The sequence below is a fragment of the Phyllobates terribilis genome, unplaced genomic scaffold (genome assembly GCF_046119375.1).
Source record: "Phyllobates terribilis strain yellow unplaced genomic scaffold, ASM4611937v1 Scaffold_10__3_contigs__length_209671492, whole genome shotgun sequence".
Taxonomy (NCBI): domain Eukaryota; kingdom Metazoa; phylum Chordata; class Amphibia; order Anura; family Dendrobatidae; genus Phyllobates; species Phyllobates terribilis.
The window spans coordinates 133,469,893-133,541,981 of NW_027362770.1; the positions used below are offsets into that span (position 1 = coordinate 133,469,893).

The following is a 72,089-nucleotide window of genomic DNA, read 5'->3' on the forward strand; positions in this document are numbered from 1 at the left end:
TATTCTGTATGGAGGACTATGTGAGGCCCATTATTCTGTATGGAGGACTATATGGGTCCATTATTCTGTATGGAGGACTATATGGGTCCATTATACTGTATGGAGGACTATGTGAGGCCCATTATTCTGTATGGAGGACTATATGGGTCCATTATACTGTATGGAGAACTATGTGAGGTCCATTATTCTGTATGGAGGACTATGTGGGGCCCATTATACTGTATGGAGGACTATGTGGGGCCCATTATTCTGTATGGAGGACTATATGGGTCCATTATACTGTATGGAGAACTATGTGAGGTCCATTATTCTGTATGGAGGACTATGTGGGGCCCATTATACTGTATGGAGGACTATGTGGGGCCCATTATTCTGTATGGAGGAGTATGTGGGGCCCATTTTTCTGTATGGAGGACTATGTGGGGCCCATTATACTGTATGGAGGGCTATGTGGGGCCCATTATTCTGTATGGAGCACTTTTTGTGGTCATTATACTATATGGAGGGCTTTGTGGGGGTTACAGTTGGAGAATCATACTGTGGTAGGGGGGTATAGTAGGGTCATCATACCCTGCGTGTGTAAGAATTCACCATGGGGGTATCATAATGTGTTTGGGGAGTTTTTTTTTTGTATCATACTTTATTATCTGTATTATTCAAAGTTTTTTATCCTTTTTTATTAAATAATTAAGCCATTGGGCCATATGTTACTGCTCTTACATAACATATTATTATATTATTCCAATATTTTATTCTAAGATCTATTAATTAAAATGTACTTTGTTCATGAGACAACCCCTTTAAGTTCGTTTCCATGTGAAAACTTTCATCTTCATACTTGATGATAAGGAAAAAAGACATTAACTAATAATAAATATCAAGGTTGGTCCGCGACTTTGTCCAAGTTTTTAATTTTGGCCCTCGGTGTATTTGATTTTGACATCCCTGGACTCTAAGTGGACAGAAACATAAAAAAAAATAAAGATGACTCTTGGAAGAAGGGGAGGAAAAAAAAATGAAAAATTGAAAAATGCAAAAATGAAAATTGTGCCAAATATTCCAAAATTTCTTAGAAATAAATTTTAACCGGGGGGTGTTTGGGTGGTCGTACTCCGGATCGCTCAGTCCTACACAAAGTACAGTACTTGTGTGCAAAGTGCTCCTCTGTCACTAGGTGGCTTGTTCCTCCTAAGAGCAGAGACTTGAGAGCCTCCATCTCTGGAGGGAGGGGGTGAAGGACGTCCACCTCCTCCCCTCGAGGAGAGACACATCCCCTGAATGATACAGAGAGAAGGAAGCACTGCAGGCACATTGCACGCAGATCCCATAATGTGCGGACGGGGGACCGCCTGCCTATCCTGACTTACAAAGTTCCCATCACTTCAACTTTACTTCTATGGAGCAAAGCTAAGCCGGTAAGTCCCAAAAATGACCACACGGTCATGTGCACGGCAAAGTCTGTTCTCTCTGATTATCATTATTTAGGTCCCCAGGGGAGCGTGTCCAAATCTTTGGCCGGAGAACTAAAAATTTTCATTCACTATATCCAAAAACGGCATTGTTGTTCTTTTTTATGGTCCTTTAATGCAGGGTTCCCCAACTCCAGTCCTCAAGGCCCACCAACAGGTCATGTTTTCAGGATTTCCTTAGTATTGCACAGGTGATGGAATTATTGCCTGTGCAGGTGATGCAACTATCACCTGTGTAATACTAAGGAAATCCTAAAAACATGACCTGTTGGTGGGCCTTGAGGACTGGAGTTGGGGAACCCTGCTTTAATGGGACCATGTTGGTACTTTCTATATAATGCAGTGACGGTCGAAAATGTTTGATATATAATTCATCATCTCAGTTCACATTAATATATTTGCGCCTTATTCTCTTTTCTTTTTTTTTGCACCACTTTATCTTTTTTTACGTCTTTTTTTCTTTGCACATCCAAATGTTTTGGATCAATTTATGAAATGCGATTTTGTTATTAAATTTTGCATTTTTTATTTTCTATTTTTGCACATCTCGCTCCAGTTCCTCACTGCGGGAAGGTTTCTGGCTGGAGTTTTTAACTTGGCACATTTTTTTTTAGACAAGAGTGCGACTTTTTGAGCTAAAAAAGTAGCGAAAAAACCTGTTAAAAAAGGAAAATAAAGAGCATTTTTAATTTGGGGCCAAAGTTATGATCCGCGTGCGGCAATTTGAAGAGTTTGGAATAAAAACGTCAGCGTCCGCAAGACAAAAAAAAGAAAGAAAAGGGACTTAAAAAAATAGCAAATGATGAATTGGGTTTTTAAGTGTCCCAAAGCTCCTCATCAAAATGCCCCAATACACTTGGTTTGGAGATGGAAGTTGGCCCCTTACATCTTGGGCCCCTGGACTTCTCCACAGGTTGCACCAATGATATGCCCTGGTGGGCAGCACAGGAGCAGTTGCCCAGGGCACGAAATTCTATGGCCAACCACTGACCCCACTGCTACTTTTTCTTAGAGCGTCATATGGGCGAGTGACTGCCTGCCCAGTGGCCGACAAATAATATTATTAAGTATCCATTAGTTGCTTTGACATCAGGTTCCTATGCAGAGCGCAGCAGTCTAGGTTAGTTTGTCATTGCTGCTGCACTCTACATAGGCAGCGACTGAGATAACAAAGCTCTCAGCATGATGCTTTGCTTTATCATATTAGTTGCTGCTGGGGTTCGCAGTAGGTCAGGGCTAAGGTTGGGAAATAGTGCTAGCATTAGGGATAGGGTTAGGTTTAGGGATAGGGTAATAAAATAGTTTATAAAAAAAAAATGTATTAAAAATGTACCAAAAAAATGTCTAACTTTATTTTTTAACTTTTTATATCAAATGGTCTCTGGGTGAAAAGGATGCAAAATACTTGTCTTGTCCCGGGCGTTGGAAACCCACGCTATCCCCCCGGGTTGCTCAGCCACAGGTTCCTATGCAGAGCGCAGCAGCGAATACAAGCTTACCTCAACTGCTGCGCTCTACATAAGCTGTGACTGAGATAACTAAGCTCTCTGTGTGATGAAGTGAGCTTTGTCATCTCAGTCACTGCTAGGGTTAGGAAAAGGTTAGCCTATACACACCTCCCGTGCTGGCAGCATTCCAGCAGTGTCGACACTCGCGGTCCCGGGGCTCCCGTGCTGTTGTGACCATGACCCCAGCGCCCAATCAGCGCTGGCATCACTGTCCGCGCCTTCGTACAAATCGAACATGAAGAGGAAGTCCGGGCTGCAGATGGTCTCTGACTTCCTCTTCATGTCCAATTTGTCCGAAGGTGGAGACAGTGATGCCAGCGCTGATTGGGCGCCGTTGTCACGTGTCACAACAACAGCACGGTAGACCCAGGAACGCGAGTGCCAACACTGCTGAAACAGCGCTGGCACGGGAGGTGAGTATAAGCTTTTTTATTTTATCGAGGCCAAGTGTGGGGTACGTGAAATAGATGTCCAAGTAGTGGAGAACTTCTTGAAGATCGTCTCTTATTCATGAGAACAGCTCTGTTCAGCATTTACATCCGCATATAACAACAGCTGATAGTGGGGGGTCGGACCATCACCAATCTGATATTGTTGACCTATACTAAGGCAGGGTTTACACTGCCCGATTGTACTACTGCCGATCGGCTACGTGTAAGCCAGTGGCCCATCATTTAGTGGTCTATTTACCAGGCTGAGAACCGATGGCTGGTACGATGGTTCTGGCCCTTCCGGTCTCTTGGCACATCTGTTTACACAGGACGATGTGCTGCCCAGAATACTGATTTCTAAGCAAGCTTAAAAATGTTCACACCCGATGAACAAGCGTTTTGCTTGTTGGTCGGATGATTGTCAACATGTTTAGATCAGCCAATAATCGGGATGCTACAGTGATAGAAGAACTTTTATGGCCATTTAGGACCCTTCCATGAGTCAGTTTTATATTGAAAAATTGATCAATTTTGATCGATGTTTTTTTATCCGATCTTCATTCGCTTTATTGATCTGATTGTCCATTTTTCCAACCACTGCAGCATGCGTTTTGTCTTGTCTACAAAGAAAAGCTTCCAAACTTCACCTCTACACTGGGATAAGTGCTGTCTTTTGCATGCTTTTTTACAAACCCTTTTTTACTTGAATGGGTGTTTTTTGATCTGCAAATTTGATGAAAATCAGACTTGAACAAATGGGACGTGTGAACATAACCATAAACTACAATGAGAACGTGTTATGTGCATGAAAGACATGGGATAGAACTAGTCCGGGAAACTGGGATGTGTGAATGGGGCCGAAGCGGTGAGCAATGTGTGATCTTGTAGCTCAATGAAACTCAGCATAGAGAATTTTTCCGTGAAATAAAGCTCAGTTATTGTAGCTTAATATACTTTGTTTCGGTCCTTTAGTAATTTTAGGATCTCTGTTTGCTGTCATAGAATGGAATTCTATGGAGCTTAGGTAGTAGCTTCGGTAACCATAGTTATCACCATTAAGAGCTAACTGTCAATATATGAGTGGTTATAACCATGGATACCTAAGCTACTGCAATGCCCTGCACATGTGGTAAGCGACATAGCAAATCAGAAGAACTATACTACATTTCTAATTGGAGGTATTTGCTAATATTATTATTATTACACCTACTACATGTTGGGATAGGATCTTGGCGATGGGAATAACCTTTTAAGCCATGGCCTAAAACTGAGATCTGGTAATGCAGCTAATCGCTCAGCCCAAAAACCAGAGAGAACCCAATGCAGACACAAGAAGAATACATAAGGTCCATGTGCAGTAGGTACTAATCTTTGGTCGGATTTGATCCAAGGGAACCGCCGGACATATTTCTATAAGTAGGACAGTCTGAATGGCATCCTAGAATGCCCCACTTCTGTAAGGCGTTATAGGGGTAGTAAGATGGTGGACTTTGGGCCCAGGGCTAGACCATCAGCTGCAAAATAACCCATTTATACCCCTTCATCACATCGTCAGGGACCGATAGGGTCAGATATGTAGCCAACGGTTAAACACGGGAGTTATACCCCAATCGCAGAAACCCAGTTTTGTATTACAGGCTCAGTTCCTGTGCCAAATGATGAACATTGGTATAAATTAGTAAGGAGTAAACACCTTAGTATCAGATCGGCGTGGGTTCGATACCCGGTCCCCTACCCATCAGCTGTTACCAGGTCCCATGGCTGTCGGAAGTGCACGGAGCCGGAACAGCACTAGGGGCCTATTGAAGTGAATGAGATCTGATCTGCAGTACCTGAGAATGACCACTACACAGTAAATGGAGCTGTGCACTTCTGGTGTTGGACCTTAGCTAATCTGATATTGATGACCTGTCCCAAGGATCGGCCATCAGTATCCTAGTACCAGACAACCCCTTTTACTAGCACCAGGCATAGGGACCTATTTTTCATCTTTATGAACCGCTCTGGTACTGTATATGCTAACCTCCAAGTGGAATCAGACGAATGGTAGAAAATCCCTCTTCTAGGGCAAACACTTTTTGGATTAATCACTAAGTTCTGTCAGGGGACATCCTTTTAGGGAATTGGTGTGAAAATCCAGAGCAGTGTGTTATTTCTAAGGAAAAATGTGATATTCTGTCCGGTATGAACGTCCTAGACTCATACAGGCCCCCGTGGATACAAACTGTGTCCTAGAAAAAGTGTCCGAGATGGGCGCCATAAGTAATAATTGTTAGTGCAGTTTACACCAGAAACCTAATGGATCCCTGATAAGAGCCTGTTCACACTGCACTATCTGATGCGTTCATGTCTCCATCTGAGACTTTCATTTGCAACTCCCCAAAAATAGAATTCAGATGGAAAGTATGAAACTTTGGGATCGGTTTGTGCTCCTTTCGACAGTGTCCGCGGACACAAGAACATAGTCTACTGTCATTCAATGGTTCTATCTGGGGCACTCTAAATCTCACTTTTTTGGGGATTCAGACAGAAGCCCTGGACAGAAATATGAATGCACCACAAAACATGGTGTGAACAGGCCCTAAATCAATGGGATATGTAAGAATCCATTGCACTATATACTCATATGCTGATACTAATGTGTACAGCGCCAAACGCTAGTGTTACACACAATTGAGGCCATAGCATTGTGCTGAGTAGTATCATCACATTCAGAAAGTGACCTATTGTTTAAAAGGGTATTACTATCTTCAAGATCCTATCCCAATATGTAGTAGGTATATTAGCAAATCCCTCCAATTAGAAATGTAGTATAGTTCTTCTGATTCACCATGTGCAGGACATTGCAGTAGCTTATGTATCCATGGTTACGACTACTCATATAGTGACAGTTAGTTGTTAATAGTCGTAACCATGGATACCTCAGCTACTGCAATGCCCTGCACATAGGGTGAGCGACATATCGAATCAGAAGAACTATACTATATTTCTAATTGGAGGTATTTGCTCATATTATTATTATTACCCCTACTACCTATTGGGATAGGAGATGGAAATACCCCTGTAAATCAGGTATTTAAAAAAATACTTTGGTAAAGTTTTTTTTTTTATATATATCATATCTCGAACTATATTAGAAAAAAAGAATGAAATCTTGTAGATTTTACACAGGTCACTGGGGCTTTTTAGACTCACGGCTTCGTCTGCAGAAAAAGTTGTTCACCAGACAAATATTCAGCCATGAAATGCCGGCTGTCTGATGTGAATGGCCGTCTGTTCTATAGACCCGGCCGAGTTTGGAGAACTTGTTGTTTGACCTGCCGTTATCTGTGTAACTCCAATAATCTACTGTATGATAACCAGGCTTAGCTCCAAACTAGAAAAACTTGTCCTAGCCAGATACCAGCAGGCAGGGCCGATTCTGACTTTTCTGCTGCCTGAGGCAAAAAATTCAATGGCGCCCCTTCCTCCCCATCCAAAAAAAGCATCCAGCAATGAATACACCATACACACGAATATATATCAGCATGAAAAAACATATACATAAGTACCGTCCAGGTTTAGACGGCAGAAAATAGGAAAAACATTTTTCCTATTAATTAAAACTTCCCTGGTGAGGTAAATTGGAGGGGTCATTATTACTAATTTTAATTCACTAGGGTATAATATGAATGTAAATAGATCTATCGCTAGTATTTCTGTGCAGTGTGTGTATTATACACACACAGCTCTGCTACATACACATATAGACACACACAGCTCTGCTACATACACATATAGACACACAGCTCTGCTACATGCACATGCACAGTAGGAGTCAGTGTCCATTTTGATGGGGTTGGGGTCGGTAGTAAATGGACCGACTCTGACTCCTAAAATATATAATAAATTGGGTACAGTAGGATGTGCTGTAAATTTTTTCATAAGAATTTGGGAAAGTTTGGAAATGTCCTATACAGTTAGGTCCATATATATTTGGACAAAGACAAAATTTTGGTTCTAGACATTACCACAATGAATTTTAAACAAAACAATTCAGATGCAGTTGAAGTTCAGACTTTCAGCTTTCATTTGAGGGTATCCACATTAAAATTGGATGAAGGGTTTAGGCGTTTCAGCTCCTTAACATGTGGCACCCTGTTTTTAAAGGGACCAAAAGTAATTGGACAGATTAAATAATTGTAAATAAAATGTTCATTTCTAGTACTTGGTTGAAAACCCTTTGTTGGCAATGACTGCCTGAAGTCTTGAACTCATGGACATCACCAGACGCTGTGTTTCCTCCTTTTTGATGCTCTGCCAGGCCTTCACTGCGGTGGTTTTCAGTTGCTGTTTGTTTGTGGGCCTTTCTGTCTGAAGTTTAGTCTTTAACAAGTGAAATGCATGCTCAATTGGATTGAGATCAGGTGACTGACTTGGCCATTCTAGAATATTCCACTTCTTTGCTTTAATAAACTCCTGGGTTGCTTTGGCTTTATGTTTTGGGTCATTGTCCATTTGTAGTATGAAACGACGACCAATCAGTTTGGCTGCATTTGGCTGGATCTGAGCACACAGTATGGCTCTGAATACCTCAGAATTCATTCGGTTGCTTCTGTCCTGTGTCACATCATCAATAAACACTAGTGACCCAGTGACACTGGCAGCCATGCATGTCCAAGCCATCACACTGCCTCCGCCGTGTTTTACAGATTATGTGGTATGCTTTGGATCATGAACTGTACCACGCCTTCGCCATACTTTTCTCTTTCCATCATTCTGGTAGAGGTTGATCTTGGTTTCATCTGCCCAAACAATGTTCTTCCAGAACTGTGCTGGCTTTTTTAGATGTTTTTTAGCAAAGTCCAGTCTAGCGTTTTTATTCTTGATGCTTATGAGTGGCTTGCACCGTGCAGTGAACCCTCTGTATTTACTCTCATGCAGTCTTCTCTTTATGGTAGATTTGGATATTGATACGCCTACCTCCTGGAGAGTGTTGTTCACTTGGTTGGCTGTTGTGAAGGGGTTTCTCTTCACCATGGAGATTATTCTGCAATCATCCACCACTGTTGTCTTCCGTGGGCACCCAGGTCTTTTTGCATTGATGAGTTCACCAGTGCTTTCTTTCTTTCTCAGGATGTACCAAACTGTAGATTTTGCCTCTCCTAATATTGTAGCAATTTCTCGGATGGGTTTTTTCTGTTTTTTTGCAGCTTAAGGATGGCTTGTTTCACCTGCATGGAGAGCTCCTTTGACCGCATGTTTACTTAACACCAAAACCTTCCAAATGCAAGCACCACACCTCAAATCAACTCCAGGCCTTTTATCTGCTTAATTGAGAATGACATAACGAAGGGATTGCCCACACCTGTCCATGAAATAGCCTTGGAGTCAATTGTTCAATTACTTTTGGTCTCTTTAAAAACAGGGTGGCACATGTTAAGGAGCTGAAACTCCTAAACCCTTCATCCAATTTTAATGTGGATACCCTCAAATGAAAGCTGAAAGTCTGAACTTCAACTGCATCTGAATTGTTTTGTTTAAAATTCATTGTGATAATGTCTAGAACCAAAATTAGAAAAAAAAATTCTCTGTCCAAATATATATGGACCTAACTGTAAATGTCTGTTCTGTTTCTGATCTAAGAATATCGGCTTTTAGTTGTGATGAATCTGTGCTGCACTTTATGTACATGCTCAGTAGTGACCAGTGCTGTGGAGTCGGAGTCGTCGAGTCAGAGTTGGAGTCGGTAGTCAGTGAAATTGAGGAGTCAGAGTCGGTGGTTTGGCTTACCGACTCCACAGCCCTGAGACACACACACAGCTCTGCTACTTGCATATATAGACACAGCTCTGCTACATGCACATATAGACACACGCACAGCTCTTCTACATGCACATTTAGACAGCCACATACAGCTCTGCTAAATACACATATAGACACACACAGCTCTGCTACATGCACTTTTAAAGACACACAGCTCTGCTACGTGCACATATAGACAAATAGCTCTGGTACATGCATATACAGACACATAGCTCTGGTACATGCATGTATAGATACAAAGCTATGCTAAATGCACATATAAACACACAAACACAGCTCTGGTACATGCACATTTACAGACACATAGCTCTGCTTCATGCAAATATAGACACACAGCTCTGCTACATGCACATATAGACACACACAGTTCTGCTACATGCATATATAGACAAAGCTTTGCTACATGCACATATAGACACACACAGCTCTGCTACATACACATATAGATACATAGCTCTGCTCTGCTACATGCACATTTACAGACACACAGCTCTGCTACATGCACATATAGACACACAGCTCTGCTACATGCATATATAGACAAAGCTCTGCTACATGCACATATAGACACGCGCAGCTCTGCTACATGCACATATAGACACACACAGCTCTGCTACATGCATATATAGACAAAGCTCTGCTACATGCATATATAGACACAGCTCTGCTACATTCATATATAGACACGCAGCTCTGCTATATGCACATATAGACACACACAGCACTGCTACATGCATATATAGATACAAACAGCTCTGCCATATGCACATATAGACACACACAGCTCTGCTACATACACATATAGTCACACAACTCTGAGACATGCACATTTATAGACACACACAGCGCTGCTACATACACATATAGACACACACAGCTCTGCTACATGCACATATAGTCACACAACTCTGAGACATGCACATTTATAGACACACACAGCGCTGCTACATACACATATAGACACACACAGCTCTGCTACATACACATATAGACACACAGCTCTGCTACATGCACATGCACAGTAGACACACACAGCTCTGCTATATGCATATTTACACACACATACTGTACATTACCACATCTTGCAGTTCCTTCCAGACATGTGATTGATGACATGAGCTGAAAGGTCCTGGGGCTAGTCAGGTGGAAGGTCCTACAGCTGCTCAGGAGGTGCAGTATCTTGCAGGTCCTGGTATCTTTCTCTCCTGTGCTGCACCGATCAGATAGATCATTGTGGGGCAGGAGGAGAGAGAACAGTTCTCTCAGTGATCAGAAAGGATGCTGTCATTATTCTACTCCATTACAGAAACTTGCCTCCGGACTATAAGACATGCACACTTTTTAGCAAGAGTTTTTCTTGCTAAAAAGTGTGTCTTCTAGTCTGAAAAATATGGTATATACCAGCATCCAGCAATTAATAAACCATGCATATAAATATATATCAGCAGTGAAGAAACTATATATAAGTATATTCCGGCGTTCAGCAATTGTTCATCGAACAAAATGATTTTTAGGCTGATTAACCGTTCTCGGCAGCACATCGTCCTTTGTAAACAGGGCATGTGCTGTCCAGAACAATGACAGTCCATGTGCACAGAACGGTCTATTACTGATCTGTGATCATATTAAATGGGTTTTAATGACCACCGATGAGCAAACATGTCGCTAATCGGAAGTTCTTTAATGCCACAAGTCGGTTAGTGCAATCCCGGCACTTAGCCTAGCTAAGAGACTGTGATGAATGATTATTTATCATGGATACTGTCTGGGGGAGGCAGAGTAAGACATTAACCATTGTATGCAATGAATAATCATCCATCATCACATGCTCTGAGCCCCCCAGACAGTAACCCTGGCATGAGCTGCGCTGCATTTAATAATCTCATAAAAAATAAGCGGTTTATTATTATAGGATTATTAAATACAGTGTTACTGCAAACATGTATTAATAAAGTATTCATCGCAGAACGTACGACCCTTTAAAAAGTCCCAAAACGGACGACATTCACTGGTCGGAGCTGCGAAATGCAACAGACATTGAACTATTTGCTCGGATGCTTTATTTGTCAGGGAGACCTTATGTCTATGCAGGTTGGCTGTGCGGTGCCAGAATGGGTTTGTACAGCTGCCAGGCATCGGGTCTGGCTGCCGGAGGTGACCTTGCTGCATTACACAATCTGCCACCTTTGCCTGGCAGTTTATCTATCACCTCGTATACAGTTCTCCTTTAAGACCATGCGTTTTGCCTAATCTATTTACAAGATGAGTCATGATGACATCATCACATGTATGTATGAGAAGTGACATCACTACCTTCATGCGTATTGGTGACCATGCAGGTTGTCTACAACTGAAGTATTTGAAGAATGTTGAAGGCATTTAATAATGGGTTAACAAGTAGACGGTATCTTTAGGTGCCCATTCACCATTGAGACGTCTGACGGACAGTTGTGATCACTGAGACCTTTAGGCTCTGTTCACACAGAGCTATTTGGAGCGGATTCAAAAATCAAAAATTCCACACTATCAAACTCTCGCTATTCATTGCTATAGGAAATCCACTGTTCATATAAGGAATTTTTGAGCTTTTTTTTTTATACCTCTTAGGTTTTGAAAAATGGCTGGTGTAAAGAAAACAATAAACAGCAAATACATACAAATCTCAAAAAAAGGCCATCTGGCCACAAAAAATCCGCCAACAAGAATCGGAAATATACAGCAAAAAATGGCAGAATTAAAATATAACTGTTAATGGGATAATTAAAATCTAAAATAGTATCTAGATACACACAAACAAACATAAATAGGGATGTTATTCACCCAGTGGGGTGGACTAGTTCAGAAAATACAACAGGAGATATATGTTCCTTAATTTACTACAATAATGTTTACTCCTTAATAGTAGAGAGAGACTATCATATGCAAACAGTGGAAATTCATAAGTAGAAAGAAAAGGAACAATCTCACCGGTCCTGCAGCACGGATTTCTCCACAGAATAGCACAGGGTTAATCCAGCGGTCATCCACCTCTGACCCTATAATGCCCTGTTCTCATATGCTGTCCCTAGGACCCCAAAGCTCCCGCCCTAACAAGGGCAGTCCACAGCTGACCCTAAAGATCTGATCAGCCCTACATAGACCCTACAGAAGTTTCCCAACGCGTTTCCTCACCATCAAGTGATTCATCAGGGGAGTAACAGAAAAATTATTATCAATGGTCTAGGGTATGGTAACCCTCCATGCAGGTATATAGAAAAGGCAGTGGCAAAATGGCCACAGGTTGATTGCCTTAAGTATGTTCAGGTACAATTAATCCAAATAATTCCCATGTGTGTACCTTGAGACACATCTGGTCTCATTGGATAACACCGTAAATAGCAGCGAACTTTAGCCAATTAAAGCTCGTATATGCAAATGCCCCCTGCTAAACCCACCCACACATACATGCCCCAGCGATCCACAAACGCCCCATAAAGGGCAGACAGCGATCCCCTACCCCCCAAGGCAGGATCCCCCCGAGGAGACACATCTAAGACCCCCACAAAGAAAAATCCATTATAAGACCCCCTGAAAACGAGACAATCTAACACTTCCCATGCAGTATGCTCCATTCCCACGCCGTGGAACGCTGTTTGCACTCCACCGATGTCACTTCCGGTCATGTGATCCACACCGCGGCGTCACTTCGAGTTTCTTGGAACGCAAGCCTGCGCTCCACTGCCGTCATTTCCGGTTTCGTGGAACGCAAGTCTGCGCTCCACTGCCCCATAGCCATCTCACAGACCCAAAATCAGTGGTCTCAGCAAACATAGCACAATGGCCGACCACAAAGAGCATCCCCACTATGTCATAAAGCCTGCACAATGCCCCTAAAGAGGGAATGTGCAAATGACAAAAAGGGGGGGGGGGGGGAGAAACGCCTCGTATACATAAGATCTATAAGACACACCCCCTATATATATATATATATACCTCATAAGCTTAAAGCCACACAACCTCCAGTGGGAGGATAAAAATGCAAAGAGTGAGGATATGTACAGGGGTTTATAAACGATCTTAGATAGCATGGGATAAGAGGGCATAATCAGTACATTAGAAACGAATAAGAGGTGAAAAGGGGGGTGAAGATGGAGAGGAGGGGGGAGGGGAAAAAGAAGAAGGGAACGGGAGGGGGACAAAAAAGCTCAACTCACAGGCCAATATCTGCGAGTTCGCAGAAATTGTACCACCAATCTTGCTTTTGAGGAGCAGGCTGCCAACCTCCACAATAGATTCCATGAAAGGGGTTACCCTAGAGATGTGGTACATCAAGCATACCTCAAGAGTAGGTCCAGAAGAAGGTCCAGCCTGTTGACTTCTAAACCTAAGGGTGATGATGGAGAAGTGGTTAGGTTTATTACAACCTTTAGAAACGGAGCTAGGGAGGCGAAGGAGATCCTTAACAAGTATTGGCCTATCTTGGAAATGGATGGAGATATATCTCCATACCTTGGGGGGTTCCCCCATGTTACATATAAAAAAGGCCGCTCTCTTCGGGACCGTTTGGTACATAGTCACTACTCTGCACCTAGACAGGATAATTGGCTTGGCTCTTTGACTAAGGGATGCTATAAATGTGGAAAATGTGTGGTCTGCTCATCGATACAGTGTGGTAAAACATTCCGAGGCAATAACATTGACAGGGAATTTCGGGTGCTGGACTTTATTAACTGCCGTACACAAGGGGTGGTTTATAAAGGTACCTGTAAATGCAGCCTTGAGTACGTTGGTAAAACAAAACGTGAATTGAGACGGAGGATAGGCGAGCATCTGGGGGACATTGAACATCATAGGGAAACACCCATTGCGAGACACGTTAATGAGTTTCATGGAGGGGACAAGAAGGCCATTTTGTTCATGGGGATAGAAAAGGTCCCTAAACCCCATAGGGGAGGTAACTGGGATCGTGTAATCCTACAGAAGGAAACAAGGTGGATTTTCCGACTTAAAACTATGGCCCCTATGGGGCTTTTACTCTTTGGAACTAGATATTACATAACCTCCTTTTGAACCTGCTTGGACATCAATGTATAAATACACCTTTTCTCTTTCATATGTGTATGAGATAGAGTGAACAGGGATATGGCTCTGAATCCCTATATGCAAATCTACTTATATATTCTCCCTGTGAGTTGAGCTTTTTTGTCCCCCTCCCGTTCCCTTCTTCTTTTTCCCCTCCCCCCCTCCTCTCCATCTTCACCCCCCTTTTCACCACTTATTCGTTTCCTATGTACTGATTATGCCCTCTTATCCCATGCTATCTAAGATCGTTTATAAACCCCTGTACATATCCTCACTCTTTGCATTTTTATCCTCCCACTGGAGGTTGTGTGGCTTTAAGCTTATGAGGTATATATATATATATATATAGGGGGTGTGTCTTATAGATCTTATGTATACGAGGCGTCCGTCCCCCCCCCCTTTTTGTCATTTGCACATTCCCTCTTTAGGGGCATTGTGCAGGCTTTATGACATAGTGGGGATGCTCTTTGTGGTCGGCCATTGTGCTATGTTTGCTGAGACCACTGATTTTGGGTCTGTGAGATGGCTATGGGGTGGTGGAGCGCAGGCTTGCATTCCACGAAACCGGAAATGACGGCGGTGGAGCGCAGGCTTGCGTTCCAAGAAACTGGAAGTGACGCCGCGGTGTGGATCACATGACCGGAAGTGACATCGATGGAGCGCAAACAGCGTTCCACGGCGTGGGAATGGAGCATACTGCATGGGAAGTGTTAGATTGTCTCGTTTTCAGGGGGTCTTATAATGGATTTTTCTTTGTGGGGGTCTTAGATGTGTCTCCTCGGGGGGATCCTGCCTTGGGGGGTAGGGGATCGCTGTCTGCCCTTTATGGGGCGTTTGTGGATCGCTGGGGCATGTATGTGTGGGTGGGTTTAGCTCCTGCAGGGGGCATTTGCATATACGAGCTTTAATTGGCTAAAGTTCGCTGCTATTTTTGTTGTTATCCAATGAGACCAGATGTGTCTCAAGGTACACACATGGGAATTATTTGGATTAATTGTACCTGAACATACTTAAGGCAATCAACCTGTGGCCATTTTGCCACTGCCTTTTCTATATACCTGCATGGAGGGTTACCATACCCTAGACCATTGATAATAATTTTTCTGTTACTCCCCTGATGAATCACTTGATGGTGAGGAAACGCGTTGGGAAACTTCTGTAGGGTCTATGTAGGGCTGATCAGATCTTTAGGGTCAGCTGTGGACTGCCCTTGTCAGGGCGGGAGCTTTGGGGTCCTAGGGACAGCATATGAGAACAGGGCATTATAGGGTCAGAGGTGGATGACCGCTGGATTAACCCTGTGCTATTCTGTGGAGAAATCCGTGCTGCAGGACCGGTGAGATTGTTCCTTTTTTTTCTACTTATGAATTTCCACTGTTTGCATATGATAGTCTCTCTCTACTATTAAGGAGTAAACATTATTGTAGTAAATTAAGGAACATATATCTCCTGTTGTATTTTCTGAACTAGTCCACCCCACTGGGTGAGTAACATCCCTATTTATGTTTGTTTGTGTGTATCTAGATACTATTTTAGATTTTAATTATCCCATTAAAAGTTATATTTTAATTCTGCCATTTTTTGCTGTATATGTAAAGAAAACAACAACAAAAAAAAACAAATGTGCATGTCACTACTTTTAAGCTGATCCAGGTGGAATCTCCAGTAACCTTCCTGAGAAAGTGCTAAAAAACAATTCCAAAAATAATGAACATAAGGCACTGCAATGTCAAAACGACTTGCTGTTTACCAGTATATGTTCTGTCTTTTTGAGCATCTTTTGACCACTTAAAGGGGTTCTCCGGCCTTAAGCTACAAGCCTGCAGTCATTCTACGTGACTGCAGACTTGTGAATTCTCACATCGTATGCATTGCGTGCTGTCAGGTTTCTCCAGCGACAGATGGGCATGCGATTTTAATACATGCTGTCACATGCCTACTAGACGTGCGCAGCCTCGCTCAATGAAAGTGTATTGAGCGAACCTGGACACATCTAGTCGGAATGTGGCCAGAAGAATGCAAATGGGATACTGGCTGCCACATGAACGCCTGCTCCCAGCCTCACAACGTAGAGTGACTGCAAACTTGTACCCCAAGGCCGGACAACCCCTTTAAGGCTTCTTCTCCATTTTGGAAGCCACTCAGTAGTTTATATACACAAGTGAAAAAAAAGGTGCAGAGAAAATGACTAGAGTGGCGCAAAAAAATGCGCAAAAACACACCAGCGTCAAAAAAACATAGGAAACAACCAAAAAATGGTAGAAAAAGATGCTCCAAGCTTACAAAACTCCAGAGGAAAAGTTTCCTGAAGCGTTTTCTGCTTGAAAAAAGGTAATTTTTAAACATCGAAAAAAGACGCAGTGTGAACATACACTTAGTCTAAAATAAAACGATTAGAAAATTTTCAAAACCACTTCAGGAAAAGAAAAACTTCCCCAAAAACTTCCCCCAAGAATTTCCTAAAGCCATTTCCAATTGAAAAATTCATGCTTTTTTGACTGCCTCAAAAAACTCCTTGAGAACGTAGGTTAAGGGTCTGTCCATGCTTTGTCTTTTTCAGGCGTATTCTGCCTGGAAAAGTACCACAAAAGCTTCCCATAAAATAATCATACTGTACAGCAAGTTTAAACAACATTGCTGTGCGCATGATCTGTCTTATGTCACTTCTTTTAACCACTTCGGGGTTTGAAAACTCTGAAATGGTTAAAAGAAGTGAGACGCTCATTCTTCGGGTGGCTTCCGGTAGGCTTCTCCCATGTTCCAGAAGTGGCTTCACCTAGAAAAATTTGATGGCTGCAAGATGTCGTATGCTCGTACCCCAAAAACTTGGAGTTTCTGCTCAGTTTCCACTCCAAAAACTCAGCAATAAGAGTCAGTGTGCCACTACCCAAAGGCTATGTGCACATGGAATCTTTTTGCTGAGTTTTCTGAGCGGAAACTCAAAGATTTTGAGGTTTGAAGGACATCATGCTCATTCTTTGGTTGGCTTCGTTTGGAAGCTGCCCACCCTCTATTATAGAAGATACAGGAAAAAGACACCAGCAGTGGAGCCGTTGTGAAAACGACCATAACACTGTTGGTGAAGCCGCTTCATAAACAAAGTTGACAACTTTATTCCTGATGTAGCTATGTAATCGGAAACTCCAGTGCGTCCGCCATTGATTAAAAACATCATGTGCACCTACCCATGGAGAGTTTTCGCTCAGTTTCTGCTCAAAACACTGATGTGCACAGAGACTTTTAGGCCATATTGAAAAAAAATGTTTGATACAAAGTTCTTGTGATCATCATAGATGGTTATTTAGTGGCCATACTCACTTAACTGTATCATCAGACAGAATTATCAGACTGTCTAGCCATCTATAATCTCATACTGTAGAATGTAATGCATTTAAAGCTGGATGGATGTATTAGCTATTTGCCAGTAACATCCGTATTTAGTGTTTTTTTAAATGGACACGACCTCAAAGCATCTATTTACAGGACAAAATGGAATCTGATCATTACCGGCTAGAACTATATAACATTAGAAAAGGCTGCACGTGAAAGAGGAGTAACCAGTCCATGTTTAGCAATTAATACTACTTTTTTATTTCAAGAAAGTACAAAGGATCACACAAAAGACTGTTAAAAAAAATGTAAAACCAAACACACATTCAAAGGGTCCGTGTAATGTTCTGGGTCAGGCAAAAGTACCAATAACAAAGCATGACCCAAAAGACAAGTTATCCTGATATACAGGAAACAAAGTTCCATCTATATATATAATCGTCTTATCCCGTCTGTCTTTCTGTCTGTCTATCTGTCTCTGTCCTGGAAATCACGCGTCGCTCATTGGTCCGGCAGCGGCCAATCAGCGCCGCGGGATTTCTGAAAAAAAGATGGCGGCCGTTAGCGGCTCATCTGCGGGACGGAGCTCAGCGGCGATGCAGCTGGGAGATGACCGGCGCGAGGCGCTCATCTCCCGGCCGGTACCAGCAGAAGGACCTCGACCGCCGCCGGCGCTGACCTCCATGCGGAAGGGAGGACCGGGGAGTGGCGCTGCGGGTCGGGATACTTCTGCTGCGAGCGGCCGCTCATCTCCCAGCTGCTCGCAGCGGAAGTACCTGCACAGGCAGCGGCGCTGACATCCATGCGGAAGGGAGGACCAGGAAGCGGCGCTGCGGGGCGGGATACTTCTGCTGCGAGCAGTCGCTCATCTCCAGGCTTCTCGCAGCGGAAGTATCCGCACAGGCAGCGGCGCTCCCCGGTCCTCACCAATACGATTCGCTGATTGGTCGCGCTCTCCGCACGCAAAACTTAAACAATGCTCTGCTGATTGGGCGCGACCGCCGGCCGCAAGCAATCAGCATTATTGGCGCCAAATTTAAACCCCTCTCTGCTGATTAGTCGCGACCGCCGGCCGTGACCAATCTGCAATATAGCCGCCAAATTTGAACACCGCTTTGGTGATTGGTCGCGGTTGCCGGCCTCGACCAATCAGCGATTTTGGCGCCAAATTTAAACACCGCTCTGCTGATTGCGCCCTGTCAGCCGCATACATATTCTAGAATACCCGATGCATTAGAATCGGGTCACCATCTAGTGTTCTATAATCAAAAAGGTATACATAAGTAAAGTGCTAAGATATCAGTGGTTTGGAGTAATAAATGCTCAAAAATCCTCAGATGATATAATGATGTGTTATCCAACGGTGAAGACAAAAAGTAACAAGGAAGTAACAGAGCCTTCACTCGTATCGCTGACAAAAAGCTTCCTCAGGGGCCCCTTACTGAGTAGAAGACAGCAACATGCTTATATGGTTTCAGTTAGTGAGGGTCCCATCTTACCTACACCTACCTACCTTTTGCTGTCACATAAAGGCGAGGTAACCAGGTATGTGCATTACCCTCTGTCACTGAACCCTTGGTGACTTTTGGTGACCAGAGCCAGTGATGCTTAAGCTATCCATACATATACTATAGTTGATGGATGAGCGCTCATTTAGCTGTCATTTAACTCTTCCAGATCACCCATACACATGAAGATTCTGCTCTGCTTACCGTTTATTTGTCTTCAAACAGATGAACAGAGAAAGCAACTGCCAAATGGCTCTGGCAGCGGCTTATCTTCTGAAGAACAAAAGAATCAGGAATTAAAATTCAAACTTCCCAATTTTTCTTTCTCTCAACATCAGCTGTTGGGGAAGATTCACGACACGGTATCGGCAGATTCGACTGGGTTTAGACTAATGTGAATGGGAGCCTTTAGAGTTCAATATACAGTGAATGGCCAGATCTCTACTTTTTCTTTTTACTGGATAGGATCACACTAAAAACTGCAACTGACCCTGCCGGTTCCTGTACAGACTGGAGATTCTGATCCTGCAGTGTCCAGTGGTTCCTGCGTGAGCAGAGATAGCCCTAACCACAGACTAGACTATGGCAATTCGGACCAATGCTGCCTGAACGGCCATCGAGCGCTTCACATTCCTCCTAAAAAAACGGAGGGCAGAGCAGAGTGCAAATTACCTACAGAAGGGAAAGTGTGCTGAAATAGAAAGAGAACCCAGAGTGAGTAAAACAAATCACAAAATACAAAATAAAGGATTGAGTATGTACTGTTAAAGGGTATGCCACCTACTTCCTAAAAAGAAACAGAAGACAGGTGCAGGGTAAAGAATATAAACAGCAGAGAGATAAACCCTAGCTGGTCTTTCACTGACTGACTAAAACTACAGCAGTATGGCTGGACATCCAATGAGACTATCACCAGCAAGAAATACCAGCAGGGGGAAAGTATATAAAGCCACACCCGAAAGGTGGTAGGCCAGACAAATGAGTAACACCTGTTACCCTAAAAAGACTGAAGCAAGGATAACCGAAACTAAACAACTGGAGAAAAGGTGTATCTGCTGTGGCTTGGCAGACAGAGAAGCCAACCACAAAGCAAAGGCTCAAGGATACGAACCCAGACTCATGACATCACCAAATGGCTAAACGGGACCCCTGTTTCCTAAAAAGGTGGGGATCCCAGATGAATTCAGTGTATACACTAAAACAGTGCCCACCAGGGACATAAAAACAAAATGCTAGGCCCATAGCCAAAATTACTATCACCCCCTGCTATTAATAGCCTCAAATGGTAAGAGGATCTGATCCAGTTGAAAAAAACAGCCTGGGCAGGGAGTGGTGGAGGCCCCCTGGGTCCCATTAGCAATGGAGGTCTCACTGCATGAGCCCTCTCTAATCCTGTAGGGCTTAAAAAAAGGACAGCCCACTTCCTGGCGTCATTTCTGAAGGCAGAATACATTTTTAGAAACTGAGTGGAATGTCTTAGAGATATGATTGATAATGATTTCTGTATGGGTCAGTGAACCATGGCCGCCAATGATACTTGGAATAAGCTGTAACAGCGCTCTTTAATGTTCACGACCGCTCCTCAGTCATCCATAAAGCGCTGCTTCTGAGGCATCATTCATGTGACTGTGGCTGTATCAGTCATGTGCCATCATAATCAATGGCACGTCTAGAAAATAAATTCTTGGGTTATGGAAATTCTTAGTCAGTACCAAAGAAGTCTGGGTGTTGATCATTACTGATTCTGAATGTTAGTGATCAATAGACAAGGCGTAATTATCCCAGTCCACCAGCTGTCTATGTACAATCCCTATAAAGAGTAACTAAACTTTTTCTAACTTTTTTATATGTTGTATTTAGAGATGAGCGGATTGATTAAAAACAGCGTCCAAGTCAGTGATATCTGGTGGCTAGATGGGAGTCCTGTGAATCTCTTACCTTCTGTAACTTTAATGCCGGCATTCCCGCATGTCTCTCCTCCTTTCCCCATGCAGGGATGCCGACATACCTCCACGACCGTGCAGTCACCTCCTCGTCCGCTGGCGTGCCCCCTGCTTGTGCACACCGCACTTCCTGGTGGCACGCCTAGTGTGCGCGCGCTCCCCTGTTCTTAAAGGGTCACCGGTCGCATCTAGTAAAATGCCCCCATCCAGTAGCTGGGAGGCATTTAGTATCTGAGTACACCTGCAAGATGGCTCCCAGCCAATTGCTGGGAAGCATCTTGTATATAAGGCTGCCTCCCCTATAGGGAGTCACCGAAGCAACAGTATTAATTAGTAGTAGTTTCTTCTACTAGTGAGTTGTAAGTTCCCCTAGTCCTTGCGTGGCCAGTGTTCTGAATCCAAACCCCTGGTTCTTGCATGGCTAATGTGCTGAACCCGAACCCCTGGTCCTTGTGTGACAAGTCCTGAACCCGAACCCCTGGTCCTTGCATGGCTAGTGTCCTGAACCCGAACCCCTGGTCCTTGCATGGCTAGTGTCCTGAACCCGAACCTCTGGTCTTTGCATGGCTAGTCCTGAACCCGAACCCCTGGTCCTTGTGTGATAAGTCCTGAACCCGAACCCCTGGTCCTTGCATGGCCAGTCCCGAACCTCGTTACCTGGTCTGTGTGCATCCTGTGCCCCGATTCATCAAAGCTATTACGTCCCTAACAGGAGTAAGATTTGTGGTGAGGTGGACTCCACTTGTCAAATGGTCTTGATTCTTTAAGAGGAGTGCGCCTCTTAATAATTCAGGAGCATCTGACTGCAACATACCCCCTCATCAAAACTCCCATGAACATCACCGGACTTGATGAATCTGCACCATAGACTTTCTATTCAATCCCTACTCTGCACTGTGTGAGACTGATGGAAACATAGACTTGGAATAGAGTAGCACACCCCTGTGCCATTCAAACTCCTCACTGTGAAATGAGGGGCTGCAATACCCCATTGTTTTGATTTGTGGGGGAACCAGCATTAAGACATTAAATAGGTTGTTCCCATTCAGGAAATCTTGGTTCCTGCGTGCAGTTTGGTATCAAAAAGGCAAATCATTTTCCAATTTTCAGTCCGCAACATGGAGGAGATTCTACAAGAGTACTGAGCTGTGTAGTTGTGAACCCAGCTCTGGTGTAAAATAAAAAGCAGTAGTACAACCTGCCTTCTCCTCTCCATATACTTTAATAGAAAGCTGTAATCTGATCTCTCAGTGAACTGCCAATCAATTGTGTTTTCACAAACAGATTTAGGATAAAGAGGGGGAGAGAAAAGTGGCTCACAAGTGGAGAAAGAATCATATTTTTGCAGTAAGATATATGAAAAAGTTTCATATATTTGCCTGTAGTATTGATTTATGCAACATTTGTTGGAAAGACAGCGACCATTTAAATGTTCAAAGGAATATTCCAACACTGAAAAATTATTTTCTGTAACTCCACTAAACTTAAAAATGGAAGCACTTAGTGAGATGGTAAAAACATTTTTCCCATTTAGCCTAGATCAGAAAAGCCAGTTCTACTCAAGCAAATACTTTAAGCGCAATTATCTTGATATATTGATGAAATCGCACACGGAATAATTGCTTACATCCTCTCTCCTCCTCTGTCCACGTTTGCTGAAGCGTATCGCCTGCCTACTGCTTGTTTATCCTAATTGCTAGGTAAGCAATGGCAAGCAATGGATGTACCCCAGAGAGGAAGAGCAAACACATTTATAAAGGGATCTCAAGCAGCCCCTGATCCTATAACCCCTTGTTTGCCATTATCGTTTTTAATATTTGATCTTGATGAAAGATATAAATAATGCCGTCCTACAATTATAGGAAATAGAAAGTTGCTGGCTTTCAAAGTGTCGTGAGATTATGTATATTTTCATTGTATTCCAGAATATATAAAAATACTTTTAAAGAAATCTGTTAAAAAAAAATACATTTACATTTTTATTTATTATATTTTATATATATTATTATTTAATAATAATGCAATCTATAGCATAAATCTGATCCAAAAGTTAAAAAAAAAAGATCCAAAATAAAAAAAAATAAATTATACACATGTAAAAATATACGGCTAAAAAAACTGATTGCAAAAAATATGCCAACTAGAGACAATTAATAATGATTATGACTCGCCAAAGCTTCTTTGGTTGAAACGATCTCAGTATCTGGACTCCGTTCAAAGGCGTTGCCACGTGTAATGTATTGAGAGGCATTAAAGGGGTTGTCGGGGTTTGGGGTACAAGTCTGCAGTCACTGTAGGTCAACCTACCTGTAAACCTCGAAAGATTTATGCCTTATCCATAGAATATGTCTTAAATGAATCCCACCTTTAGGACCCCTTTCCATTCATATCCATTCAGGTTGCAATTGATTATGTTTGTCTCTTCGAGAGGTTTGAGGATTGATGGGTTCCTGATTTCCAGTTAAAGGGGTTGTCCAGGCTTGGGGTACAAGTCTGCAGTCACTCTATGTGACTGTAGACTAGTGAATCTTCACAGTGGGCAGGCGTGTGACTGCAAGTATGTGATTTATATACATGCCGTCACATGCTGACTAGACTTATACATCCTTGCTCAATACAACTGAATTGAGCAAGGCAGGATACGTCTAGTCGGAATGTGGCTGGAAGTATGCATATCGCATACATGCAGTCATGTGCTCACCGCTCCCGGCCCTACAATGATGTTTGCTCGATAATGACACATGTAAGCACAATGAGACCAGCGCTCCCCTGCACTTCAGATCGCTATCTTGCCCGACTTGCTCCAAAATACAGGAGTGTTTACTGTGTTCAACCGCTGCCAAATATCTCTCTGGTGGCCACGTATCTAAGGGAGAACAAAAGGTTCGAAGTCCGAAAACGGACATGCCATATCCTTAACTTCCCCAGTAATCAGCTGTTGGGGCCTCCATAAACATTAGACTGTTGACCAAGCTCCTCGATTTTGGCAGGCTATGCCGACGTTAGTCTAATGTGTGTAGGGACCTTAAACACTGGCACAAATATTGCTAAAGAATGCATCAATTTCGCCAACTGTGCAATTAGCGACACATTTCTGCCCTATTTTGCATTGAAATCTCCCCCACCGGTCTTAGTTTTCAGAATAACTGTAACACCTATGCCGGCTCCCCTGCATGGTTTCCTTTTCCCCTCCACGCAGGGACACCGACATACTCACCACTCTGGCAGCACGGCGTGTTTCCTGGCATTCTCTCTGCTTCCTGTGTCTGTGTCCCGGCGGCGTGCCTTGTGCACACGAGCTGCCCTGGTCTTAAAGGTCCAGCACATGCACCTACAAATGTGCCCCCAGCCAATGGCTGGGAGGCATCTTGTATAAAAGGCACCCTCCCCAATAGGGAGGTGCCTAAGCAACACTGAGTCATTAGTGAGTGAAGTGTGCTACTAGTGTGTTGTTAGGTCCCCTGGTGTTTGTGTGGCTAGGTCCTGTACCCAAATTTGGCATGCCAATTTTGATCCCTCTTGTCAAGAATTTTTCAAAAAGTCTAGTAGCTGGTTTCCAGAGATGAGCAAATCGATACGCAGGATCCTGGTCCAACGGCCACGTTAGTATTCCAAGGCTTTCAGACCGGATCCCCACGAACCGCCTCCTACCTGCCTGAAACCCCAATGCCTCTTTTGGATAGTATGCCCCCGTGTTATTGAGTGTGTACTGCAACGTAGTGGCTGGACCAGAGTCCTGCGAATCTTTTTGCACATCTCTGTGCATTATTCCAAAAGAATTGCACCCAAAAAGGGTTTATTTTGTGGAAATTTGTGGCACATTGTGTTACAACCCTCACCGACCCTCTTCTTGCACTATAGTTGGCCAGTCCCAGGGCTAGCCTCAGGATGGTGCCTAATCTGACGGGGGCAATACAGATTTCCTGGCACTTAAGTCTTAGGACCCCCATTCGTTAGATTATATAAGTAGCTATAATTTGGTATTATTTGGCGGTATTTACGGTGCGTCACTGTTATTTAGCCTCTGTACAGTATACACCAACTATATGGCATAGCGATTTATACACTAGTCTGGGTTTTAGAGTCAAGAGACAATGCCACATAGTGCGGAGCTCAATGTAAGACCACCATGATGCATCCGAGGTGCCCAACATGGACGAGGGCACCCCCTTCTTTACTGGCAATCTGTGCCCCCTGTGAGATCGTATGTGCTGCACACCCCTGATGCCAACACTGACAGTCTGACAATACTAGCTCAGATAACGGAAAACTAGATCTGCCCTTGGTTAACATTTGTCCAAGGCAACACTAATTGTGTTAGTTAATAAAATCCAATATTAACAGTATTATCTCCATGCATGTTTTATATTACATGATTATTGGTGCACCTATGTCATTTCATTGCTTCAGCTGCTACGAGATGTGTCTGTACATGCCAAAAAAAACCTTCAGAATGCGGGGACCTTCATTGGTCCATTAAAGGGACCCATTCAGCAACTATGGAAGTAGTTGTATTGCTATATTGGTGCTTGTCCCCCAATAAAAATTATACCTTTTTTGTAGAGATCCGATGTACCAGTCATGAGAAATCTAGTGTAGAAGTCGTATGCAAATCAGGGTGGAAGTGCACTGGGGGCGTGTCACTGCACTTAAACTGCTTTTTCCAAGTGCACTAATTTGCATGAATCTTTTATCCTATATTTAACATGATTGGCATATCGGATCTCTATAGGTAAGGTGTCATTTTTATTGGAAGACAAGCTCCTATGCATCCATACCACTGTTTCCATATGTAAATATGGTTCCATTTAATTAACTATAATTAATTTATGCCAAAGTGGGGTCCTGTACCTACCCTACATCTATACACAACATGTGCATGTCCATAATCATCTTTATTATTATTATTGGACACTCATGAAATGTCATCAATAAAGCGGCCATACACACTAGATAAAAGTAGGTTGATTAAATGATCATATCGCAGCCATATACTTTAGTCCAAATTGATTGTTACAGTGCAAACTGACCATACGTGTCACGCTGGGTATGGGATGAACCCAGAGTATAACGTCAGGAAAGGGGAAGGGTGCCCTACAAGTAGGGAAAGGGGGAGTGGAGACACCTAAACAGCTCAAACGACAAACCCTGACTCCCCTATGGACCCTATATAGGTTGTGCACCTATCGCCGAGCAGGAAACCTGGCCCTAGCTGACCCTAAAGCTAGGCCCTATGTAGGGAGAGGGAGGGGTGAGCACTAGTCAGCCCCCACTGCAAACTAAAGTACACACAAGGGAAACGAACAAGGGAATACACTTACCTTCAAGATGACACCTGAGAGCACATGGCAACAATCCATGAAGGAACTCCAAGAAAATTCTATGCGACTGCTAGAATTCCAGGCTTGAATAGAAGATCACTCTATCACCAGCAACTCTCTGGCGAAACTGAGTGTATTTAAGGATACAGCAAGGGTGTGGTAATTAGCAGAAGGGGAGGATCACCGCTGGGTCCTAAAGGTATAATCCCCAAGCAAGGTGAGGATCACCACTAGGTCCTAGAGAAAGAGGGATCAGGAAGATGTTTGCAAGGCCAAATGCAGCGACCTTCTACAACCGGACCTTTTATAACTGTCTGTGAAATCTGACAAACCCGTGACAATACGTGTCCTGCAACACTAGGCGAAGAACATATGATATTACTGGGAAAGTTCTTTCCCATAAAAATCTGTTTTGGACTAGTAGCTATTGGGCAACTTTTTTTCAGAAGATGCCATTGGTCGGCTAAAACAAGTCATCATTTTGGTTAATATCGTCTGTTTTGATCAATTTCAGACTTACGTGTATGGTCACTTTACTACTTTATTCAAGGAACCCTTAAAACGTGTATGTTAGTGGTAAATGGAGTTGTCTTCTGCTTGAATCTTGAGGTCTATTATTGTGTCAAAGCCTGGGCCACCGGGAGATCCTCTGGTGCCCTACTTGGCCATATCAACCCAGTGTCACCCAGGGTTGCCGGCATGTTCCTGATCATTAAGGGCATCCTAATATTCCAGAAAACGCGTCAGGTGTTGAGGTTTTTAACTTTTAATGGACTTTTAACTTGATTCAATAAACTTATATTTTTTATCCAGTTGGTTGTGCCTGAAACTACCCTCGGCACCCACTGGTTTCTAACCACAGCAACGGATTCGGCTATGTTACCAGCGTGAACAGCTCAAACCCTCCCCCTCTCCCCTAACTCATTTTCATGTTTCTGATGACTAGTAAATTAAAAACTTTATTTTTTAGTTCTATTGGGTGATTTGAGTCTACAATCATTTGATCGCTTGTTCTACATATTGCATCACTACTGTATTGTGCGATAAAGTCAAAACTACGTCCTCCTGAGAAGACCAGCTAGTCGTTGCTGTTACAAGCAGATGCTGGCTGTGTAGCACAGCTGGAATCTGCAGGTTGTGGTGCAGGCTCAGCTCTTGAGCCTGCTTAATACATGCGAATCCGACATAAGATGTACTATTACTTCCAACATCGGGAAGTGGTTAAAGAGAGACTTTCCAAACCAAGCACACAGACACTTGGTGCACACTTGGCATGATCGAGCAGTTTAAGTGCACCTTCCCACCTACTTATTTTCTATCTAAAGGAGGGTGAAGATAGATGCAAATTAAGTAGACAGGGAGGTGCATTGAACGGTTTGGCCACACCAAGGGTACACCTATCTCCTGTGCTTGGTTTGAAAAGTTATTTTGTTCTAACAGACTCAGTTGTATATCAGTATTATACAGACATTCCAACATGACTTTTTAAAGTAAATACACCAGTCTCCTCAGGTCCAAGAGATCTATTGTCATGCTGGTTATGGGAAGAACTCAGCGTACGACGATGGGAAAAGAGGGGGAAGCCCAGCAACTAGGGAAATGGGGAGTGGAGACCCCTAAGCAGATCTAACAACACCCTGACTCCCCTATCGTCCCTAAATAGGTTCTGCACATATCGCCGAGCAGGATACCTTAGCCATGGCTGTCCCTAGAGCTAAGCCCTATGTAGGGAGGGGGAGGGGTGAGCACTAGTCAGCACCATTGCAACTAAAGACAAACAAGGTAAACAGACAACAGGATACACTTAGCTTTGAGAAGACACCAGAGAGATCACGACTATAATTCCCAAATGAATTCCAAGGAGAATCCAGCTGACTGCTAGAATTCCAGACCTGAACAGAGGAATTAACTCCATCACCAGCAACTCTCTGGAGAAACTGAGTGTATTTAAAGAACCAGCAAGGGTGTGTTAATTAGCAGCAGAAGGTGAAGATCACCGCTGGGTCTTAGAGAGTGAGGGATGATGAAAGAATCAAGAAGGTGTCTGCAAGGCCAAGCGCAGTGACCTTCTACAGCCGGATCCAGAATGACTGTCTGTCAAACCTGACACACCCGTGACATCTATGTTATAAATTTGGTAGCGAATCCATTTAAAAAAAAAAAAAGATTTCTGGGATCAATTCAAATGCAGTTGCATCTTATTCACAATTTTTTTATCAAGCCAAAGCTACCCTAAGGGAGAAATGACATAATAGGCTGGGGAAGGTTTTGTATGTCAGTCTTTGAAATTAATATGCACCAAAAACAAAGACATCTGTTTGCTATTAGCAGTAATGTGCACGTAGTCGATAGCAAGAATGTGACAAAATGGATTTAGTTCCTCTTTTAACCCCTTTTTATTTGCTGTATCTGATACGAAAGTTTGTCAGCGGGCGGTCACCATGTGTCGAATTGTGTAAGAGCACTCAGAATATTAAAAATAGGGGAAATTTACCAGAATTGTGTTTTTCTGTTTTACTTCCCTCTGAATGGTCATAACTTGCCTCGAGCTGTCAGATCCGTCACCGGTGGCCCTTTACTGACTTGTCGTAGGGTTCACAGCTGATTTTTTTTTTTTTTTTTTTTCAGTGGAATATTTTGGAAACAAAAAAAATCTGACGACTGTTTCACAATCATTGTTCTCCCGCAGAGAACAGATGGAGCCGTAGGACTGGGGGTTGTTTTCACATTCTTCAAGGTTATCTAACTTACATATGAAAACTTTTAAATATCCAAGAACTTATAGGAGAGAAAACCAATGGCTCCCATGTCTGACTCGGGACTTTTATACTATATGAAAAAAAAAATATTCGGACAACAAATATATATATATAAATTGAGCGTTTATTTAATAATAAATAATAATATATTACATTACATCAAATTGGGAGAATTGCACTGAGGGAACTAATAAAGGGTTGCACAGGATGAGTAATACATGTACAGAAGACAATAATGCAAGGCAGCTGGGAAGGTAGGAGGGATTTACATAAATTAGTAAATTAATACCATCACTCTATTGGCTGCCACTATACGAATCAGCAGGATAAAGGTTTGGCTACACATAACCCCGTGATGAAGCGTGGCGAAACATACATTTTTCCCCCCTAATTTTCATAAAGCAAAACACAGCAAAAGGAAGCAAAAAATTGAAGATATGGCAGAAAAAAGGCAGCCATATTTATCAACACATGTCACAATACTAATGCACTACAGGATGTAGGAGATCCCCATGATAAAGGCGGGGGCAACACAGATGCAAAATACCGATGAAATAACAACTCACTCAATTCATGTAGGGAGTGATTGCCTGGTATTAGAAATACATTCAGGTAAAGCTTGTCTGGCTTGTAGCCTATTGGTGCCGCCCATACTATTAGATCAGGCGGGCTGCCCAGCACTATATAAAGTGCCTAGAAAAAGTATTCATACCCCATGAACTTTTCCACATTTTTCACTTTTCACCCTCAAACTTATATGTTTTTATTGGGATTTTATGCAATACTAACACAAAGTGGCAAGTATTTGTGAAGCGTAAAGGAAATGGTTTTCTAATTATTTCAAAAATATAAATCTGAAAATGGTGACATGCATTTGTTTTCAGCCCCCCTGAGACAGTATTTTGTAGGACCACCTAGCTCTGTAATTACTGCTGCAGGTCTTTTTGGGGTCTGTCTCTACCAGCTTTGCACATCTAGAGTAACAAACGTATTTATTTTTTTTAGAATTTTGTCCAGCATGGAAAGTTATAAAACTTTACAAACCACTTTATTAGGGTATTTTTCTTCATTCAAGCGGCATCCTACCCCCAGCTTTTCCCCAGTATGCCTTTAGCCGCATCGATATCTGTTCCTCAAAACTGGGCACATGGGATACGATTGTCAGTGCAGCAGGCAATTGATGCACGTGGGAAACAGGTAGCAAAGGTACGGGAGACCGCAGACAGGTAGCTGAGGTCCAGGAGACTGCAGACAGGTAGCTGAGGTCCTGGAGACCGCAGACAGGTAGCTGAGGTCCAGGAGACTGCAGACAGGTAGCTGAGGGCCTGGAGACCGCAGACAGGTAGCTGAGGTCCTGGAGACCGCAGACAGGTAGCTGAGGTCCAGGAGACTGCAGACAGGTAGCTGAGGTCCAGGAGACTGCAGGCAGGTAGCTGAGGTGTAGAAGACTGCAGACAGGTAGCTGAGGTCCAGGAGACTGCAGACAGGCAGCTGAGGTCCAGAATACTGCAGACTGTTAGCAGAGGTCCTGGAGACCGCAGAGAGGTAGCAGAGGTCCTGGAGACTGCAGACAGGTAGCTGAGGTCGAGGAGACTGCAGACAGGTAGCTGAGGTCCCGGAGACTGCAGACAGGTAGCAGAGGTCCAGGAGACCGCAGACAGGTAGCTGAGGTCCAGGAGACCGCAGACAGGTAGCTGAGGTCCAGGAGACTGCAGACAGGTAGCTGAGGTCCTGGAGACTGCAGACAGGTAGCTGAGGTCCTGGAGACTGCAGACAGGTAGCTGAGGTCCTGGAGACTTCAGACAGGTAGCTGAGGTCCAGGAGACTGCAGACAGGTAGCTGAGGTCCTGGAGACTGCAGACAGGTAGCTGAGGTCCTGGAGACTGCAGACAGGTAGCTGAGGTCCAGGAGACTGCAGACAGGTAGCTGAGGTCCAGGAGACTGCAGACAGGTAGCTGAGGTCCTGGAGACTGCAGACAGGTAGCTGAGGTCCTGGAGACTGCAGACAGGTGGCAGAGGTGCTGGAAACTTCAGACAGGTGGCAGACGTCTTGGAGACTGCAGACAGGTAGCTGAGGTCCTAGAGATTGCAGACAGGTGGCAGAGGTGCTGGATACCGCAGACAGGTAACAGAGGTCTTGGAGACTTCAGATAGGTAGAAGAGGTCGTGTAGACTGCAGACAGGTAGCTGAGGTCCTGGAGACCGCAGACAGGTAGCTGAGGTCCTGGAGACTGCAGATTGGTAGAAGAGGTCGTGTAGACTGCAGACAGGTAGCTGAGGTCCTGGAAACTGCAGACAGGTAGCAGTGGTGCTGGAGACCGCAGACAGGTATCGGAGGTCTTGGAGACTGCAGACAGGTAGCAGAGGTCCTGGAGACCGCAGACAGGTAGGAGAGGTCCTGGAGACTACAGACAGGTAGCAGAGGTCCTGGAGACTGCAGACATGTAGAAGAGGTCCTGGAGACTGCAGACAGGTAGCTGAGGTCCTGGAGACTGCAGACAGGTAGCTGAGGTCCTGGAGACTGCAGTCAGGTAGCAGAGGTCCTGGAGACCGCAGACAGGTAGCAGAGGTCCTGGAGACCGCAGACAGGTAGCAGAGGTCCTGGAGACCGCAGACTGGTAGCAGAGGTCCTGGAGACTGCAGGCAGGTATCAGAGGTCCTGGAGACTGCAGACAGGTAGGAGAGGTCCTGGAGACTACAGACCGGTAGCAGAGGTCCTGGAGACTGCAGACAGGTAGAAGAGGTCCTGGAGAATGCAGTCAGGTAGCAGAGGTCCTGGAGAATGCAGTCAGGTAGCTGAGGTCCTGGAGACTGCAGACAGGTAGCAGAGGTCCTGGAGACCGCAGACAGGTAGCAGAGGTTCTGGAGACCGCAGACAGGTAGCAGAGGTTCTGGAGACCGCAGACAGGTAGCAGAGGTTCTGGAGACCGCAGACAGGTAGCGGAGGTTCTGGAAGCTGCAGACAGGTAGCTGAGATCATGGAGACTGCAGACAGGTAGCAGAGGTACTGGAGACTGCAGACCGGTAGCAGAGGTCCTGGAGACTGCAGACAGGTAGCAGATATCATGAAGACTGCTGGCAAGCAGGATTCAGAAACTCTAAAAGTCTTAATACCAAGACACAGGTGTGTGTTTTGGTTGGCCTTAAGTAGGCCGAGTCAGATGATCACATAGGTTCATGCCGGGCCATTCGCAAAGCTTGGCATGGAGCATAAAAAAGTTAATTGGACCAGAGTGAGGGGGGAAGGCCCGAATTCAGGACTGGTGTGCTACAATATCAGAACCTTCTCATGTGGAGTACAGATGATGGCAGTGAAAGGGTCAGTTCATCCCCCGTATCTCACTAACTGTGGGGATAAGTAGATTGTTCTAAGAAGCAGGGAGCTCAGAGGAGGAGACAGGAGCCATCACTGCCATCATCTGTACTCCAATTGTGAACCTTCACTGCCATCATCTGTCCTCTAAATGTGTGCATCCTGATATCAGTGCAGCTGAAGGCAGCAGATAGACTGGGGAAAAGCAGGGGGTAGGAAGCCACGTACATGCAATTTATTTACAGCAATGAAGACAAATCCTCTAATGCTCTTTAAAGGGGTTTCCCCACAAATAAAGTACATTTTAATCAATAGATATTGGAATAATAATTTCCACAATTGGATGTGTTTAAATAAAATGTTCCTGTGCTGAGATAATCTTATAAATGTGCTGCTGCTGTGTACTGTGTAATGGCTGAGTCTGACTGTACAGGAACATGGTCTGATCATACCACAGCTACTGGGCAGGAGAGGAAGCAAAAGAGTATACAGACAGTACAGCAGGGGATCGCAGCTGATTCTTTCTGTCAGATAAAAGATTTCCCTTCCGTTTTTACGGACCCGTAGAACAAAGTTATCGATAATGTCTGTAAAGCTCTATGGAATTAATGGTGCTATATAAGTGAGTAAAATAAATAAATAACTAAAAAATCATGCAACGAAAAGGACAAAAAAGCGCAAAACAATGGTGAGATTTCTTATTTTTGTAAAATTCCACAATTTTTTTTCCCCAATTTTTCAGTATATTATATGATAAAATGAATGGTGGTATGCAAGACTGCAACTCATCCCACAAAAAACAAGGCCTCATGTTGCTATTTCAACTGAAAAATAAAAAGGTTATGGTTCTTGGAAGGCGAGGAAGAAGAAACAAAACCACAAAAACAAAAATTACTTTATCTCTGAGGGGTTATACAAATTGGTTTACCCAATGTTTTCAGTTTCTAAACATTTAACCCCTTCACGACATATGACATATATTTACTTGATATGTTGTGTCCTTGACTTTGATGAGGGCTTGCACACCAAGCTCGCATATTTTCCGGCAGATGATGGCTGATTTAATTAGCCATCATGTGCCTTTAACAGCCGAGGGTGGAGCGGAGCTCTGCCCACGGCTGTTAACCTGGGATTTAACACGCGCTGGTAGAGGGCACGTCAGTCAAATTACCCACCTTTTGCCTCATTAAAAATAAAACAAAAAAAATAAAAAACACATATTTGGTATCTCTGCATTCATACTAGTCCAATCTATCAAAATATAAAATAAATTAATCCGATCGGTGAAAGGTGTAACAAAAAAAATATCAAAATGCCAGAATTACTTTTTTTTTTCTGGCTGCAACATTGAAATAAAATGCAATAGGAGGTGATCAGCACAATATATTAACCCCAAAATGGTATCATTAAAGACGTCAGCTCAGGGCGTAAAAAATAAGCCATCACCCAGCCCCACATCCCGAAAAATGAAAGTGTTACGGGTCTAGGAAAAGGAAAGAGGACTAGAACTCCAGTGCACTTCCAATAAGTGGTGCTAGAGTTCTAGTCCTCTTCCTCTCTGAAGAGGCAATTTGCATATTTTTCACCTTGAAAAATGCCTATTGGAAAAAAAACTTCTTGTCACTTCCTTGAAGCAGATCCTGGAGGAAATGTGTCACCCAGTGGGGGACTCGGTACCCGGGCCTTTTACCTTGTTTAGGAGGTCACGGCAGTCGGCTCCCGGGCCCGTACTCTGGGTCTCTCTTTGAAAAGGGGTTTTAGTAGACAGTTTGTCTCGTGACGCCACCTGTGGTTTCCGGTAATGGTTACCGGCTCTGCTGCAGACCTAAGGGGGTGATGGGATGGCAGCTGGGATGTTCCTGCTCCCCACAGGCGGAGCGGGCCCCCGGGGCAGTGTAGGTGCAGACGGTGGTGATGCTGGGGCTTGTGGTGCAGGAGAGATAGCGCAGCAGGAGTAACTGACAGAGACAGGGGATTCAGTTCAGCACCTTTTACTGGTGCGGATGTCAGGTACAGTCCAGGGTATTCGGTAGGAAGGGTGCACTTCAGGATTTCTCCCCAGTGAGCGGGTATAAGGCCTCCTGGTCCGTGTCTCCCTCTCTCTAAGCTCCTGGCCAGCCTGCAACTGGGCCTAGCTTTTGTGTCGTGCTGTTCCTTCACCTGTCGCTTGGTAGTAGGACCTTTTTCTGGTAACCACTATCCCTGGACGCCGGGGCCTTCGTGGTTCCTAGTCCTGTCAAGGGTTTAGCTTCAGGTCGACCAGGGACTTGTAGTCCTCCTGGTATGCCGGTAGTTCCTACTGGGTATAGAGGACCCTGTAGGCGCGGACCCGGTGTCCGGTTTGTGTCCTGGGGTGAGCCTATGATGCTCCTCTGACCCCTCAACTCCTCTCTCCTCTCCTCTTTGCCTCCGGCCACACTCGGGGCCCTCAATACAGCAGCAGACGTGCTGCGTCTTCGCTGCTCTCAGCGTCAGCGCGCTCTCTGAACAACTAACTTCTGACTGCCTGGCTCCACCCTCCATATATATATCCCTAACGGCTCCCTCTGGTGGTATGAGGTGGAAGGGTGGAGGTGTTTGTTTGTAACGAGGGCCTCTTGTGGAGAAGTCCATCCATGCACCCTTTTGGGTCCTGTGGTACCTGTGAACAGCAGGGTGCCACAGAAACATCTTAAAATTAGGCCCTGTCCAATCAAATCTGTAAAGAATGCTTAAGGAAAAAAAATTAGCTAAAAACTTTTTCAAAACCCTTAAAAACCAGGAAACACTTCAGGGAAAGAAAAACGCCTCCAAATTTTCCTCAATAAAGGAGCATTTCCTTTTCGAATGCCTCAAAAAAACTCCATATGAACATGGCCCAATAGAGGGAAAACAGATGTTGAGTCACATGTGATGTCTTTATCAGGTGATACACTGCAGCATAGGGACTGGTACAGCAAACCAATTTGCTATATGAAAAAAGAATGGTCCTACCTGTAAACTGAAGATTGATTTATGCCTTATCCATAGATTATGTCCTAAATGTGTGATCTGGTTCCCACCTTTGGGACACCTTTCTATTCATACCCATCCTGGTTACAGTGCGCAGTGTGTGCACTGTCAGGATTCTCCAGCTCCGGGGGCAGGAGGATGCATGATCGCGAGTATGCGGTTTGCATACATGCAGTCACATGTTGACTAGATGGGCTGGACAAGTCTAGTTGGAATGTGGCCGGGAGTATGCAAATCACCCTGCATCTGAGAATCCTCACAGTGCACGGTGTGCGTGATGTGAGAATTCACAAGACTGCAGTCTTGTACCCCAAGCCTGGACAACCCCTTTAAGTGTGGGTCCCAGAGTTAAAACATTTTTGACATTTTCTGTAAATATCACATGAATGGCCCATATGGAAATACTCCTTTAATGTGGCACTAGGATGGTTCTGACAACATTATAGGAGAAGGAAATACGTAAGGTCTGTAAATATGCTGATTGATATTCAAGATGTCCTCAGGAATGTTTACAGAGCCGTGAGCCAAAGAGTCGCCTGCAACTTATTAAATCAGCAGTCAGTGTGTGCAATAAAACAGAGGGTTATCTGCGGGCAGCGGTGCTGTGTACATATACTCCAATTACTGGTATGTGACCATTGATCTGCAATTGATAGAGACTAATGGTTGTAGCGAAACGTAGAAGCTTTTCTTTACTTTGATCTGGAGTCCTGGTTCATGATGCTGAAACCATGATGCAGCACAAAAATGGCGTAGAGTATACAAAAAGGAGCAATCTTTTATTTGCCTTATGTCACACAGCATAGAGGCTGTCAGTCAGTTGGTGGGGAATAGAGCTGGAGTGACAGAGGCTTCAGATCTACCATAGCCCTTTAGACTTATTTGCATATAAATTTAAAGTCTGATTTTTTTGATAACGGAGGAACGGACTGGCCATGTAACGGCACTACTGGACTTGTCTTTGAAAGAGCTACATGCACATATACTGTAAATAGCTTAGAGGGTGAAACCCTGCTGACAGAATGTTATCAAGTTCCCAATGGGGAACAATTAATCCAGTTACAAAATGGCGTAAGGTCGGATGTCCGATGGCAGCTCCATTCATTCTCTATGAGGCTGAGGGCAGTTGACATGTAGGCCTGGACACGTGCTCAACAAAGACTGACGAAATACCATTTGGGATTCAGGGAAAGATGGACACTCATGAATGAATTTCAATTAATAAGCTAATTATGGACAATCTTTTTGTAACTGCTGCAATTATTCTTTTTAATCGACAATCCAAGAATAAACCTCCACATTTTTTTTTTATATAAGATTCATCGTGATATGTTCTTTGAAGAATCGCATCTGGTAAAAAGTCCTGTATAAATAAATATACAAAATAAGTATATTTAACATCCTCCTATCATAGATCATAATTTGTTTTTACCAGACAATCCCTTTAAGAACTATGTAGAAAACTGATGCATGACTAGATAATATGACTACACAGAGTTTATTTTGTAGTCTGTCACCATGGCGACACATAGGATATGTGAATGGTATCCATATAAACTTAGAGCATGTCATGATAGAGACTTATATACTGATTTTGTTTTTGTCTTGCAGGATGTCGTAACTACATCATAAGTCACTATGACCGATCTTGTGACTCCAACGCCGGCAATGATCCCCAAACACATACTGGATATTTGGGTCATCATTCTTATAATATTCGCTACCATCTTGGTGATGACATCACTTCTTTTATTTCCAGCTGCAGCCGTCATTATGTACAGAGTACGGACACATCCAATCAGAAGTAGCCGATAGGACTACAAATTGTGGAATGACATCCTGGATGTTGGTATCATTTTATGGACAGCGAGGGCCCGAATTGTGAAGAGGGGACCTGTAAATTACCCTCTTGCCCCAGAAGGTGCAGAGAAAGTCCAAGAATCTAAATGTCCATTGTCCAAATACTGACTATCATTCTATACTTACTGCCATACATATCAACCTCTGAATCCAAAATTGCAAAGACAGCCCCATTAGTCTATGGAGCACCCCCAAATTAACATAACCCCACCCCCTTGACAGTATGGTTTGCAGGACTACTGAAAAGTGTGCATGCTGATGATTTTGTACATGGTATTTATGGACATAGTATTAAATCCAACGTCATGAAGAAGCAATGAGAACAAACCCAAGATGATACGTAAACATGTAATTTCACCTATTTTATGGCCTCGGTCAATTATTTTTTATTATTTTTGGTCATTTCTGAATCTCCGTGTGCTTTAATTGTCTTTTTCTGAGAATGCTGAAAATAGATATTTTTCTGCTCCGTCATAGTTGTGGTTTACTCTGAAAATATCACTCTGAATTCAGTGCAGTAATAAAATATGCAACTGGTAATATGGAAGACTACACTGTTTATACCACCACACACAGTCATATTGTTTTTCCTGCAGCCACCAATAGGTGATTTCAATAATAGCTTATCTCCCCTTAGTGATGGCTTATCTCCCCTTAGTGATGGCTTTTAGCCAGAATTACATAATTTAAAGCAGCCCCCTAGCATTTTTTCTTGCCTATATAGTGCAGCATTGGCTACTATTAAAGACCAATGTTGAGGTTTTGGTGAATACCTCTTTTAGTTGATATGCCTTTTCTGGGTTGTCTGCCATCTTGATTCCTTCTTCCCCCTGATATGATTCTCCTAAGGGGGACCAGAAAGACAGCTGTATAACTCGTGCAAGGATTGCATCGCACTGCACGGACTGTATGATGTATTTCTAAACAGCTGTCAAGCTCAGGTCAGGAGAGCAGACAGCCGGTACGAGGATTGAGATGCAATCCTCGAATGAGTTATATAGCTGTCTGTCTCTGCCCTGATGTAGACTATTTTTTCTCATGATGCAGAGAGGGTAGAGTCTCAATGCACTAAATTTGCTCTGCGTCCCATCCAATGGAAGCCAGTGATAGGTCAGTGACAGAAATGTGGTGCGTTGACCCTGCAGAATCTTAGTGTATGTGATGTAGCTAAAGCCTGTCTCCTCTGCCTCCTGCTTGTGATCGGTTTCTTCCTATCAGCTCTTACAAGCAGGAGGCAGAGGAGATAGGCTGAAGCTGCATTTCCTAGGATACACTAAAGATTCTGTCTACTGCACTAACAGATAGTATATGTGTAAGTCAGGAGAGTTTTATAACTCTGCAGCTAATCATTGTATTGACTTACATACTATACCAATCATAATATCTTGTGTTACATTTGGATTAGTGGACCCACTGTGCCACAGTGCCGGGTCTGCCTAGGTGGGGGGTAGAGAAGGGGCTACCTGGTGTTCACTGCAGCTCCAGATGGTGGAGACAGGCTGGGCTGCAGGTAGCCACCAGGTACCACTCCAAGACAGATGCCAATACTGCAGCCGCTGGCCCCAAGGGTCATGTTAGCTGCCACAGACTAGGGCTCCGTTCAGACTAATGGGTTCAGTTCAGGATCACTGCAGAGGTTCAGATAGGGGAAACATTCAGATACTGGCCGCTCCGGGACCAGAGGACTTTGGGAACAAGACTGGCCACACCAGGACCAGGGGACAATGTTCAGGCCCTGGACACCGGGACCAGGGGACTTCGGGACCAGAACTGGCTTCACCAGGAACAGGGGACAATGTTCAGGCACTAGCCGCACATGGACCAGGGATTCAGGTTCAGGAACTGTTCACACCAGGACCAGGGGTTCGGGTGAAGGACAGTGGCCACACCGGGACCAGAGGACCTAACAACTTACTAGTAGGGGAGACTACATACTATTGAAAGCTGTTGCTTCAGCGACTCCCTAAGGGAGAGGGAGTATTTTATACAGGATGACTCCCAGCAATAAGCTGAGAGCCATCCAGCAGGTCAGATCATTATGCTACATGCCTCTCAGCAACAGGCTGAGGGCATTTACCATATGCACGGGCTGCCCCTTTAAGAGAAGGGGAGCACGCGCGCCCGTGAACTAGGCATGCCACCAGTGCAAAGCAGGAAGCAGGAAATGCGCCGGGGACCACGCTGCGGGGCTGGGGCGGTGAGTAAGTTGGCGTCCCTGCATGGATGGAGAAAGGGGCACCATGCAGGGGTGCCGGCCATTGCACTACAACTGTATTGAAGAAACATAGAGGAGGAAGAAGGGCAAACTTAGGAGTATAGTCGAGGTGTCTTGAGAGCTGCCAGGAATGATGTGATAGATGATAATGTCCCCCTTTAGGTCAAGGAAAGTCGGAAACTGATATCCTGCCCACAGAGGAGTGGATGTACTGTACTGGCCGTCAGACTAGAGATCACATAACATAGCTGCCCATAATAAATGGAAGGAAATGTATGGAGCTGGGGTAAAATTAATTACACTGCTAGAAAAATGCTGGTGAATTGGTATTATGTGTAAAAAAAAAAAAGAAATTTCTGGAGTGCTACTCTAACTTTGTGACAAAAAACAGAATTTGAAGATATGTGGGTGTGAAAAGTGAAGTTTAACCCTTACATATGCATAGTTTAGGGCGTTTAAAGGAATTGTTCATTACCGGGACAGCGCCATCTTAAATGCAATAGTGCCCCATAGAAAATTAAAAAATCTTATACTCGCCTCCTGCACTGATGCTGTTCCAGGAATGTCGGCACCGGGTTTGCTGGAACTCACGTGACATTGTTAGGCTGTAGCACTGTCACGCGAGTGTCCGACTGACCAGGCAACCATTATCGCTGAAATAGTCCCATTGCGAGAAGTTTTTCTTTTTTCTATAGGGTACTGCACGTAAGAAAGGGTTGCCCAAGAAGTGGAGAACCCCTTTATGTCTGACTCCCCTCCCAGTCTCACACGGGACTGCCTCAATCCCCCCCAGAAACACCCATTAGTGGATAGGGATTGTGTAAACCTTTTTGGCCCTGGACAATGCAAATTTGTAGGAATTGTTTCCAATACATCAAAGCAGTACATTTCTCAGAGCTCTCTATGAGGCCCAATTTGAGCCTTATTTTGGTACTTTATGATTTTGCATGTGACCTGGATCAGGGGCATAACTAGATTCACCTAATTTAAAGGGAATCTGTCACCAGGTTTTTATTACCCCTATCTAAGAGCAGTATAATGTAGGGGCAGAGACCCCGACTCCAGCGATGTGTCACTTGTTCAGCTCGTTGTAGTTTTGATAACATCTCTGTTTTATCTGCTGTAGATCTACCAGTTCTCTGAATGCTGAGCTCTGTAAAACCACGCCCACGCCACTGATTGGCAGCTTTTAGTATACACTGTGCATAGGCAGAAAGCTGCCAATCAGTGCTGTGGGTGGAGCTATACAGAGATCATGAATATAGAGGACTACATGGCAGCAGGTTTTCTGGTCCTCTAATGATAATCTCTTGCTGATAAAAGTATCAAAACTACAGCAAGCAGCCCAGTAAGTGACACATTCCTGGAATCAGGGTCTCTGTCTCTACATTATGCTTCTCTCAGATTAGGTGGAAAAAACCTGGTAACAGATTTCCTTTAAAGAGTCTATTAGAAAAATGCCTTCTTCCCTTCTCTCATCTTTTAAATGTAATTTAGCAGAACCCTAAGATCATAAGGCGTCATATAGGAGCACTGAATATACGATCTCTTTAGGAAGTTAAACAGTTCGGGGACGCAAGTAATTTTAAAGTAAACCTGTCTAAATGTGCAGCTTTAAATTTGTCGGTTCCTCAGTGGAAAATTCAGTCTCTTTAGAAACAGTTTTAATGTAAGTGTCAACTATATATATAAGAAATCTGGGAGGTATGATCCCATTAGAGCACGCTAACATATACAAATTAAACCTTGTAACATTCCTAATACAAATCCGCAACCATTTCCAGAAATGGAAACAATGTAAATCATCAATGGTTTAATTGAAATCTAATTTTACCAAAATGTTTGTGTTCCAAGCTGTTGGATACATTAACATCGAATACCAATAATTGCTTAAAAAATCCCTGGTGATGGTAAGTTGGTTCCAAGCTGTTGGAGACATTAACATCGAAGACCAATAATTGCTTAAAAAGTCCCTGGTGATGGTAAGTTGGCTCTCCCATGATTTCCACTCATGTTATTTAGCTGTGACATAGGAAAGACTGACAAATTTATAACCAAGAGACTTAAATAGAGCAGTGGAAGATAATGGAGTCGTCACATTTGGCATGGCCATCGTTTGATCTTTTCGTCTCTATAGGGTAGAATTACCTTTCACCCTGACAAATATGTATAAAATCCTTGGAAGTGGTAGACTGACGATAAAAAGCGGCATTGCGTAAAGATCTTTTGGGTTCTTAAAGAGAAGCTATCATCAGAAAATTACATATTGTATAAATCAGGTTTTTGAGTTACATGTATTTTTTTTTAAAAATTACATTTTTTTACATTTTTCATTATATTTCCCCTCTGCAATATCACATTTCAGTTGTCTCTGATCTAGCTGCTATAATGTCTCCCATACACAGAGACATGAGGGATTCCTGCTCTTCTTTCTCTGTAGCACACAGAGAAGTGTAGCAGCATGTACATTATTATAAGCACTACTGAGCTGTGTGACTGTGAATCCAGCACTTGAGTGAAACACATTTGCTGAAAGCATGATTTGCCTGTGTTTGGCTGGTCTCTCACTGTGTGCTCAGTTCTCCAAGTCCTTAAGCTACCTCCTCTCTCCATAGAGTATAATAGGAGGTATAACCTGATACCTCGTCAAAGAAAGACGGATTTGAGCTGTTTTTCAGAGTGAATGGTGAGGCGGGGGAAAAGGAGAACAAGTGGCTTATAAGCAGAGAAAGATTAAACTCAATAAAGTCCGATTTATTGGACAATATCCACACTGGTGAACATCACCAAAATAGATCATAAATCATAAGGAAGGGGAAAAGAGTGTGAATAGATATAAAATATAACTTTTAATATTAATTCAATTAAAATACTAATATTTTTATATGGTATAAAATCAAATTCTTACATACATCCAAATGGATGCATATGGGGTCGATATTAAATTGTAAGCTCAGACCCTATAAGTCCTGTATTATGTGTCACAGCCAATAAATTTATACAGATCCACCACCCATGTCCCTCAAAGTTAGAGGTGGGGAATTATATTGTGTTGTCCCTATTAGGTGTATATTTCCCTATAAACTCCACATAAATAATTGTAAGAAATAGTTGTGGGTCACCGCTAAATTCTAATTAAGATGAATATAAATAAATATACAGTTTGGACACTGTGGATTACCGTGGATGTGACAGCTGTAACTGTTATAAGAATATCTACTGTCACATATTAGGGTCCCTCTTATATTGACTCCACAGATAAATGAAGCGGGATCCCCGCAAAAATCAACCCAAAAGATATTACAGGGGTGTATTGTCCCCGTTAATAACGGTGTGCAGCACCCTTATTATCAAACCCCGCAGCGGTGTGAGGTGCGGACAGAGATCTGTCAAGGCAGCTATGTGCAAGGCTGCACTGTCACTCCTCAATCTCCGCAACGATGTTAGGAGCGAGTAATGATCTATCAGCAGCAGCTATGATCGTAATCATCTGACTCAATGAGACGCTAGAAAAAGCCGGTACCCCCGGCGAAACGCACGTCAGGGACGTCTATGTCCTGCGTATTGACATGCCAGCCTGAAATCCTTTGTTCCCTTCCCTATCCACCCACTATGTCCCCGTTTGGTAACATAGCATAGCGTCTCATTGAGTCAGATGATTACACTGACCGCGTGCATACCACGTGTACGCGGTCAGCGTGTGAGACTGCTTGCCGGTGTTGGGGGCGAGAATGCAGCTACGATCATAGCTGCTGCTGATAGATCATTACTCGCTCCTAACATCGTTGCGGAGATTGAGGAGTGACAGTGCAGCCTTGCACATAGCTGCCTTGACAGATCTCTGTCCGCACCTCACACTGCTGCGGGGTTTGATAATAAGGGTGCTGCACACCGTTATTAACGGGGACAATACACCCCTGTAATATCTTTTGGGTTGATTTTTGCGGGGATCCCGCTTCATTTATCTGTGGAGTCAATATAAGAGTGACCCTAATATGTGACAGTAGATATTCTTATAACAGTTACAGCTGTCACATCCACGGTAATCCACAGTGTCCAAACTGTATATTTATTTATATTCATCTTAATTAGAATTTAGCGGTGACCCACAATTATTTCTTACAATTATTTATGTGGAGTTTATAGGGAAATATACACCTAATAGGGACAACACAATATAATTCCCCACCTCTAACTTTGAGGGACATGGGTGGTGGATCTGTATAAATTTATTGGCTGTGACACATAATACAGGACTTATAGGGTCTGAGCTTACAATTTAATATCAACCCCATATGCATCCATTTGGATGTATGTAAGAATTTGATTTTATACCATATAAAAATATTAGTATTTTAATTGAATTAATATTAAAAGTTATATTTTATATCTATTCACACTCTTTTCCCCTTTTTTCCCCTTCCTTATGATTTATAAGCAGAGAAAGAAGTAGAACTCTTTGATAAAGTTTCTTATATTTGTTTTCACCTTTCATTTATGCAAAGTTTGTTGCAACGACAGTGGCCAATTAAGCCTCAGTCTGTGCTACAAGTTGGATTAATGGAACGTAATAGGCTTTTGATGTTCCAGTAAACCAGTTAAAGAGCTTTTTCACTAATTAAGAAACCAGAATGATATTATGTGTGACTTAATTTAGCTTAAGTCCACTCTGATAACCCCATATAGGGCCACATGTTACTATCCGTATTACAGCTGAAGAACCTTGTAGTGATGGTTATTCGATACAGTAGAACTATTATAAATCCAGGTGTTAAGACTATGATACAGACCCTAACATGGGGGCATATAACTACCCTTAAAGAGTTATTTTCCCTCAATGCCTTGCAAGACAATAATAGCTGCGTGTAGATCCTGGCCAACTGAGGCATTTGCGTGACTCTCAATAAAATAAGTTATAGGAGGAGCTATTCTGCAATTCAGGAGCATCCCCACCTTCGGTAGAAGCAGAGGCGTAGTGAGGGTTTCCGCTCAGGAGGGGCAAAACATCTGAGTAGGCCACTACCAAGTATCTGTGTGTACAACTCAGCGGCACAGCCTAATCATACTGGGTGTATGGGAACCTCAGCAGATGACTTGTGCCCATTAGATGGTAAAATTGTGCCCTAGAAAGTATTAATGCCCTGTGCTAATGCCTAAGAAAACAATGCCCACATTTTGCCCCTAGAAAGTAATGATGCCCCCCAGTATGCCAATTTGACAGTCACAATACCCTGAGTGCCCCTATACAATTATGCTTCTTGAGTCCCCATTTAAATTTAATAATGTCCTGAGTCCCCTCATATATACAGTACAGACCAAAAGTTTGGACACACCTTCTCATTTAAAGATTTTTCTGTATTTTCATGACTATGAAAATTGTACATTCACACTGAAGGCATCAAAACTATGAATTAACACATGTGGAATTATATACTTAACAAAAAAGTGTGAAACAACTGAAAATATGTCTTATATTCTAGGTTCTTCAAAGTAGCCACCTTTTGCTTTGATGACTGCTTTGCACACTCTTGGCATTCTCTTGATGAGCTTCAAGAGGTAGTCACCGGAAATGGTCTTCCAACAACCTTGAAGGAGTTCCCAGAGATGCTTAGCACTTGTTGTCCCTTTTGCCTTCACTCTGCGGTCCAGCTCACCCCAAACCATCTCGATTGGGTTCAGGTCTGGTGACTGTGGAGGCCAGGTCATCTGGCGTAGCACCCCATCACTCTCCTTCTTGGTCAAATAGCCCTTACACAGCCTGGAGGTGTGTTTGGGGTCATTGTCCTGTTGAAAAATAAATGATGGTCCAACTAAACGCAAACCAGATGGAATAGCATGCCGCTGCAAGATGCTGTGATAGCCATGCTGGTTCAGTATGCCTTCAATTTTGAATAAATCCCCAACAGTGTCACCAGCAAAGAACCATCACACCTCCTCCTCCATGCTTCACGGTGGGAACCAGGCATGTAGAGTCCATCCGTTCACCTTTTCTGTGTCGCACAAAGACACTGTGGTTGGAACCAAAGATCTCAAATTTGGACTCATCAGACCAAAGCACAGATTTCCACTGGTCTAATGTCCATTCCTTGTGTTCTTTAGCCCAAACAAGTCTCTTCTGCTTGTTGCCTGTCCTTAGCAGTGGTTTCCTAGCAGCTATTTTACCATGAAGGCCTGCTGCACAAAGTCTCCTCTTAACAGTTGTTGAAGAGATGTGTCTGCTGCTAGAACTCTGTGTGGCATTGACCTGGTCTCTAGTCTGAGCTGCTGTTAACCTGCGATTTCTGAGGCTGGTGACTCGGATAAACTTATCCTCAGAAGCAGAAGTGACTCATGGTCTTCCTTTCCTGGGGTGGTCCTCACGTGAGCCAGTTTCTTTGTAGTGCTTGATGGTTTTTGCAACTGCACTTGAGGACACTTTCCAAGTTTGCCCAATTTTTTGGACTGACTGACCTTCATTTCTTAAAGTAATGATGGCCACTCGTTTTTCTTTACTTAGCTGCTTTTTTCTTGCCATAATACAAATTCTAACAGTCTATTCAGTAGGACTATCAGCTCTGTATCCACCAGACTTCTGCACAACACAACTGATGGTCCCAACCCCATTTATAAGGCAAGAAATCCCACTTATTAAACCTGACAGGGCACACCTGTGAAGTGAAAACCATTTCCGGTGACTACCTCTTGAAGCTCATCAAGAGAACGCCAAGAGTGTGCAAAGCCGTCATCAAAGCAAAAGGTGGCTACTTTGAAGAACCTAGAATATAAGACATATTTTCAGTTGTTTCACACTTTTTTGTTAAGTATATAATTCCACATGTGTTAATTCATAGCTTTGATGCCTTCAGTGTGAATGTACAATTTTCATAGTCATGAAAATACAGAAAAATCTTTAAATGAGAAGGTGTGTCCAAACTTTTGGTCTGTACTGTAGTTCCCCTCTACACAACATTATGCCCCCCACAGCTCCCACATACAAAGCATGTTTGGCCGACAGCTCCCTATACACAGAATGATGGGTCCCACAGTAGCCCCCACCCATTGTATGACAGCCCTCAGTAGCCCCACACTTTCATTGGCCCCACTAGTCCCCCCACACTGTATGATGACCTCAAGTATTCCCCACACTGTATTATGGCCCCCAGTATTCCTCACACACTGTATGGATGCCCCCCAGTAGTCCCCCCTACACTGTTTTGAATGTCCCCATATTGTATAGATGGCCCCCTCTATTCTTTTCCTCTATTTCCTCTATTCTTTCCCACATTGAAACTGTTAGAAATATTTATGTATCTCAAAATTATATCAACTTAGATCAGACCTGACTATCTGTAAGGCAAAAGCAGTAACATTTCCCCTTTGCTCTGTGTAGGGTGCTCTAAGCCCCATTCTGAAAGGTGTTGTCCTACTCATCCGATGCTGATCTGATGATGATGATACAATTTTATAGATGCACTTTAATATCTTTAGCTTTTTTCCCCTCATACTGTGTGGATGGCCCCCGATATTCCCCCTACACTGGTTTATGGCCCCAGAAGTCCATACAAACTGTATGGATGGCCCCCAGTATTCCTCCCACACTGTATTATGGCCCTTAGTAGTCCCCCCATACTGTATGGAATGGTCCCCAGTAGTCCATTAGCCCCTACACTGTGTGGATAGCCCCAGTATTCCCTAGACACTATGGATGGCCCCCAGTAGTCCCTCCACACTGTATCTATGACCCCCACAAACACTATTAAAAGAAAAGAAAAAAATAACATCTTGGACTCACCAAATAATGGATCCTGAGAAGTCCGCTGGCAGAAAGGACCAAGGCGTGAGCGAATCAATGCAGTGATGTCATCGCGCCGGGGCACGCAAAGTTCCCGAATCGTCCGTACATCTCCCTGCTTTTCTGTGGACCACAGGCCTTAATCGACCTGTGGTCTACAGAATATGGAGCGGTACTGCTGCTCCACCGCAGAGTTTAACTGTATCAGAGCTGCGCATGCCAGTACACTTTAGAGTGGTGGTAGCTCCAGATGGGGCTCTCCGAGCATGGGGCCCGGGCCGATCGCACCCTCTGCCCCTCCGGTAGCCAGGCTACTGAGTAGAAGCTGTTGTTCACATCTCGGCTATGAAATGCAAAGATGGAAACAACCCTTTACTTGGGATAAAAACATAGTTATGAATAAGTCTTCTCTCTATATTATTAAGTAGAATTATGTATTAATTTGGTTCTCTCTAACGGCTGAGTAGTGAGAATATTTTCTGAAATAATGATACGCAATTAATAGAAGTCTTAAAAAGGAATGCTGGAAAATAGAGATGAGCAAATTTATTCAAGTGGAAATATATTTCTAAAGGTACTATTGACATGACATTCTCACCAGATGTCGGTAACAACCAATCCAATCCACACAGGAAAAGAAATCAAACCATAGATGTCCGTAAATTAAGTGTAATAATGAGAAATGACACAGGGAAAAAGTATTGAACACATGAAGAAGGAGAGGTGCAAAAATTCATGGAAAATCATGACAACAGCTGAAATCTATCAGTAATTAGAAAGCAATCCTACCACTTAGTGAAAAATAATATCAAGTCATGGCCTATAAAAAGGTGTCTCATTACCAAGGTGCCACAAAATAAACATCTCATGATGGGTAAAACCAGTGAGCTGTCTCAAGACTTTTGCAACCTTATTGTTGCAAAACATACTGATGGCATTGGTTACAGGAGAATTTCTAAATTCTTGAAGGTTCCAGGGAGCACTGTTGGGGCAATAATCCGTAAGTGGAAAGAACATAATTTCACACCATCAATTTCTAGAATAAAAGTCGCTCCAAAACTGGAATTAAATTTTCTAATTTCACGTTCTCAAATAGTTTAAAAAAAATACGAAATCTCCAAAAATACAAAAAAAATGAGAACAGAAGCTCCTCTCTTATTGAGCACAAATTTCCTCTATTCTTTCCCACATTGAAACTGTTAGAAATATTTATGTATCTCAAAATTATATCAACTTAGATCAGACCTGACTATCTGTAAGGCAAAAGCAGTAACATTTCCCCTTTGCTCTGTGTAGGGTGCTCTAAGCCCCATTCTGAAAGGTGTTGTCCTACTCATCCGATGCAGATCTGATGATGATGATACAATTTTATAGGTGCACTTTAATATCTTTAGCTTTCTGGCGGCTACTGGAGTTTTGCTGCTGCTGAAGATCAAAATTGGCTTTGCTCTGCTGGAAAGATGATTGATTAGTGTACAAGACGTTCATCCTCTATTTCAGACTCACAGCTACTTAGATATTCCAGCATATCCCAGGAACACCCTACTCATAAGTATTGTTGTAGCAGCTGTATAAACACGTCAATGTGCGCAATCGCTTATTATATAACTTTCTATACCTCGCACAGCCTTGTGTGATCTCTACGCAAGCATCTGCTTCAACACATTCATGTATATACCCCGAGGATATAACGAATGGATTACTGGGATACTAAACAAAGAAGAATGCAAGTTCAGCTTTTCACTAAATTGAAACTCTGGTTTTATGTTTTTAGCTCATACTAAGTTCATAGCATTAAAACCCAAAATAATTTTTTTTTTTTTTTTTGGGGGGGGGGGGTTCGCTTTAATTTACCAGATTATATCCATTTTTCATGGATTTCTCATACCTGAGCATGTCTGTCTATTACATAGTCATATGGCAAAGCTCATTAAGGGTCCAATATTGACTTTTAGGATTGCTACTTCCAATAGGTGGCACTAGAGTTCAAGTACGCCTCCCCTCTGAAGAGGCAATTTGGATATTTAATTTCCCAGAGGAGCATTACAAGGCCTATAGTCTCCTTACACTGGCATGTCAGGCATGTCACTCTTCACAAGCAGAGACGTTACCCCTTACACCCAAGTCAGAAGCCTCTCATACAACCCATTCAGATCTCATGCTTTGTACGGAGGAGGGACAACACCCAAAACACGTGTCTGCAAATTGAGATTCTGGTTTGGCTTTTATCCTAAGCCATGTGGCAAGGCTTGTCAAAGGGCCGATATTGACTTTTAGGATAGCTACTTCCAATAGGAGGCTCTAGAGTTCAAGTTCGCTTCCTCTCTGAAGAGGCAATTTGCATATTTAATTTCCCAGAGGAGCATTTGTGGCGCCCTTGAGGGTTCAGTCGCCACAGGAGTACTGCACCTCAGTAGAGATGTGGTATCTCCTCTTCCAGGTAAGGATGGAGCAATTCTCAGGACCCTATTTCATCACTCAACACTACACCACTCCTGTCCTGTAGGGGGCCTAAATGCACCAGGGTGCTGCCCCGGCCCGGGATATAGGAGATGGGGGGGAATAAAAGATAGGGGGAACCATGTAGTGGGTGAGGGTGGAGAGCACACTTTTAGGAAACACTTACTAATTCATATTTAACTTACGGCCATCTTAGGTTCAAGGTCTTTGATTGTGATCTTCAACAGTGATTGTGGTCTCCGTCTCTGATTGTGGTCACCCACCAGAGTTCAGCAATAGGCCTCATCCGACTGAAGATACACGGTCCTCGTTCTCTGGCCTTGAGACGAGGAGCGGGTCAGAGTTAACCACTGCCTCTACCCGGTCAAGGTCCTGACCTAAGAAGGCCTGGAGGGAGCAGAGGAGACAAGCTCCACAGGCAAAATGATCCCAGGGGGATACGGACGGAGCGGAGTCGCCACCTGTATTTCTTACTCTGGCCTAGTCAGAGGGATTCCTGCTGCAAGAGGGGTGTCCAGCCCCCGATATCTGACTCTGTCACTTCACGTCTCAGTCAGAAAAGCCCGGAGGCTTAGTGGATCCCAGGGGGAATACGGACGGAGCGGCGTACGCCACCTGTATCTCTCTACCTGCGTTTACCCAGAGGGACCCGGCCTTACACCTAGTTCTAACCACACAAACAGTCAAGTGAAGACTCAGTGGGAGAACTCACCAAGGAGAGGAACACACACCAGAGAGGTCTCGACAGGTGCTCCTGATCTACCTGGAAAGTGCTGGACCCCCTTCCTGGTGGCCGCAGTACTCCGTGTGTAGCAGAGAGAAGCTAAAAAGTTCATCTGAATGTGATTAAAAACCCTGGATGACTTCACACCCCGCTTCAGCCTGTTATTTCCTGCACGGCACTGCACCCACCATCCTTCCTCACACTCCCCTGAGGCCTGCTCCGCCTGCGGGCAGCCGTCCCATCTAAGCTGCCTGTAACACCGGCCTCAGTGGACTGAAGCAGCGCTGGTGTCCATCACCGGAAACCGTAGGTGGCGTAGTCGGAAAATACTACTCAACCCTGAAAGCCCATTAAATCTTTTATGTGACCGCCCTGGGCACGGACCGGGTCCAGGCCACGACTGCAACCCCAAGACACCTACACTGACCTGGCTCCGAGTAACCCATTTCCCAGGGAGGGCTGAGAGTGTCACACATTACCTATAAGTCTCCTTACACTGGCATCTCAGGCATGTCACTGTCCACAAACAAGAGACGTTACCCCTTACACCCAGAAGCCTCTCATACAGCCAAATCATATCTCATGTTTTGCACTGAGAAGAGGTAACACCTAAAAAACTTATCTGTAAATTGAGATATTGGTTTGGCCTAAGTTACAGTACATAGCAAGGCTCGATAAGAGGTCAATATTGACTTTTAGGATTGCTTATTCCAATAGGTGCCATTAGAGTTCAAGTCCTTTTCCTCTCTGAAGAGACAATTTGCATGTCCAATACATAGACACACTATTTCACACTTGCAGCTAAAGTATGTCACCCTATAGATTACAGATGATTGGTGGATGTGGTATTGGGCACCCTATGATCAGCTGATCACAGGAGGACCCGCCAAAAAAAAAAAAATCCAAAGTCATAACCCTTTGGTTTGGTGGAATCTCCTTAATGATTTCTGAATTTGAATGGAAGTTACAACCAATTCATAATTTTTTATTTTTTTTTCCTTAACTCTATCAGAATATATACTGCTATATAGTTTAAAGAAGTTGCCCAATGTGGGAAATTCATTTTCAGTTGGGGGCTCACAGTTCATGCCTTCACGAAACAGGGAGCTGCAACAAAGAACAACTCTTCCTGTGAAGAAGCCAATGCGTCCATGCATTGTATACCATGCATTATATAGACAAGCCACTTCAATGAGAATTGTGTAATGCTTCAGTTCCCCTGTGGGGGCGCTGCAGTTAAATGCTTAATGCCAGTTTTCCCAGTGAGACACTCTGTATTTTTCTTACTTTCAGTGGATTGCCCAAGGATTTTGTTAGGAATCATGATGATCTAGATTTTGACCCCAGCTTGTCTTCAATATGAAAGGGAAATTAATTTTCTTTTATTAAGACCAAATGGCAATAACCAGGATTTTGCATTTGATTATAATTAACATATTTTTGGTGAAAGTCTTCACTTAAAATAACAGGAAGGAATTTGTTTACTCGGGCCCCTTGGAGATTGCTATGTGCAGCTTCTACATAAAGTACTGGTTGTCATTGCCGAGTCTCTGTTTTCAATTAGCGGACTGCACTTTACAGCACCAGGGGGATATGCTTGGAAATAATTCATGTACTTTTTATGCTTCTGCCAGTCATAAGAAGGATAGATGCATATTGAGGAAAATCAATGCGCGGGTGGGAGGATTTTAGCTCTTTTATTCTTTTTATCTCCGAAGGACTTCTTGGCTTTGGAGATCTTTACTTGTTAGAAAGGTCCCTTGACAATAGGTTGATCAAAAAGTAGAGACCTTCAGTGGGAAATTGTAATCTGCGGGAAAACCTAGCTGTAAGTGTTCAGTTTCCCTATAGTGCCACTACAGGGGATACTGAGCATTACACATTCCTATTTAAATTAATGGGTTATGTTTGTATTGCAAAACCAGACCGATCCTCCAGAGGTAGAGAATAACTTTTTTCCCTCTCCGGCTAAGATATGAGGAACCTGAACAGGAAAAACCCCCATCTCTCTTAAAGGGGTTGGACAACCCCTTCTCGATCTGAATGTTTGCCCTCGTGAAAATAAAAACACTTCTAGTCACTTCCTGCGCCGTATCCGTTCCAGAGGTGTTGGCACTCTTGTTCCCGTGCTCACATGAGGTTCTTAAGACACGTGAGCCCTGCGCCCAATCAGGGCCGTCTTCACTGTCTCCGATTAATACATCCAGAGGCGCAGGGCTCACAACACGTAGCAACTTCATGTGAGCCCCGGGAACGCGAGAGCCAAGGAACGGCATCGGCACGGGAGGTGAGTATAAGTGTTTTTGTGGACAACCCCTTTAACTCAATTTTTTTTTAGAATTATCTATGAAAAAGTTTTTTTCTAAACTTGACATCCCCTTTAGGAGACTACAATCCCTGAAGAAACCCCAAAATTGACTCACAGCTCATAAACATGTCATGAAGCTACCCTGAATTAAAAAAGGAACTAAACAGGGGGATAAATAGTTCCTTGGCTACCTTTGATCCCCCCAAAAACATGGTCCATCTCTGAGAACCCCAGCTTGGGTCTGATTTGTCATTGATGACCAAATCCCATGTTCATAGGCAAAGTCCCAAACACCCCAAGTAAAGTCTTAAGTCTAAAACTATTTTTTTTTTATATTTCTCTTGCAAGATCACATTTTTGAAGAGCTATTTTCCAAAAACCATGAAAAAAACAACTTTACTATAAATTGGACAAAGGGACAAATTAATGATGGTGGAAAAATCCTTGGTAAAACGTTGAAGAGGACCTGTCACCAAGTCAAAAGTGTCTAGTTTTTGCTCTTATTTTAATCCCACTGCTCCCCTGAGTATTCTTTTTTTTTTTTTAATTCATCATACGGTTCTAAAAATATGGGCCTTTTTATTTTTCGCTGAATTTTATGGTCCTTAAAAAGGGGTGAGATCATCGAGTGGATTATAATGAGGGCAATCTATGCTACCGCACACATATCCCGGCAGGCAGGGGCGGGTTGGGCAGGGAGACCACATGGGCCTCCTGGGCCAGTCCCCAAGCAGCTGTTCAGGGCCGCCGGGGGACCGCACTGTACCTTTTAGACGCCAACCCGGCCACATCTCGAGGAGGCAGACTGCACTGCACGCTGTGTGCTGCGTCTGCAGAAGTGACATCACACAGCGCCTGCAGCGGCATCATCCTGCCGGAGAGGAGCTGGTGCAGCAGACCTCAGTGGATGGCGGTAAATATGAGGTTGGGGCAGAATGTTTAGCATGAGGGGGCTGCAGGGCGCTGCTCACCTGATAACTTCACATAGGATTCCAATAGTGTCAGATTGGCGGCCGCTCTGCTGGGGCTCAGTGTGAGTTATTGCAGGAGTCTGACCTTTGCTGCTGATCAGGTCGCGCTGTCATTGCCAGGTCATCGGCTCCAGCGTCACCTGATCTGCAGGAAAATTCAGAGTCCTGAAATAAATCACAATGAGCCCCAGCAGATGAACCACAGATATCAGCATAGACGATCCTGCACTGACTGATCAACCCTCATCCTACAGGACGTCACATACTATACTGCTCCATATATAATATGTGAGGTCCTGTGTGCAGGTCCAGGTGTGATCACTACAGTGTATATCCCTGTACATAATATATCATATCCAGTATACAGATTAGTGTATGGTACAGACATCAGATAGTATATAGCAATGTGTATAGTATATAACATCGAATGTCTGTATCACAGTATATCATATACCAGTCATGTATTCTCATATAGACTGTACAGGGCCGTACCTAAGGGAAGCAGGGGGGGCATGTGACCTGGGTACAGCCATGGTGGGGTGCCTTCGGGCCACATCATGCCCTTGTCTGAGGTGTCTCCCAGGCAGCTGCATTTTGCTGCCCCCGAGCAGGATTCCACTGTTCTCTGAGCTGGCTGTGGAACCACAGTCAATCAGAGAAGGGAGCTATGTGCAGGCTGATACTGTATATAGGGGGCTATGTGCTGTCTCATACTGTATATAGGGGGCTATGTGCGGTCTCATACTGTATATAGGGAGCTTTGTGCGGGCTCATATTGTATATAGGGAGCTATGTGCAGGCCCATACTGTAAATAGGGAGCTATGTGCAGGCTCATGCTGTATATAGGGAGCTACATGCTGGCTCATGTTGTATATAGGGAGCTATGTGCAGGTTCATACTGTATATAGGGAGCTTTGTGCGGGCTCATATTGTATATGAGCTATGTAGGGGCTCATCTATATTATAATCAGGGATGAGCCCATCTGTCCGAAGCCTCTATAGACTGCGCAAGCGCCATGCTCTTGCGCAGTCTGGTTTCGGACAGAAGAACACTTCCAGCCGTTACAGGTAATAGGAGTGTGGCGCTGGAGATCTCAGTATGTGTAGGCACTGAAGGCACAATACCTGCCCGGGAGGAGTGTTGCCGCACCGCCTCTGTTCGGGTCGGAGGCCGGGGAGGAGTGCGGCATCGGAAATGGCGCATGCGTATAGCGCGCTATCCAGCGCCATTTTAGAGAAGACACATTTGCAGTGTGTCTTCAACAAAATGACGCCGGACAGCGCGCTATGCGCACACACGTACTCCGGCTTTATTTTGTTCAATATACTCTGCACTAAAATGGCACCAGATATCACACTATGCAGGTGACTCGCCCCCTGGGCCGTGGGGCACCCGGAACCGGGCTTCTATGCGATGCTGGGGGTAGTAGTGGCAACCCGATCCCGTGACTCAGGGTGGTCAGACCAAATTGTGGCAGTCTATTTATCAGTGTTTTGAATGTCCGACTACGCCACCCGTGGATTGCGGTCAGGGATGACCGCCGCTGCGAGGCAGACCACTGAGGCTGATGTTGGTGTGCAGCACATGGGTAGGACAACTCCCCACAGGAAGAGTGTAGCCTCAGGGCAGTGTAGGTGAATGCTGGGGGTGATAGTGCAGGCCGCAGTAATAAGAGTTCAGAGTCCGCTTCAAACAGTCCAGGGTCTTTATTGTAGGTATTACTACTGACCCAACAGGAGTACCGGGCAGGAATGGGCCTGGGTGTCTGAGAGCATTCGGGCGAGCCCCACTGGTCAGGGTGAGTGGGTAGGCCTACCGTTCTCTCTCTGCCCTTGCTGACTATCCCCCTTTTTGTGGTGTTAGTCCCTGAGCTGGCCGTGTACTTCGCCTGTATGGCTTGCGACTCGGGCCTTAGGTACCTTTTGCTTCTCCGTGCTGTACTGGTCCCTCTATGTGGCGGAGCCTCCAGGCTCCTTAGGCCAAGGGACCTGAAATCCCTCGCGGATTGGTTCTCTGCTGCTGGGCTTACAACCCTGACAGCCTCGGACCCCAATGTCCGGTAGTGTAGTTCTCTCAGCCAGGACCGGCTCTCGTCGCCTCTGTCCCTGCCTCGCAGCTTCTCCTCTGCCTCATGGACTCCTTGGCTACAGCTGAACTGTCCCTCCTTTTCTGGGACTAGTCTCAGTCCTGAGCTAGGTCGTCCAGTTCTCTGTAACCCTGCCCTCAGTTCCAGCTTTTATAGGGGCAGCCAGCTCCCCTTACTGGCCTGGGACAGGAGGTGCTGTATGCTAATTGTCCCTGTCCAGGGAACCTCCCTCCTGCTCTCAGACACAGCCTTTAATATTTGTGGCATCCAGGCCTGGGTGACACATTTCCCCCTAGTAAAATTTAGTACTCCGGGACTAAACAGGAAACACAAATACACGGTATAAACAATAACATAACATATATACAAGTACATTTTGTCCTTAAGGTCACGGCTCTTCTGTGACCGGGTGTCCATATCACCCAACAAGGTGAAGTTTTCCACGGTGTGGGGACCTGTCCCTATAAACCCCAAGTTCCTGGCCTTGGGCGTGGCGACAAGGCTGAGCTACCTACTTTGGACCACAAGAGGGCCACGCCGGACAGGTTTTTCTTCCGTGGTCATCTTCGAAAGAGGGCACCAAGTGCAACTATCTACATGGTAGTTCCGGTTATTCACCGTCCATAACCTGTCAGTCCATTGTATCTAGGGAAACTAGAAAAACATTATTAATAACCAGTGTACAATCATAAAACATTAAATATATACACTGTGCATTTAGATCTTCCAGCGAGCTGGTATTTGACCCCTAGTGCTCTGGGTTGACCTACGTAACCCACTGTCTGGTGGTGGTCTAACCTGGCTTTCCCCACTATCATTTAGGGTACAGCTACTAGCTGGGTTTACAGGCAGGGCAGGCAGCTGTCTGCGGGTCCTTTGGCTTACCGCAGGCATGGCAGGCTCACTGTCAGCAGAGGGTTGACTCTCCTGGGCTGCCGGCATGGGTTCTTCTGCCTCTGGGGCTGCTTGTTCTTCTTGTTCTTCCTGCTCTCCTTTAGGCTCCTGCTGGGTAGGTTGAAAGAAGTGTAGGACGGGTACCACTATGGCATTGTTTATCCAAGTCCAGGACCGGGGGAACTCTCAGAGAACGGTGCTGACCATTTCCTCCTTGTCCGCTGCGGGCTCATGGTCATCTTGATCTTCACTTGAATTCTGCAGTTGCTCGGGGCACCGTTTTAGGTGGTCTCTGGAGACAGTGCTAGTGGTTTCTCTTCCATCCTTGGTAATTACACATACCTTCGGGTTGTCGTGGTTGGACGGCAGTACTGTGTACGGGTCTCTCTCACACTGGTCATCTAGCTTGTGAAGCCTTCTCTTCCGCTTCAGGAGCTGCTCGCCAGGTTCCAGGGGACCAGCAGGGGCGTGTTGGTTGAAGAGCCTCTCTTGCTTTTCTCTCGCTTGAGCCAGACTCCTCTCCACACTCTCCTGTACCTTCTTGTACTGTAGCCGCCGTTCCGTATCCCAGTCCGCATCTGGGGAGGTGTCCTCGGGTGTCAGGACTCTCATCTCCATGTCTATCGGCAGCTTACATGGTCTTGCTCGCATCAGGTAAGCCGGGGTGCAGTTGGTAGCATTCACCGGGATATGGTTGTACAAGTCTATTAGGTCTGGCAGCTTCTCTGGCCACAGGCTGCGTTCCTCCAGGGGCAACGTCTTGAGGAGATCAATGACGATATTATTCATTTTCTCACACAGCCCGTTGGTTTGCGGGTGGTAAGGCGTTGTCCAAATCTTCTTACAGCCGTAGAGGTTGCAGAACTCCTGGAAGACTTCCGCCTCAAACGCTGGACCTTGATCTGTCAAGACCTGTTCCGGATACCCGTGTGGACGGCAGAAGTGTTGGAAGGCTCTGGCCGCTGTTTGGGCTGCAAAGTCTTTAACAGGAACCACCACCAGGAACCGGGAATAGTGGTCCTCTATTGTCAGGGCATAGACGTAGCCCGACCGGCTTGGAGCCAGTTTCACGTGGTCCAGAGCTACCAGCTCAAGAGGCTGCCTGGTGACGATGGGCCTCAAGGGTGTCTTCTGGCTGGTACGGTCCTTCCTTCTGAGGTGGCATGGGCCGCAGTCCCTGCTCCACTTCTCTATGGCCCCTCTCATACCAATCCAGTAGAACCGCTCTCTCAGTAGGAACTCCAGTTTCTTCCACCCGAAGTGTCCCGCTCTGTCATGGTAGGCCTCCAGGACCATTGCTGCATCTCGTCTTGGGACCACTACTTGCCAGGTCAGCTCGTGCGTCCGACAAGCCTTCTGCACAGCTTACCTTCGTAGAGGAATAGCCTGCTTTTCTCCTTCCATAACTGTTTGGCTTCCTCTGGAGCGTCCGGGCCAGGGCTAGCGTCTGCCTGGGTTAACAGGTCTTTCACCAGGCGATCTGCCGGGTCACTATCTTGCGTTTCAGCCCAGTCGTGGTGGGGTAAGGGGTTTAACATGACGGTGGTTAGGTCTTTGTCTCTTACCCGGTGAGAATACTGAGTGGCCCCATACCGGTGGAACGCAGGGAGTTCTACTTCCTCCAGCTCTTCCGAGCCTTCTCCTTCAGGTAGGTGGGGCATCCTTGATAGAGCGTCTGCATTGGCGTTGGTTCTGCCTGCCCGGTATTTGATTGTGAAGTCATAATTTGATAGCTGGGCCATCCACCGCTGCTCTAGGGCACCAAGTCTTGCATTGTCCAGGTGTGTCCGTGTACACGGTGAACTTTGCGGAGGCCAGGTGATGTTTAAACCGTTCTGTGACGGCCCACACCACTGCCAAGAATTCTAGCTTGAAGGAGCTGTAATTCTCCGGGTTCCTTTCAGTGGGCCTCAGCTTCCGGCTGGCGTACGCGATCACCCTTTCTCTGCCCTGTTGGTTTTGGGACAGTACGGCTCCTAGCCCCACATTACTGGCGTCTGTGTGGAGGATAAAAGGCTGGCCATAATCGGGATAGGCCAGGATCTCATCCCCCGTGAGGGTCATCTTCAACTGGCGGAAGGACTCCTCTTCCGGCTTGTCCCACTTGAAGGGTGGCTTGTGACTTCTGGATTTAGACTGACCTATCAGGAGGTCCTGCATTGGAGCTGCCATCTTAGTGAACCCGGGGATGAACCTTCGGTAGTAGCCTACCAACCCGAGGAATTGCCTCACTTATTTGATGTTAGAGGGGCTTGGCCAGCTCTTGATGGCTGTAACCTTGTCGGGGTCGGGGGCTACTCCCTCAGCACTCACCACGTGCCCTAGATACTGTACCTTCGGTTTTAACAGGTGACACTTTGAGGGCTTCACTTTCAGGCCATAGCCTGCCAGGGCTTCGAACACCTCGGCCAGGTGCTTTAGATGGTCCTCGTAAGTCTTCGAATAGACAATCACGTCGTCCAGGTAAAGTAGGACCGTCTTGAAGTTTCGGTGCCCTAGACAGCATTCCATCAGCCTGTGGAAGGTCCTGGGGGCATTGCAGAGCCCGAAAGGCATACAGTTGAATTCACTCAATCCCATCGGGAAGGTGAAGGCGGTCTTCTCCTTGTCAGCCTCTGCCACAGGAACCTGCCAGTACCCGCTAGTAAGGTCCAAAGTAGAGAAGAAATTAGCTGATTTTAGTGCGGCTAAAGACTCCTCTATCCTAGGTAACGGGTACGCGTCTTTATGGGTGATACGATTGATTTGTCTATAGTCCACGCACATTCTCATGGTACCGTCTTTCTTTTTTACCAGAACCAAGGGGGCTGCCCAGGGGCTACAGCTGTCTCTAATGACCCCTGCTTCTTTAATTTCTCTCAGCATGCCCTTTGCGTTCTGATAATGTGCAGGGGGTACAGGTCTGTGTCTCTCTTTTATTGGTGGGTGGCTCCCCGTGGGGATGTGGTGTTCTACCCCTTTCACTCTGCCGAAGTCTAGCGGGTGCTTACTAAAGATTCTCTCGTACTCCTGAACCACCGGTAGACTCCTTGTTTTTGGTGCGAGGGAGTGGAGTCAGCACCCACGTGGAGTTTCTGGCACCAGTCCTCCTTGTGTTTCTGGGAGCCATTATCCTCCACCGGTGGAGATGGAGGCAAGGGTTCCACGACCCTGATTGCATTGTGTTCAACAGCAAACAATTTGGCTAATGTAGCGTACCGGGGCAAGTGTACTTCCCTCTCCTCAATGTTTAGAATGCGGACGGGCACCCTCCCATGGCGGACATCAACCACCCCCCGGGCTGTCAAAATGGTGGGCCTGCTGTCTGAGTACACGGGTTCTACCATGGCTTGGTAGTCTCTTCCTCTCAACCCGATTGCAGTCCGACACCAGATCATCATTTCACTTTTGGGAGGCATGGCAATGGGGAACGGGTCGCTCATCCTCACACTACCGATCTCACCACCAGACAGTTCTACCTGTTGCCGTCTCATCAGGGCTCTTATCTCTTTCTGGAGGACCCTCTGTTGGCTGGAGCTCGCATTCATCGCCACCTGCTGCAAAATTACAATTACTTCTGAAAGACAATTTTCAATCACGTTTGTACCCAAGGTTATTTTAGGGTGACTTTCTCGACTGTCAATGTCCACAATGATCACTCCCTGTGCCGGCAGTTCAACCTTACCAATCTTGATGGTCATCTCTCTGAACCCCACCTGCGGCACGGGTTGACCATTGCTGGCGATGATGCTCAAGTCACTGTTTGGATAGCGGGTTATGTCAGTGTCACTCCAGTACTGCTTGAAAAGTACATAGGGGATGGTAGTCACTTGGGACCCGTTGTCCAGCAGTGCACTCATGGGGATACCGTCGAGCACTACGGGTAAAACCGGGCGTCCCACTACGTACTTATCACGCCAATTAGACGGGCCTGGTGACCTTATGCCTGGGGGTTGGCCCTCTGCCCCAGGTCGGACCCATTTAAAGTACAGTACCTGGCTGCATGTCCCGGCTGGCTGCAACGGCGGCAAATCGGCTGTCCATCCTCAGTGTAACGGTCGGCAGGCCTCCCTCTGAACAGCGGGATCCTCCTCTGTCGACGCCATGGGACATCCCCTGGACTGGAAGCCAGCTTGATTGGTCCTGACGGGTCCATCTGTAACGACTGTGCGGTCCTGGTCAATGCAGCAACACTCTTTGTTAGTTCCTGGACCTGATGGTGCAGGTTTGCAGGCGGGGATGGGTTTAGGGCCTGCGCATCAGCCCCCACAAGGTCTGCAGGGTAGGGTGCCGCCTCCTGGTGGTAGGTGATGGCAGGGCGCCGGGAAACTACAGCGCTACCTGGTGCGGGTTCTCGGAGCACCCGGATGGCCTTATCTTTGAACTGTACAAAAGTCAAATCGGGGTTCTGTAGAGCCATGAGGCGCAGCTGAGTTCTATGGGCGCTGGACAGCAGACCTTCAATGAACTGATCAGTCAACAGTTTATCGGTGTCCTGCACGCTGCCAGGGTCAGCTTGCTTAATTGCCCTCAAGGCTTCCTGCAAGTTTAGGGCATAGTCTCTAATGCTGTCTTGTGCCCGTTGCTTACATCCGTAGAACCGCATTTTAATTTCAGCTGAGGTGCGGGTGTCAAAGGTACCCCGCAGCCGGGTCAGAATGTCCTTTACAGTCCTTTTCTCCTCATCTGACCATGATTTCACTTCCCGCTGGGCTGCACCGGTGAGCTGCCCCGTCAGAATGCTCACTTTCTGTTCTTCTGTCAGGGGATAAACTTTAAATAAACTGTGCAGTCTTTCCTTAAAGTCAGTTAATGTATGGGATTCCCCTGAGTATTGGGGCAGCCAGGCCGCTCCGGGGATGTAGGGCATGGAGAACGGCATCACCGCTGCTGCAGCCACGCTGGTGGTAGAAGGTCCCTCCGCGTCCGACATCTTCCTCCCCCCTAGTTAACCGTGGCCTACCTTCCGGCGATCCTCTTCTGTAGGCCGCGGCTCCGCTGGTGCTGCTGCGGGCGAGGACCTTGCGTCGCGTCCTGGTGACGTCAGCGTCGCTCTCTCTCCTTTCAGGACCTTGCGCAGCGTCGGTGCGTAGGGCGGAGCTTCAGGTCTCGCGCGGTTTGTACGTCCACACCCCTCTTCTTCCCGCGCGGCTTCCCGAAGATGGCGCCCGATGGCGGGAAACGGCTCCGAATGACGGGAAACGGCCCCGAGTGGCGGGAAACTTCACTCATGTAAGTATAAAGTCTTTTTCAGGCACGCAATACCCGTTTGTGGCGGGTTGGTCACGATCCTGCCGACTACGCCAAAGCTGACTTGCCCCCTGGGCAGTGGGGCATCCGGAACCGGGCTGCTATGCGATGCTGGGGGTAGTAGTGGCAACCCGATCCCGTGGCTCAGGGTGGTCAGACCAAATTGCGGCAGTCTATTTATCAGTATTTTGAATGTCCGACTACGCCACCCGTGGATTGAGGTCAGGGATGACCGCCGCTGCGAGGTAGACCACTGAGGCTGATGTTGGTGTGCAGCACATGGGTAGGACAACTCCCCACGGGAAGAGTGTAGCCTCAGGGCAGTGTAGGTGAATGCTGGGGGTGATAGTGCAGGCCGCAGTAATAAGAGTTCAGAGTCCGCTTCAAACAGTCCAGGGTCTTTATTGTTGGTATTACTACTGACCCAACAGGAGTACCGGGCAGGAATGGGCCTGGGTGTTTGAGAGCATTCGGGCGAGCCCCACTGGTCAGGGTGAGTGTGAAGGCCTACCGTTCTCTCTCTGCCCTTGCTGACTATCCCCCTTTTCGTGGTGTTAGCCCACGTCCCTGAGCTGGCCGTGTACTACGCCTGTATGGCTTGCGACTCGGGCCTTGGGTACCTTTTGCTTCTCCGTGCTGTACTGGTCCCTCTATGTGGCGGAGCCTCCAGGCTTCTTAGGCCAAGGGACCTGAAATCCCTCGCGGGTTGGTTCTCTACTGCTGGGCTTACAACCCTGACAGCCTCGGACCCCAATGTCCGGTAGTGTAGTTCTCTCAGCCAGGACCGGCTCTAGTCGCCTCTGTCCCTGGCTCGCAGCTTCTCCTCTGCCTCACGGACTCCTTGGCTACAGCTGAACTGTCCCTCCTTCTCTGGGACTAGTCTCAGTCCTGAGCTAGGTCGTCCAGTTCTCTGTAACCCTGCCCCCAGTTCCAGCTTTTATAGGGGCAGCCAGCTCCCCCTACTGGCCTGGGACAGGAGGTGCTGTATGCTAATTGTCCCTGTCCAGGGAACCTCCCTCCTGCTCTCAGACACAGCCTTTAATATTTGTGTAATCCAGGCCTGGGGTGACACACAGGCGCTGATTTCGGCGCCATTTTAGTAAAATAACACAGGCGACGTTCTGCAGGGGAGCGATGGAAAAGTGAGTAGGAGTGTTTTATTTATTTAATTGATGGAGGATGGGGGAGCACAAAACAGGATGGGGGAGCAGGATGAGGGCAGCAGAAAAGAGGATGGGGCAGCACAAAAGAGGATGGGTTTCACATAACCGGATGGGGGTGCACAAAACAGGATGGGGACGCACAAAACAGGATGGGGGCACACAAAACAGGATGGGGGCACACAAAACAGGATGGGGGCGCACAAAACATGATGGGGGAGCATATACCAGGATGGGGGGCGCAGGATGGGGGCGCACATAACAGGATGGGGGAGCACATACGAGGATGGGGTGCACATAACATGATGGGGGCACAAATAACAGGATGGGGGTGCAGGATGGGGCTGCACATAATAGGATGGGGGAGCACATAACAGGATGGGGGAGCAGGATGGGGGCGCACATAACAGGATGCGGGAGCAGGATTGGGGCACAAATACCAGGATGGGGGAGCACATAACAGGATGGGGGAGCATATACAAGGATGGGGGAGCACATAACAGGATGGGGGAGCATATACCAGGATGGGGGAGCACATAACAGGATGGGGGAGCACATAACTGGATGTGAGAGTGTATACCAGGATGAGGGAGAAGGATGGGGGAGCATGGACCAGGATGGGGGAGCATGGACCAGGATGGGGGGAGCACATAACAGGATGGGTGAGCACATAACAGGATGGGGGATCAGGGTGGGGGAGCACATAACAGGATGGGAGACCAGGATAGGGGAGCACATAACAGGATTGGGGACCAGGATGGGGGAGCATGGAGCAGGATGGGGGAGCACATAACAGGATGGGGGGAGCATATACCAATAAAAATGCTCGCCACCCTGGCGTAGAAGGGATTCAATAGCTAGTACAGTATATAGGGGGATGTCAGAATACTTAATTCTGCTCAATATTAAGTTATACAATTAATATAAAAAATAATTATTATCATTTTGTTAATATTAATATTGAGCAGAATTAATTTCAGCCTACTGGTTCAGCCTCCACAGCAGTCACAGTCTCTCATGTGGTTCCTTGGGATAATGAATCTCTCACCCCTTCTTTATTTTATATAGCGCTTTGTTATGTATGGTGCTGTACATAAGAGAAAACATTTCGGTCATTTCCCCTCTACAGATCTGCACCAGAGCACCTGCGTGTTACTCACATGACCTATCACACGATCTATCAAAGGGTAAAGATGTAAAAATTTGCACTAAATAAAAAAGCTTATATATGGAACCATATGATGGATATAAAAAAACAAACAAAAAAAACTGACTATTCACCGCAGCAGTGGGAATAAAATAAGAGCAAAAACTGAGGACTGTTGTCAGGTCCTCTTTGAAGGATTATTCCCATAAAATCAAGTTGTCCCCTGTCCATTGAATAGAAGATGACTTGTTAATCCTTTGGGTTCTGATCCTTGAAATCCCCACAGATCACGAGATCGTAGATTTGTAACCTCTGAGGATGGGGCCTGAATTGAATAGCAGTGCCCATTATCCGCCTCTGCTCCTGTCAGTAAAGGGATTGGTGGAAATGTATTTATTTTACTCACTTATATATCGCCATTAATTCCACAGCGTTTTACATACATTACCATCTCTGTCCCCATTGGGGCTCGCAATGTATATTCCCTATCAGTATGTCTTTGGAGTGTGGGAGGAAACCGGAGAACCCGGAGGAAACCCACGAAACACGGGGGCAGCTAATGGCTGCTGTTTTTTATTATCATGTACTGGTCAGTGATTGAATACTTGATAGGCAGAAAACAGTTGCAAAAGAATCATTACTTTTGTACAATTGGGGGAGAAAGGTTGAACTTGATGGACCTAGGTCTTTATTCAACTTACGATACTATGTTACTAAACCTCTAATAGACAATAATAACAGAGGGGCATAGATATTTGCGTTTACTATCAGTATGCATGCTTATATATGTACAGCCGGAGCCATAGCCTATCTGGATGTGCTAGCATGCATATTATAGAGAGTTATTAGACATCTAGATAATAGACAAAGTGCAAAGAATAGATGAAGTCACTAGTGTTTGCTGATATATCAGTGATTCACTTCCTCCATAATCAAGATTGCATATTCTGATAGGTGAAGCAGATGAACGCTGCTAATGTGGTCACTGACGTCCAGGTATTTATAGCTGGTGATTTCCTGTGAGAGAAGCCGAAAAGTGTAAAACGTTCTTTATCTTGAGCTACAGCTGCCATTCATAGTATCATTTACAAGCACTTTCCATATCTGGTATAAGGAAATACGGTGAAATAACTTCCACTTTCCAGCACTATGTATTTTTAAGAGTGTGATCCTTTCCGTTTGCTTGTATATTAAGGAAAATATATATTCTTGTACCGTGTTAGCCAGTAGATAGAAAAATATTTAGATTTGAGAGTCCTCAGTGGTTGATACCTTTTAATGGCTAACTGAAAAGATGGTAACAAATTGCAAGCTTTCCAGACTACTCAGGTCTCTTCATCAGGCATAGCTTGCAATTTGTTGCCATCTTTTCAGTTAGCCATTAAAAGGTATCAACCACTGAGGACTCTCAAATCTAAATATTTTTCTTGTATATTAATAAAAAGATATTTCTTGCCTTAGGGCAATTTGTGTGTATAATCGAGTACCCTGACTCCTGAACAGTATTTTTTGAGTGCTTATCTATACTGTTTGTACTGAAATTTATCTGCAACGATAAAAAACACATTATACGACAATGGACTTCTGCCTCAGGCTTATTGTACACAAAGAGACAAAACACAAAGCCGATCTTATCTTAGACATTGTGATCATTTCCTTTGGACAAGGGCCTTTAATCAAAGAATGAAGAGATGACTGGCATACTAGTGAACTTTATTATTCTCTATTCTACAATATCCAGAAATGGCCTTATAAGTAACCTTTTTTGTGAAAAGTAAAAAAAAAAAAGAAAACTGTGCACATTAAAGCTGATTTTTTTTTTATTAAAAGTGAAGTTCTATTAAATTCTAAGAAAAAAAAAGTATCTCGATGGCATACTACAATAAATGTGGAGTGAGGTGGATAACCGGGTGAGTAGTTATAAGAATGAGGAAATCAAGTCTATGTTGTCCTTTTCTCCTCTAATGCAGGGATGGGGAACCTCTGACCCACGGGTCATTTATGGCTGGCAATGTTATTTGCGTTGTCCTTTGGGCAGATACTCGATGGACCGCAGTCTTAGGCGGCTGGCCCTATTTTTCTGGCCACCAATCCTTTTATTCTTTGCTAGATTACACGCAGCATTCATTATTGAAAGGTGTGGTGCACGCAATGCTGGATTACATCCTGATGCTGGCATTGGTTGTTGGCGCTCTGCTCTTCTGTCCCACAGCTTGTGATGTATTCACCTGTCACAGTCCCCTGGGTGATGTATGTACAGCAGCCTCAGTGTCTTCTTTGTGATGTATACAGGAGTCTTAAAGTATTCTATGGAATGTATATACAGCAGTTTCAGTGTCTATGTGATGTATGTGCAACAGTCTCAGTGTCTCCTATGTGATGTATACACAGCAGCCTGAGTCTCTCCTATGTGATGTATATACACCCGCTTCAGTTTATCCTATGTGATATATAGACAACAGTCTCAATGTATCCTATGTGATGTATACAGCAGTCTCTGTGTCTTCTATATGATGTACAGTATATACAGCAGTCTCTGTGTATCATATGTGATATATGAACAGCAGTCTCAGTGTATCATATGTGATGTATGGTCACCAGCCTCAGTGTCTCCTTTGTGATGTATGGACCCCAGCCTCCATGTCTCCTTTGTGATGTATACAGAGGTCTCATTATCTCTTATGTGATGTGTATTCATTAACCTCAGTGTTTCCTATGTGATGTATACAACATGCTCACTATCTCTTATGTGATGTATTCAGAAGTCTCAGAGTCTCCTATGTGATGAATGTACAGCAGTCGCAGTGTATCCTATTTGATGTATATACACTAGTCTCAGTATATCCTATGTGATGTATACAGCAGTATCAGTGTCTCCTTTGTGATGTATGGACCCCAGCCTCCATGTCTCCTTTGTGATGTATACAGAGGTCTCAGTGTCTCTTATCTGATGTGTATACATTAACCTCAGTGTTTCCTATGTGATGTATACAACAGGCTCACTATCTCCTATGTGATGTATTCAGAAGTCTCAGAGTCTCCTATGTGATGAATGTACAGCAGCCTCGGTGTATCCTATGTGATATATATACATCAGTCTCAGTGTATCCTATGTGATACATACAACAGGCTCAGTGTATCCTATGTGATGTATTTATATCAGTCACCGTATATCTTATGTGACGTATATACAGCAATCACAGTGTTTCCAATATAATGTCAAATTTTGTACGGCCCGTGAATGATGGTATAAATATCCATATGGACCTAGGCAGAAAAATGGTTTGCCAACCCTTTTGTAATGGGAGGTTGGGCTGCCACCTTTTTATGGTCTTCACATTGAGAGCTAGCATGCTTGTAGAAGCAGTGAACGGACTGCTGCTGCACTATTTCTTTCTTGATAACAACTTCTTGACAGTGAATTAAAAAATGGTATTCTGCAGCCCACATGGAAGAGCATTGAAAGGAAATACTCCGGGTACTATACATAAAGTGCGAAAAGGACTATTATTCATTGCTGGAGATATGATTTACGGTAATTCTCTAGTATCTAGACACCTAGATGTGAGAGAGTCATAAATATTTCACATCATTGCCATATCGGTCTTCCAGATGATTGCGGCTTATTATTTGTTGTTTTGTTATCTTGCTGTGATTTTCAGTATTGTTAGAAACAAACTAAAAAAGTTTTAGATCTACATTTTAGATGTCTGAAGGAACAAAATGATCTCCGGTGAGAATTTGAGTAGTAGTGTGGAACAAAGCCACCGCTCATTCCCTCCCACCGATACTTATACTTGCACTTTATGGCTGCTTATTGTGTCCTAATTCAGCAGGTAATGTATTTTCTAGAACACAGACTGCTGTTCTTATTAACTGTAAATTAACAATTCGGTGTGTAGGAGAGTTCTGGTCTTTTGTATTATATCATTAAGGAATAAATATGCCTTTATCTGTCCCTGGGCTCAGATTTTCTGTGCTTTTAGGAGACTTTTACTGTTGTTGTACACAGCCGGGAGTATTCGTACAATAATAAATGGGTTATAAAATCAGAAAATTCCACATTTGTTTTTGGTTCTATGATGTTTAATACACAATAATTATATAAGTAAATACACTATTGTCCTCGATTCATCATTTGGGTGTTTTTTTTTTGTTGTCTTATATTCGTTGATGGTTTTTGCGCCAAATTCTTCAAAATGAATTGCTTATGAATCGTGCATTAAACAAAACATGCTTTTTTATTAATGTCTTTTTTCCTTTTTTGTGCCCTTTTTAGAGCAAAAAAAAGGCAAAATCTGTTAAAATGTTCAACACAACTCTAAAATATGCGGAAATAATTCTGGCATGAAAGCAATCACTCGGGGGTCACTGGAGTACATTTGAGCCAAAATTCAGAGACTTTTAAAAAGTCACAAATAATGAATGAACCTTAAAAGAAAAAAAAACAAATAAAACAAAAACCAGAGAAACAAACAGACAAACAAGTAAAAAATAGACTTAAAAATCCAGCCTTAAAGGGAATTTTGTTACCCAATCTAAGAGCAGCATAATATAGAGGCAGAGATCCTGATTACAGTGATGTGTCACTTACTGGGCTACTTGCTGTCATTTTGATAAAATCCCTGTTTTCTCTGTTGCTGATCTAGCAGTTATCTGCATGCTGAGCTCTGTATAACTCCGCCCACACTACTGATTGGCAGCTTTCTTTCACAAACTGCCAATCAGTGGTGGGGGGCGGGGTTATACAGAGCTCATGAATGTGCTTGACAACGTGACAGCAGGTTTGCAAGTCCTCTAGCGATAATCTCCAGCTGATAAAACGCTGATTTTATCAAAACTACACTAAGCAGCCCAATAAGTGACACATCTCTGGAATCAGGCTCTCTGTCTCTACATTATGTTTCTTTCAGATTAGGAGGCAAAAACCTGGTGACAGATTCCCTTTAAAAGAGGACCAAATTAGACAAAAATGCAATAATGAATAAGGGCCTATATGTACAGGTAGACGATCTATCTTTTCCATTTATTGAAGTAGAGAGAGTATAGAGAAGAATGAATGTGATATTTATAAGAATTGAGGGATTGCAGTATCAAAAAAGGATATTGAACTTGGGGGTTAGTCAGGTTAGTCTAATTGTCATGTAGAGATATATGATTGGACAGTACAAAAATCAGTTTCATGATTTTTTTATACCCAGGCCGGTAACCTGAAGAGGGTATGTACCACGTCTAGAGGAAAGAAGGTGTCATCATAGACGGGGATCTTTACTGTAAGAGCAGTGAGACTATTCAATACACGATGAAGTTCTATTAGATGACTCAGTGAATAAATTTAAGAGGAAATGTCTGTCTTAAAAAATATTATAGTACAGGCTATGGGTACTAGATTATGTAGATGGGACGTCAATCGAGATATTTAATCTGGTCACTGTATATGGAGTCAAGAACAATCTTTTCCCGATATATAGGGCATTAGGCAACCACCTCATATAGGTTGAACTGGATGATTCTTTAAAGGGAACCTGTACTTTGAAAATTTAATTTACTTGCAGATATTGGGTTAATCTGCAGGTACATAGCGTTACAATGCTGCCCTGACGCTTTACTTCACATCCAGTGGGGGCAGCACTTGAGTGCAGCACAGGTCTGGGAGGTGAATATTTTTTTTTCACCTTTCTGGAGTTGCCCAGTAGTGGACAATCCCTTTAAAAGGGTTATTCAGGTTTGGGGCGCAGTCACACTATGTGACTGCAGACTTGTGAATCCTCGCAGCACACAGTGTGCGCTCTATAAGGATTCTCCAGTGCTGGCACCGGGAGCTGGATTTGCATACTTCCGGCCACATTCAGACTAGATGTGTCTGACCTCGCTCAGTTCACTTGTACTCATGTCTAGTTGGCATGTGACCGCATGTATTCACATACTTTGGAATCCTAACAGTGCGCAGTACGTGTGATGTGAGGATTCACAAGTCTGCAGTCACAAAGAGTAACTATGCCCCAGACCTGGACAATCCCTTTAACCTTATCAACTTTAAAACAATGTAATCTACATCTATTACTTGTATCTATCTATCTATCTATCTATCTATCTATCTATCTATCTATCTATCTATCTTTGTGAGACCTTTTTCATTAATCCACTGAAATACCCATTAACTGTCTTGTAATGATGCAATTGTAATACCTATACAAATGCCAACTAGTAGCTCAAATGGGATGTCTGGTGTTAGAAAAACAGGGCTAATTTTTTTTCCGAAAACAGCGCCACAGCTATTTACAGGTCCTGTGTGGTATGGCAGCGCAGTTCCAGTCACTCCAATGGAGCTGAGCTGCAATACCAGACACAACCCATGGAGAGGTGTGGCGCTATTTCGGGAAGAAAGTAGCCGTTATTTTCTAACCCCAGTAATTAATTTCTACACAGCGAAGTAAGACATTTTACGAAGTGAATCCATCCAACTAACATAGCTGATGTAAGGCAATTTCATTTCCAACACTTAGAAAATGAAAACCAGACGGCGAAATCTGTTGTATGCGAAAATGGGTTTAGAACAAGGAAATCATTTCTTAGCCTCTTGAGGAAATTTGGAAACCTTGGAAACACGATGATGAGGAACGTGATAGATGACAGGCAGACTGTGCCGAGAATTCCAGAATGTATGCACGCAGGCCTCATCATGTTTAAAGGAACAGCGTCCGCTTCCTAGAAAGTGTCAGAGTGACGATGATGAATGAAGCTGGGTAGGAAAAGTTTGGAAACTGGTTTCTACCTTTAAATGAGATGCAGGATTTGGTAGAAATTCTTGAGATGAGACATAGTCATAGAATGTAGAGTTTTGTATCATGGTGTGACATCATCAAGGTTTTGTATCATGGTGTGACATCATCAAGGTTTTGTATCATGGTGTGACATCATCAAGGTCGGAGGCGTGATCCAGCTTATATCTTATACTAACTTCTCAAAGAATTAATATCCTGATTACTTGAGATGAGTAAATTGATTTGATGCAAATTGAATTCGTGTTGAATTTTAGAAAATTCTCTGGACCTGGCCCAAAAATACTCGCTGCCTTTTTTTTACACAAATCAGAAGATTGCATGAGCCAGAGAACGCTCACATGACCGTAGGCATGGCCACATGGGTTTCCCCATAATGCTTTGCAGCTATCACATTACATGGTATAGTAAAACCAATCAGTAGACTATAAGAGCCTGTATAAAAGCAGAGGCAGGGAATGCAGCTGCCGCTTTGTAGTGAATCTAGATAGTGAGATGACATCATTCATAACTCACTGCTCAGCAATAGGAGAGAAAGTCATAAAACACTGAATAAACTATACATATAGTGGGTGACAGCACAGCAGTGAAGAACAGTTACCATCCATTTCCCCATAGCTATATATGTTAAGGTCACTTTGACATTACTAAGACGTAAAATGGTTTAAAACAGGCCTAGGAGAGTGAAGAGTTTTACATACGTGTTTTCAGGACGGTTTGAGCCTTTGCAGTCCTTTTTATTCATGGCATCTCAATAAGCTGCAAATTGAATTTTTGGGAAAAATTTGACAAAGCTGAAAAATTTGAATTTTAGAAGATTCGCTCATTTCTATAAATACTGTTTCTATTCATTAATGAAGTTTCCAACTTTGAAAAATTACTATTACTTAAATGAGTCATTCTGTTGGCACCCCAACGATCAGACGTTATCTGTGGACACATGTGGCAGTAAGTGTTCAATCTCCCTGCAGCGCCACCACTGGAGAAATGAAGCATTGCACAGTGTCCATTCATATCACTGGGTAAAAAAAATTATACACC

General features: G+C 44.5%; 1 protein-coding gene across 1 annotated transcript; it reads left to right on the forward strand.

The window, feature by feature from the left end:
* The first annotated feature begins 1,248 nt into the window (after positions 1 to 1,248).
* On the forward strand, positions 1,249 to 37,839 carry SMIM3 (small integral membrane protein 3). Its single transcript, XM_073649810.1, has 2 exons — positions 1,249 to 1,415; positions 37,051 to 37,839. The coding sequence occupies exon 2, from the start codon at positions 37,078 to 37,080 to the stop codon at positions 37,252 to 37,254; it is 177 nt and encodes a 58-aa protein (XP_073505911.1). The 5' UTR covers positions 1,249 to 1,415; positions 37,051 to 37,077; the 3' UTR covers positions 37,255 to 37,839.
* Positions 37,840 to 72,089: the final 34,250 nt, after the last annotated feature.

Excerpts from the sequence above, each read along its gene's own strand:
- SMIM3 (XM_073649810.1), top strand. The coding sequence starts at position 37,078 with ATGACCGATCTTGTGACTCCAACGCCGGCAATGATCCCCAAACACATA.